The sequence below is a fragment of the Sinohyriopsis cumingii genome, chromosome 1, assembly GCF_028554795.1.
Source record: "Sinohyriopsis cumingii isolate HCF-2022 chromosome 1, ASM2855479v2, whole genome shotgun sequence".
NCBI lineage: Eukaryota > Metazoa > Mollusca > Bivalvia > Unionida > Unionidae > Sinohyriopsis > Sinohyriopsis cumingii.
Window position 1 is genome coordinate 122,827,247 of NC_142961.1, and position 63,909 is coordinate 122,891,155.

Consider the following 63,909-nt stretch of genomic DNA (forward strand, 5'->3'; position numbering starts at 1 on the left):
GCCACTCCCAAAGACAAGACTTGGAAACAAGTACATACTTGTCATCTGTGATTGTTTTACTAAATGGACAGAGGCAATTGCTATACCATATCAAGAGGCTGCAACCGTTGCGGAAGCATTTGTTAACAACTTCATCTGTCGATTTGGAACACCACTGCAGTTACACTCGGATCAGGGGAAGAATTTCGAGTCTCAAGTCTTTCCAGATATGTGCCGATAAGTGCGTATTGACTAAACGAGAACTACAAGCATGAGGCCCAAGTCGAATGGAAATGTAGAGAGATTTAATCGCACGCTTGAAGTGATGTTTACCATGTATTGTGAATCAAAACAGAACTGTTGGGACGAAATACTGCCAGAAGTTATGCTTGCATACTGCTCTTCTGTGCACTCAAGCACTTCACAGACACCAAATATGATGACTTTGGGACGAGAAGTTGTCATGCCACTGCAAGCAGTAATTGGACAGCCAAACAGCATCGATACGCCTATAGAATGTTGAGAGTATGTATCTAACCTAGGGAAGAAGTTTGAACGGGTTTGTGAAATAGCTAGGAAATGCCTGAAACAAAGGACATTACATCAGAAGAAATATTATGATCTTTTAGCTAGAAAAAGATCTTTACAATTAGGACAAGCTGTGTGGGTACATGAGCCAGTCAGGAAGGTTGGAGTTTGTAAGAAACTTACCTCGTCTTGGAAGGGCCCCTTTGTTGTTGTGAAGAAAATTGATGATGTGACTTATCGCGTGAAGAAGTCGATAAAACAGCCGTCGAAGGTATACCACATTGATGGTTTGGCACCCTGCCATGGAAGGAACACCCCGTTGTGGGCAAGGCAGTACCAAACGTTGGAACCTGGTCGACCATGATGATATTACAGCACTTTATTTACCGTTAGATGTACATGCATGATATAACGTAGTTCAGTTTTATTTCTGATGGTTGCAACGATGCAGAGGCATCAAAAATGGTCTGGAAAAATCTGTTCAGGACGGGCACCGATTTTTATTTTTATTTGAGTGGTGTACGCTAACACACCATATCAGCTGGAAGGTGGAGCGTTCTATCGTGTGGTTTATGTACGGTTTGGGACTGGACTTATCACCCAATTGCCTCTCCAATGATGGTATACTTATTCCTGTCGGACGGACAGAATAAGTAAGATGGTTCCATTATCAGACGTGATTATGGAGGCGGTGCGTCCATGATAGACATGATGTTTTCCATTTGCGATGAAATAATGATATGGATTTGAAGTTGTTTTTTAATTATTTTTTGTCGGGTGAAGTGTTGTGAAGAGTGCTCATGGTAATAGAGTAGTACCCAAAGATGGGAATAATTTTCAAGCTTCCAAATTATCCAGGGCCTTTGAACCACACATTAGTAAAAGATAAAGAAAGACCCCACTAACTTGCACGGGAGATAGCGATTAATTTGTTAACTTACTGATTTGGCACAGGTGATGATTATAAATGGCTGATGTTAATGAAACCTTTTTTCTATTAAATATTCGACCTTTGGTTACAGAATGTCTGCCTCCACATCAAGAATAATATGCTGGATCTGTCCAGAAACATTTAGTAACAACCGGGACTTGAAGAACCATCTAATGGCCAGTCCTCACAGCTTGGTGTACCCGTGAAGAGTCGACGTATAGAAGAACAGAACTGAAGAACCACATTGAAAGAAGACATGCTTCCATTCTGAAGACACTACAGCCTGAAATTTTTAGCGAGAGCAATGGGTTCTGGCTGTCCCTACAGCCAGAAAATTATAAAAGAATCATGAGTCCCAACGCATGGGAGTCGACTATGGCAATTCGTACAAGAGTAGCAGTGTTGAGCTGGCTGGAGAGTATTAAGAAGCCAACGAAGGGACAGAAAGAGTGGGAGTCCTGTTGGGACGCCATGATAGGGCAAATGTCAAAATCAGACCAGCACTCAAGTACGACCAAAAGACACGATACGCCAATGTCAGAATCCAGGTTTGTTCCCGACTATGATGAAGAGATCGAGGAACCGCGGTTGAAGAGAACCCGATGTGAGTCATACTCGCCCACCCGACCGGAAATCCAGGCGGAACTGGAAGTGCAGTCCTTTCACATGACGGGAGATGGAGTTACAATACATGTCGTATCCACGAATGGTACGTTGTAGTACAGGTGTGACATAAAAAGAGAGGAAACCAATGCAAAGTTGTTGGATACTCTCCTCCGGAGAGTGAATGCTAGAACGCACACCTCTTCACTGATACCTCCTTCCGTGATGACAAATGTAGAAAACCCTGAAAGAGAATTAAAACTCAAGTTGGCCAAAATAATAGGAATTAATAAAGATGCCATCATACATATCAGCCAAGCTTCAGCCACATTCACCCCACCTCGTGCAGTTGAGGAACCTGCCGTCAGTTTACCAACCACGCCAAAAGTGAATCTAAATCTTCCAACGACAAGATCTACAATGATGAAAACGACCAGTATAGCGAAAGAAGCTCCTGAGGCCCTAGACTTGTCTATGAAGAACTCTTCTCCTCCACCGATTCAGGGGGCAGCTAGTGACATACCAAAGAAGTGCTCTATCATCAGGGAAAGAATTTTGATGTGTTTGAAAAAGGGATGCATACCTCTTTTGGTCCCTGCTCGCCAGGACTGGAAGAAAGAACTGCAGTTCACGTTTACAGAGGGGTCTACTGTGATTCACTGGCCACCGGAGGGATGGACCAAAATGACGCCTGACCAGAAGCTGTTGACATGGGAATTTGCAGCCATGACATTAGAGACAGGGGCGGGATCAAAGATGAATCCAGCCTTGGAGAGGAGTTACCTCCTAGACAAATACAACATGCTGACCCTTCCAGGAACAGCTGAACTAGCATATGGGGGTGAGATGGTCTCAAGAAAAGCCAGATATTACAACTATGAATGGCTGCGACAATTGGCCATACATGGTTGCAAATCAAAGGCGGATGACGAATTTGTGGCGATGGTTGAGGGGTCAATGTCCAGAAGAGACAAATCCACTGATGACGTCCTGAGGGAGATAAAAACAGTTCCCCTGCATATTAGTTAAACTGTATTGTCTATTAAAATTGATAGTCTAACTGAAATTGTGGTTCTCCTTTTGTTTAAGGAGAATCAATTTTATTTAAGTGGGGGTGTAATAGACATGAGGCTCTAAAGCTGTAATAGAATGGATGGAAAGGGATGTTTTTCTATGTCATAAATTTAACATGTTGTTCATGTTAATGAACATATAAACTGCTGAAAGAATGAATTTAAACATTGTAATGTATCAGAAGTGTATAGATCGCGACTTACCTTGATATCTGTATCAAACCGTTCATGTTTATGTTAACGGTGATTGCCGGTCACGTGGTAACATGCGTCATGAAATTCAACCTCGCACATCGTTAAATACTCACAAAATCTTCTGGAATCTTATTTCATATGAATTTGTCACACCAAGAAATATGTTTATCACCCTTAAATTCCCATGACAACTCATCATTTGAATAGCACTAAGCTCTATGACTCCAACAGCTGACATCACGAAAATACGTCTGCAGGCAAGATGGCCGACACTAGATCACATGACCGGTTCCACACAGTAAATTTGTCAAGTGCACATTTTTTAAATTAAATTTCACTTGTTGATTGTAAATGCTGGCCTTCTTTTATACTAGAATAAGTATGTTTTTAATATGTATTGGTGTATTCTTCGTTTTTATGCTAGTCAATATATTTTCAATGTTATCAGCGTTCATCGGTAGATGTGTACTCTTCACCCAAGCTTAACTGTCTTGGTTACGATTTCAAGTACGTTGACGTTTGACGGACACGGCAAAATACGTAATGTTTATATATTTGCTAATGACAGAGTGTGAACGGACAAGTGATGATAGTTAAATTGTATATTAATCCTCAGTTTGTGTCGCTAGTTGTAGTATCTGTTCGGCACCACCAGACCTTTTCGGCGTCCCGGACAAGCAATGATTGGTTATGTTTACAACACATGACTACTTTCCAAAGAGTATAAACAGGAGTGAAATTCGAAATTCGGCAGATAGCTGTCAACATTAGCGCTTTAATCAACATCTCTCCACCATTGAGGTAGTTATAATTACAACTTTATTGGATGTCATTAAAAAGCTCATAGATACTTGTAAAAAATAAGACAAGTCTACAAATTTTAATTTCTTTATTCTCAAAATGGTGCCACATAAATAAGCAGCTATCTCCCGCCACACTAAGAATTTAGGGTTAACTTTCAAAATACTCCGTGGGTCGTCCATTTCTCGCTGAATGATTAAGGTTATGAAGTCCAGCATATTATAGCATTTGTGTATTGCATACGTTACACGTAATCAATCACATACATTCATGTTTTAGTCATATTTCTTGTACTAAGCATCTTATCACAATTTCATAGTCAAAAATAAAAAGGTCCTGACTTTGAGCATTCTTGCAATTTATTATTACGTTTACACAAGTTATCCCATACCCCCACCCCCCAATCTGTTACAATATCTGTTTAGAATACTTTTTTGTGTGTGGAAGTAGACGATACTTGGATTATCCGTGACCCTGTTCGATTACATCACACTGAAAATATTCATAAAAATTCTAAACCAGGAATGATGACTGGTATTCAAGAACCGTATTATAAACGAGCCTATCCTGTAACTGCAGTTATTTATACAATATATCCGATAAATGATACACCTGACGAAAATGATCTTAAACCAACGAAATGTTTGAAAATAAATTGTGTAGCTGAGCGAATTACAGAACATTTTTCAAACGCGATACGTGGAAATAAAATAACGGATCTAAGAAGTAAAAGAAGAAATGATTAGGCAGAAACAGTTAAAGACACCGGAGCGTCTATCAAAGACGTTGCTGAACTAGGAAAGAAACTATAATTCCCAATAACAGTAAAAACATTAACCGAAGAGATTTTGTACAAATCAAAATATAAATCGAAAGGAGCTCCGATAAATATTATTGATCATAATGAGCATGCTTGGCCGTAACAATATTTGATAAGGCATGATGGAAGTATTTGTATCGAAGAAGATAAAAAGTAGATTTAATCAATTTATACGACCTAATGGTGATATTTATCGAACAGATTCTCTTCATAGGAAAATGAAAGATCTTGCTTTAAAATATAGCCGCGCTAACGAACAGTTATTATATAACTGTTTTAATGTTCCATCTGTCGCAGCTCCTTTCGCTAGAGGAAAAAAATCCGTGGAAGCCGACTAGGTTTGAATTTCTCGATGATGTAATATCAAGTAGTGTCGAATATGGACATGGTAGAGTGTGAAATACCTAATACTATTTTTTTTATAATTTGATATAATTTGATATAGCAGCGTGTTATTCTGGACGTTTTCCTGCAATGGGAGAATGTTCAGAAATTTTAATAGCTTTAGATATCCTTCCTTTGAAATGACTAGAGTTTCTGTAAATTGACCTCTACCAGATTTTAACGTAACGGGTTTTGCACGAATTACATAATTTAAGTTTGCTGAAAATCTTCATTCGATGTGTTATGATTAAGTCAGGAATTTTATTGGTATTAACAGTGATTTAATTATTTATGTCGTATCGTCTACAAAAACGAGTATGGTTACCAGAAGAAAGACATTTTGTAGATCCACTTGAGGGTACAGATATGATTGACCATGAAAATAAGCAAAGGATCTCGGTAGAAAGATAATTTAAAAGTTTACGCAAGGTGGTTTACATATTCATGAACGATGTAGGTTAATTATTGACTATACTGAATTAGATTTTATCATCACCGATACAATAAAGAAAAATATATGTATTAGCCGTGAAAAAGCGTTCCTGTCATATGGAACTAAATCCTGTTCAAGTGCGAGTTACAATGATGGCGACTCACCACAATATACTCATTTAAGATCTTCGATGCTCGCGTATGTTTCAATAAACCTAAACAATCTCTAAGCAAGTGTTCGATTAAATCGTTCAACAATTGCCTGATCGCGATGAATTGTTGTATGTCCTCGTCTGATTTTGACGTTATGTATTTTCATCAGAGATGATACTGCACATAGAATCAAATCAAACAACAATCCAAGAATAATCCACAAATAATATTTTAGAAATCCTAATAATAAAATGTTCTAATGATTTCAAGTTCGATTCCAACGAAGAATCCAAGATGGAAAACGATGGCGTATGCTGTAACCTGTAGTGTGTTGAAATCTAACGTTCCTTGTAGAAACAAGAAATATCACTACGGTTTTGTAAATCCGAATAAATTTCTATAAGAGATGTCTTGGTTCAAGAATTTCGTAAGAGCACATGTATATCTCCAGGAAAAAGAATTAATCCTTTTAAATCCCAGTAATTTGAAATAAATCCAAACGATAAAACACTTTCCAGTGTAAAAGCCCAACTGAGAATATTTTTCCAAAACAAAGGTTATATCGTATTCTTAAACGCAGTTTCGAAAATCCCCAAGTTGCGAAATCGGAAGGGGGTCACGTGATCATGTTTATACCGCGTACGCCTAACATGACCCTGACGAAAACCAATCATTTAAATCTAAGAAATAAAATTGAAAATAAAAAAGTTTACATATTAAATCACGTAGTCCCATCATGATATCGACAACAACTGGTCATTTAAAAAATAAAATAGAACTTATTTACGTGGCTGCTACAAATTTTGAATAAAGGTCAGGATCTAGGTCAAGATTTGGTGTTTATTGAAATGAACAATCAAGGTCAAACTATTTTCGGGAAAGGGCACGAGTTCCTAGCAAACATTATTTTGACATATAATGAAATTTTAAAAAATAAAAAGATTTTAAATCTTACAAACAATTAAATCAGATACAATTACAGAATATGGAAAAAGTGCTTGTCCCGTGGGATAATAAGGCGTACCACAGGTAAAAATGGGGCGTCACGTGTGCACTCGCACATTGGAGCAAAGGGGTGGGGTAAATTGTCGCCTTCCCCAATTTAGATTGTCAGCCAGTTAATGTGAAACTTTGATTTTATGCATGACCTTTTTTTAATCGCTGTTATTTAAACTGCACAAGTCATAGTTTTATACCAGAATCATTAAAGAAAATTGTTTTTCTTCTTCCTCGAAACACGACATGTTTAGAATCTTATTTTTAGCAAAGCATCCATTTGATAAAAATCAGATCTCAATTCACCTAGGACAGTGCCATGTTAAAGCATCTATGTAAACATCTTGAAAAAACATGTACTCATTTCATCAGCGCTATCAAAGTTTCCTCAGGCAAACAATTTTTGTTTCGACAAACCCGACGGGCGCTTCACCTTGAATACGGGATGGGCTCGAACTAAAATTAGAGTGGCTATCATATTTTAGCACTGCTGGTTTAAATAAAAGATCTGTGAATTGATTGTTGCATTTTGTGGTCACTTACTCGGCCTTTTACCTATTTTTCCTAACTCACACGTTTAACACTTTTCCCAGAATTTAAAATATCCAACGGTTTGTCTGAAACAACGTCAAATTTTAGTCTAGGCTTAGTATTTGTGTATCCTGGAGCTGCCATTTTTTCAGGATCCCTCTCGTAGCATTCCTTCGAGAAATGTAATGTGCACAGAGTGCTGTATGGTGTTGCTTTGAAATCGACTCGCTTGTAATAATGTCTCCATACTTTCTTTATGTCTTTATCTTATGGGGTAAACAAATGCTGTACATAGCCTTTTTTAAGGTGCTATTACACCCGTAAGCAACGCAAAACGGTATTGTCTTTACTCTAGCAACTCGCGGTCGGGATGCTTGAGTCGCTACTATGACGTCACATCACGAAAGTATCCGAATAGGGGCAGAATTCCGCATACGAGGTCATTGAAGATATGCCACGATTTAAATATTGGCATTACGGTCGCAGATGATACTTCCGAATAAGGTTTTCTTTGATATGATTTTATTATTATTCTATATTTCCATTGATTTCTGATCTCCCTTAAAGGTATTTAGTTTGCTTAGGCAACAGATCGATTGCTGAAAATGGATTTTGACCCTGCAAGTCCTGTAAATACAGATCTTTTGATAAAGGTGAATGAAACGGAAACATTTTTTCTATAGTAGGAGACAGAATGTGCAAGGTGTGGCCGTTTCAGATGGCAGAGTGACTGACGTTTTTCTTGGTATTACTTTCATATTTAGTTTTCATTCTAGGACAAGTAATCAAGCAAAAGTTCGTGTCCGAAGATGGGCAGTGAACCTTTGGCTGGAAAAGGAGAGGAATAGAAGACACCAAAACATCAAGAAAAACAAACAGTTTTTTTTTTTTGGGGGGGGAATAGACTGGATTTATCTAACTCAAAAGATTAGACGTAGCTTCCAGAGAAAATATTTTGCAGTCTCAATTTTCTATTAGCATTTTAGTAGTGCAAATGCGTTGCTCTGAGCTAAAAAAATCATCGTTTCATTGAAGACGATAATAATAATATTATTTGTAAAAATAATATTTTGTCTCATAATTTGGCTGCTGAAGTATGTATAGTGAAACAACTTTGCTTCAAGATAAATAGACCGTCTATTGACGCAGGACGATGACATTAAATATTTTAAATATTTGTATACAGTTATTTTGTCTCATACATTTACTGTTGTGTAATTGCAACGCAACTACTTTTATTTGTCTGTTGAGTTATTTGTAACGCAGCTACTTTCCATGCAGACATATAAACCATCTTGTCATCCAAGACGATGGCAACATTTATTTGTATGAAATTATTTTGTCATAAATTTGCTTTTGAATTATTTACAACACAACTACTTTGATTCTCTATTGGTATCTTACAGTGCAAATACCTTGCCTGGAATTAAATAAACCATCTTTTCATACAAGACTATGATGTATCAAATATTTGTAAACAATTATTTTATCTCATTTCGGCTGTTGCAGCGCAACAACTTTGTTCGAGATAAATAAACCGTCTTTTCATCTATGACGATGACATACCTAATACCATATAATATTGTTTAGTCTTATATGTCTCAATGTATGTCTCAACAATATTGGTGTTCAAAACATAATGCAAAAATTGAAAACAAAAAATTAAGATTAATTTGTTTGTATCGTTAGTATTTAATGAAGCTTTAGCCAGAAAATTAGTGTTAATTCTAGACTGATAGTCTGTGTACTGATGACGCCCTCTAACATACATTATATATATATATATATATATATATATATATATATATATATATATATATATATATATATATATATATATATACTTAATAATGATTTTTATAAATACTAAAGTTGAGATAGAACGTGCTTTTCAATCTCGCATTGTGACTTTACATAAACAGTGTCTGTCACAACACTATCAATTTCGAATAATATATTGCAGACTTGTTTGTCTAAATGCCAAAAGACAACGTTATACTACACAATAGAATGGTGAAATTAATTATATTATTATATTCCTGTATATATTACCAGCTAAATTTTTAGTTTGACTATCACATTCTGTCATAGTAGCGTGATCTCAATGGAAAAATAATGTTAGTGCAAGTGTGCTTGCGCAGTGTGGTTGGAGACATCAGCGGCTTTATAAAGGATAACAATATAATAATCACAATGCATTTAAATTCAACATCAATCATGTAATAAATCTACTTAAAATATATCATAACAATTTGATTCAGTTTTGGGATCTTAAAGTAAAAGAGTTAATATCGGTTATGTAAAAATATATAGTTGATGATTTTAGAATACATGGCCGAAATTCTTTTCTAGTTAGATGTTCATACTTTGCCGCTCTGACAGCTATCTGCCGGTGCACTGTATGCACTCTTATTTATAGACTCCGCTTTACGTAACATGACCTTAATTAGCCAAATAAGGTTTTCCTTCTCAGAGCTAGCCATGACGGTAACTAAGACGACTGTTAAAACTGCATGGAAAAATCCCTCTAAACACACAATTAAGACAGAATTAAATGGTCCTCTCAATGTCCGTGGTGTACGTTTTGACTTTTATCTTATTTGTTTATTCATACCTATGACTACGTAGAACTGAACGAAACGGGCAACTGAATTTCGATGCGAATCGAACGAGTGCAACGTACTGATGATGCAACGAGTCGTAATATAGTTAGAAATAGTCCCTATCAAATGCATATTAGTTTGCACATTAAAGTACAAAAACAAGTTTTACATAGCCAAGAACTAACAATAATGAGCATTAATATTAGTTCTACCTTATTGTTCAAAAAAGTCTGACAAGAGAAATGTGATTCTTCGGCCGGGCACTTTGATTCCATCACTATCCTGCCTCTCCGCTTTTTCGGTAAAAAAATCTCTACCGGATGGTTGAAATCACTAATTTAGGGACTATCATTATATTTCTGGCTTTGATATTCCAAATTTCAAAACGGTAAGATACTCACTTCCTGAACAATTCATGATAAATTCCGTACGACACAAACATGGTCCAACATGAAAATGAATAAGGCAAAATAACCACTAACATGCGAACGTCTTTTCACTTAATGGTGATGTCCCAGTGCTTGTAGAACTGTTGGTGTCTTTAGAAGACCAAACAATGTTTTATGTTCGCATTAAGTATAAAACGCAGAGTACACATTTATAAGAGATGCAGACTGCGATATAAGCAATGGTGGGTGAGTGGCATACGTTCAGGAATGTAAGAATTCACATGTGGTAGGTGTTTTCAGCAACAGATAAAAATGACATATCAAATATGCCAAAGTCTCGTAGATCAAACATCATCTCACACCTCAACGTTTAACATCAACTAATATTGACACATTAAATGGATAATTTTTGTACATACACATTCACATATTACAATATGGTGAACTGCGTCGTGTTTCTTTGACTTTGTTTCATGTTTTTACGTATTCATCATTATTATTATTATTGGAAAAGGAATGTAGTTCTTAATAGTGCCTATTATTCTGGTTGTTTGAGTTAGGATACTGGACCATCGGCCACGGCAGTCCTATCTATGAACTATATATTTACACTACAGGTAAATGTATTTTTAATAATCCATCTAAAACGGTACTCTGTTCTATTATTACGTAGAGTTCCTCTTTGATGAAACTTCGTGTGAGAGTCCACTGAAAGTCAGCATTTAGACTCCTAACCGCCGTATGCGATGCCTAGAAAAGTATGCGGCTCCTATTACGGATTCCTTTGCATACTATTATGATTTTGTCGCTGAAATGTAATCATAAAAAGTCATTATGAATCCAAGGAAGATTTATCTAATCTGTTCAAGATGTTAAATGCATTAAGATAACAAGAAGACTGTAGTGGAAATAATTAATATGCACATCAAAACAGAAATTTGATTTCCCGATTGGTTGGATAAAAATACCCGTCTTAGCACCAACAAATTATGGAGGAAAGGAGAGGACATAATTTCGAGTAGCTTGTCGTCCATCGTTACAAAGATTTATTTAGTTTTCGTTCCCTTACTTGATCTGTCTTTCCTTCTAGCTGTTAACAAACGCAAATATAATCGTCAAATCAGGAATACAACAATAACGACATTAGAAAAGACAAACCATAATTTTTACCTAGATTGAATAAGCATTTTTCAGTGTACAAATAATGTCTGCAATAAATAAATTATCAAGTATAATTTTACAAAATATCGTGTTATAAGTTATGTTCATTTATTGTTTGGCATTGATCAGTTCAGGATGCGGTCGGTCGTGGGTTCGATCCCCGGCCGAGTCATACCAAAGACTTACAAAAATGGTACTAACAGCTGCCTCGCTTCGCGCTCAGCATTAAGAGGTTAGTGTAAGGACTGGTCGGTCTAGTACCAGGATAATGTGACTGGGTAGCACATGATGCTACATGTCTGCAGCATGATGCCCCAGTGCTAGACATCACTATAAACTACCACTGCAGACATCGTAGCGATATGATTGAAATTTTGTAAAGCTACGTTAAAAATCCAAATCACATACATACACATACACATGCTTAGTTCAGCATTACAAGGCTTTATAAATACTTGTACTGCCAGCTCACTTACTACATTATAATAGCTCCTGCCTTCTTATCCACATCTTTCCTAGCCATTCAGAACTAAGAAATAATGGCTCAAAATCTGATTACATCCACACCCTAATGATGAGACTCAGTCAGAACCTTGAAATCTCATTGGTTAAGGTGGCAGGGTCCAGTTTCGTAAATTGGCCTCTGGCAAATTTCTTAACTTAAGGCTTTGGTGTGGCTTTTTCAGCTAGTATTGTTTACTATTTATAGATATGGATATATTTGTGAACTAGGTGTTTCGGGCTTGTGTTGTTCTTGAAATTGATGTCAGGCATGTACATCTTCCATAGTTGCTCTGCAGTATGTTGATAGTGAAATACCAATAGTCGGCTAGGAAGAAGAGCTAGCCTCCCATAGCAGTAGACACGTGGCTTCAAGGCAAGTAGAATATTTCAAAAACGGCTTGGATGACAACTATTCTGAATTGCATCAAACTATTTAGTAGACAATGTTTTTTCAAAATTTTCATCCAGGGAAAGGGCTTGCGTTTGCACTGTGAGCAACACATGCTGTCAAAAATGGCCTTTGGATGTGAAAAATGCATTATAAATAGAGGTTGGGGTGCATAAACTTCTTCTGCTATGAACATCGACTTCTCTGGTCAAGTGAATAATATTCTTATGCTTTGTTATAATATAGGTATCTAAAAATATGGACCTTTTTGACCTCACTTGTGTATTTGATTTATCATGTTTTTATACTAGGTCGCTGATTGCGGCATTAAATTTGTACATCAAAACTGGCCCCTGCCCCCTTAAGGAAAAATAATTTAAAAAATGTATGGTGCAGTCAGACACATCTATTGTACTTTTCCGTTTCTTTGTGTATATTTAAGTAATTTTTATGAATTAATTTCATTATATTTCCTTCCTTTTTCCATATATCACTTAATGTTGTATGTAATGCGCTTTGGAGAGGGAGGTAACTGTATTTTATACCTCAGTTTGAGAACTGTTTACATCATGACAAAGTAGCATATTTTGGACTTAACTTACTATATATGGGAACAAAATGGTAGCCATAATGTATTGTATTGCACTTTCTGTAGCTGTCAAGATTTGCACCCCTATTTTTATGAATATTATTCACATTTCAATGCAGACACACATAAACAATTGCATAGCATGTCAACATGTATTCTTAAAAGTAATTTAACTCCACATGAGCAGATAGAATTCAGAGGAATCATACATAAACATACTGTTGTGAATATTGAATGTCACCAGCGGAGCGGTCTTAGAAACAATGATGCATATGGCATATTTCTTGCTATATTTTGGTGAGAAGAATTAAAGTTTTAGCACACCGACAGTTTCAACTTTCATGACCCGACTCTGAAGTTGACGTAAAAGATTCATATCTCACACGTGGGTGATAATAGGAAATGTTTCAGTGTCATGTATGTATCTTGAAATTTCTAGGTTCAGTTAACAAAGGGGGGAAAGCTTAAAATTAAGTGGCAGTTTCATCATTTGACAATACACATACAGTTTCTCCTCTGAAATTCTTATGTTTTCACTGAATGTTAAAAGTACATCAATATCACTTGTTTCTTTTCTTTCTGCAGGCCTCAGTTTGCTTGGTAAAAGATTTGGATTAATCGGTTAGTCATGCTGAAAGAAACAATAGTTTCAATCTCATCCAGATACTCATTCTGATCTAAGTGCACAAGAGAGTGACTTTGACGGACAAATTTAGCTTCTGCAGGAGTTGTTTTATGGTACGTGCTTATTAAAAGCCAAGCCGGTGAAATGCTTTTGACCTTGAACTGAATTTTCCACTGTAAATATTTGTTCAATACCTTATCTTATTATTTACTATGATTTTGTAAACTCCAGAAAGCATTAAAGTCAGTTGTAAGTAAATTGGTGTCTGAGAAGAAATTTCTCTGTTAAATTGTATCGAGTAATTTGTATATGTATGGTCAATTTCAATGGCTATGTATCATTGAATTTATTTGATATGTCACTTTGTAAGTTTTAGGGTCCCACACATCAGTATATCAATATTCCAGCATTGTCTAATGTTAATTGATTAAACTTTGGCTTCTCCAGACTAGCTAGACTTGTGTTGTGATTACCCACCTACCCCACAACATACACCGACACAACACTGATGCTGCTATTAGCATCTCCAGAATGATAATGCAAAGTTAGGAACCGCTTCTTTTATATCAGTCTAAAAGTACTTCTAAAGCACATGATTTTCTTATATGTGTGATTTCTTTAAGTTTGCTAGAAGAGTTTATAGAAACTTTTCACTTCTGTCACTGATAACTAGCATAGCATTTCTATCATTCCCTCCTAAAATGTATAACTTCCTGATCTCTTCTTAACATTCATGAAACACTGTAAAGGAATTTTGATTCTGTACTGATGCTATGGTGGTAAACAAAGACCAAAAGCATTGTAGATTTCAACCAATTTGAAATCTTTCAAGAAATGCAGTCAGTCATATTTCACAATGTAAATAATGCAGTGCTTTTTGCCGCAGAGTAGTAACTTTTTCAAAAGCATAATACCATTTTTAGTTTTGTGCACAAAAAGTTTTCCTTTATACCATTGTACTAGATAACGTCTAAATATATATGTACACAACTTTTGACATAAACCATTTTCAGCCAAATTCTTAAGGTGGCAGGGTCCAGTTTTGTAATTGGCCCCTGGCAAATATCTTAACTTAAGGCTATGGTGTGGCTTTTTCAGCTAGTATTGTTTACTATTTATAGATATGGATATATTTGTGAACTAGGTGTTTCGGGCTTGTGTTGTTCTTGAAATTGATGTCAAGCATGTACATCTTCCATAGTTGCTCTGCAGTAAGTTGATAGTGAAATACCAATAGTCAGCTAGGAAGAAGAGTTAGCCTTCCATAGCAGTAGACACGTGGGTTCAAGGCAAGTAGAATATTTCAAAAACGGCTTGGATGACAACTATTCTGAATTGCATCAAACTATTGAGTAGACAATGTTTTTCAAACTTTTCATCCAGGGAAAGGGCTTGCGTCTGCACTGTGAGCACCTCATGCTTTCAAAAATGGCCTTTGGATGTGAAAAATGCATGTATAAAATAGGGGTTGGGGTGCATAAACTTCTTCTGCTATGAACTGCCATCGACTTCTTTGGTCAAGTGAATAATATTCTTATGCTTTGTTATAATATAGGTATCTAAAAATATGGACCTTTTTGACCTCACTTGTGTAAATTTGTACATAAAACCTGGCCCCTGCCCCCTAATGTCCAGCCAGTTATAAGTACGAATTGTGAGTCGAGTTTGAACGATAATGCTTACTTTCACTATACGGATACCATCAAACCGTCCGATCTGTTTGTCTGACTTTCTGACTAATCTTGACACACACGTGCGTATATATACAAATCACAGGGCGAATAACAGTCCTTTCAAGTGCACTGGATCCAGCAAGGGATCACGTGCGTCAGGGATTGACTAAGATAAATGCAATAAACTGAAAACTAACAGATCAAACTAGTTTCTAATTAGCCTCAGCTCTTTCGACTCTAAATGAGTCTTTTTCAAATGCAAATACAAACCAGGCACGACAAACACAAAACAGAAAAATCGCTTAAGTTACCCACAATATTAGTTGATTATTTCTACTGGAATTAAGAGCCTGAAATTTGTTTATGTTTCAACTAGTTTACTTCAACTTGCTGCAGATGCTGACAAATATTTTATATTGACCTGAAAATCAATCAGCTATATCGCCGTCTGCTATTTTACGTAAATTTCTGTAAGCGCAGATTATATCCGGGATAGTTCATTGCTATATTAGTAGTTATAGGCTATTAGGTGACTAATAATCAAATTTAGAGAATTATTTAAAAGAAAATGTGCCGTCTGTAAAAAAGATGATTTTATTTGTGCGTGGCTGTATTTTTCTGGTTCTCTTAGTTTTAATCGCTTGGTTTCAGTGTTCTAAGGTGGCGTATCTGGTAAGATTCTTTCCTGGTTTCGGGATTCCGTTTGGGGTTGTGAGCAATTGCAGTAAGTGTTATATCACTGAAAGTGTGCCAGTGGGAGGTGAAGTGTTCTCCGACTGGACTTCTGTACAGCTTCTTTGTCATTCAGTCAGGTCTGTGGAGGTTGTTCCTTTTGTGTATCTTTTCAGTTTCTCCGACATACTGAAGTCTACATATCTTACACGTGATGAGATGAATTATATTCTCTGTTTTGCACGTTTTGTTTGGACTATGTATTTTAAGGTTTTTGCTAATCGCTGTGCTAGAAAATGTGCTGTTCTCTATCATATGTTAACAGGTTTTACAAAAACTGAATGAAATATTAATTGTTATTCTAAAATGAAATAGTAATATAGTTTAAACAAAGTCCAATCAATGTCTATTCAATTCTGATTGTTCAATGTTCTGTAGTTTTTGTTATCGAAAAGCTTGCAGACGAAAGTTATTGATTGACATCAACCTTTTCAGGTAATGAAAAAATACAAGCAGATTTTTCGCATCTTACCATCATTCCATTTTAAAAGATCATTTTATATATAGCATCATTGGCTGCTTCATTTGTTTGTTTTTTATTGCTGTGAACATCACTCATTGATGCATCTCTTCTTTACTTAGAGGTCCGACAAGGGGGGGGGGGGGCAACTGGGGATATATCCCCGGGGCCCAAGCCCTCTTACTTTTTTAATTTTATAAAAGAAATAAATTTGTTTTGAACAAGAACTAGGAGAGGCCTGGGTGTTTCGTACCCCAGGGCCCGTGATCCCTGTCAACGGCCCTGTTTATTTAACATCTCTCATCCAAATATTTTGATTAAGATTTGTACTAAAGAATGTCTCGTAATGTAGTTTCTATGTAGTGGATACGGCATAACCATAACAACTACTCATACAAACACTTTAATGTATCGCTAATTTGGGGGCCTTATCAAACCATGTCCCAATTTGCGAAGTTAATAGTCGGTCTAGTCGTTTCAGTTAATTATCAGCTTTTTCTTCACCGACTTGACATAATTCAGTTCAACATTATATCAATTCAGTACAGTGTCATGTCAGTGCATTTCTCTATTATTATTATTATTATTATTATCATGTATATCAATTTAATTGTGTTATGTATATTTAAAGTATAATGTGTGATTGATGTATGTCCCTGATTGAGGATTGCGAATGGAGTTTTTGCATACTTGTCATTTGTCATGACCCTACGTTGAAAAAATGATATTTAAGAAAAAGACCTAACCTTGATCAAAAGGTTCTCCAATACTTTTCCAGAACGTTCTATTACGGCTATTTTAGTTTTGTTCAGATTAATTTCGAGAGGACTTACTTAAATCATTCATTTGAATTACTAAGTACTCCTTGACTTTGGATTAACACATTATTTTGGAATTATAGTGAACTCATTCAAGGATATTCAAGAATAATGGTACATTATGACATTCAGGATTATTAGTAGATCAAGACATTTAAAACTAATGTAATTCATTCGGAACATTTTATACTTTTGGACTTGTGACAAGATATTTAAAATTATTTGGGATCTAATTTACAATTTTGCAAGTGTCTCTTAAATACTTCCTTTGTAACTTTGAGAAATGCATTATTTGTTGATTTTATTAAACTGTTGATTTCTCTTCTTTCTATTACATAGTGTAAAGCCCATTGCAGCCGTTTGTCATAAATTTTATCAAACTTCCAGTCTAACTGAATTTCGGGGGAAGGAAATGACTTGTTAAAAAATCTCCCTGACCTTAACCGTTATCTAGATGTTAAATTTAAACGACGTTCAAATATTCAGTTTACAATTAATATTGTATTGCCTAGAAGATCACAATTGGGTATTCAGGACAACATGATTGGCAACGAGTTTTTCAACTTACAGTTCATCTCGCTCATGAACATAAATAATTAATCAACGAACATGAAGGCAAAAGTTGTGGAAACAGTCAAGACAGGTGACGTACATGCATATAATTAAATGAGAGGGATGAAGAAATGATAAGAGTGGATAGACAGTGTTTGTTATGTTCCGGTACACACAAGTTCTAGCTGTAGTCATTCTGGAAACAGAAACAGTCATACGTTCGTGACTCTTTTTGTGGTAATAAGAAATTGCTGAGTTTCCTTTTCTAGTTCTTTTGTTGCCAAATAAAACTATATCAGAAACAATATTAATATTAAGTATTTATACTCTATGAGAAAGCCTATTTCCTGCATGATTGAACAGTCTCCATTCAAAAAGAAATTACTGTCGCTTTCGTTCGAAAATCCATAAGAAAATGAATGTTGGCGATGAGATTTCATCAAAATGGAAAATAATTCCGAGATTTATATTTATATCTTAAACTCTTTTCAATCACAGATGCTTACCTGTTACCAAATGCTAAAAAACTTGGAGTAGAAATGTTGAGCTTAGTAATTTATATTTTGATGGTTAGTATAGATAAACAATTTCTTGTGGATATTAGCAGATACTTCCATGGGTCGATAAGTGTTGGTGCATACGAGGTTTTGAACAAAGAGGTTCTACTTTGTTATTCTCAAGTGCTGCTTAAAGTTAATGTTCCTTATTCCCCCAAGTGCAGCTTAATGTGAATTTCCTCTTGTGCCCCATAGGTTTTTCAAAAGCGACTCTGGTTTAAGCCTACTTATTCTTCATTGTGTCTCGAACTGTAGGTTTTTCGGCCGTATCGTCAGCCTATACTATCGGTATATCTCGATTTTATATGATGCGGTAAAGACTGGTTAATGGGTATGTATGTATGTATGTATGGATGGATGGATGGATGGATGGATGGATGTACGTATGTATGTGTTTATGTATGTATGTATGTATTTATTTATTCGTGCGTGCGTGTGTGTGTACGTGCGTATGTATGTATGCATGCATCATTCATGTATGTATGTGCGTACGTACGTACGTACGTATGTATGTATGCATGTATGTATGTATGTATGTATGAGACATGTTGTACCTATGTATCCTTTTATCTTTCACCATCGATCTATATCTACCTAGCTATTTCAGGTTTATGACGGATATTTTATATGACCAGCTAAATAATCGCATTTATTTGTATATTTAAAAAAAAATACACAAAAACTCTGCTTAGAAGAAGCCAGACATTTTACTAAAATACTTATTATTGAGGATGATGAAACTGTTGTTGGTTATTTCCTGATATAAATGGAACATGAGGTCACAACGGAATGCAACAAGTTTATCTTCTACTTTTGACCCGAACGTAAGAAGGATTTATCGTAATCAGCGTTTAATATTTCTGTAATTAAGAGTTTCAGTCAAGGTTTTGGAATTATAGCCACACATTTGCCATGCTCATACCAGCTATATTACCTCATTAAAATGTATTTAAAATATTTTAAACATTTACACTATTTCTGCAGTTGATACAGGACTATAGGAATGAAAACCCTCGCAAGCGACCCTCGTTTGAAACCGTCAAGAAGACTTCGTGTAAAATCTGTCCTAACAAAATAAGCCCATTCAATATTATGGTGACCATGTTACGTTCTAAATAACCAAACCCAACCCTAAAACTATTTTTCTAAAAACTATTTTGCTCCATTTTAAACTTATTTGAAAACTTGGATATTTTAATGGTCATTAATGTGACTTACATCAATTAGATGCAAGAATGTTAAACTGAAAATTCGGATACTTGAGTGGCCAGTTAGATTTAAGAGTTTGTAATCAGGTCTGAGTTCCAACATGATAATACTTCTATAATATTGGCACCAAGCTGCAAATAATCTGTCAATAATGGAAAGCGCTATTATTGAATTTTTTATTATCCCAATCGAATGTTATAATTAATTTTTCATGCGATGCGGACTGATATTGAGTAGAACAATGAACATATTAAACTTATGTTCCATGCGATGAGGACTGATATTGCTTGAGTCATTGTATAACATATTTTTAAAATATTTTACAGATGTAGAATTTCTAATAATATGCAATATTAAAAACAATTAAAACGGTTTGTCAGTCATAATTTTTGCCGTCAAAACAGTTCGCAAATATATCGCTGATAACATTCCTTAATTATGATTAAAAGCTGGGGCTTTGAAAATTGTTTTATTGAGACTTAGAAAGTTTCAACGTACCTGATGAAGGTACGTTGGGTCTAAAATTAATTTCTAATAGGATTGACAAATCAAATCATGTGAACACACTTCAGCTCAGATATCTATAACTTAATGTATCTGTATTTAATCGTACGTTTAACGTTTAAATCTTACGCATGTAGAGCAAGACTTTGTTTTTAATACCCATTTGAAGAATTTTTCTAATTGCTTCAATTGATTCTTCCCATCATTATATCATAATGAAAGCTATTAAATTAAAAGAGCATAATTAAGAACTAATTGCCTTTTAGAGTCATTGAAAACATGATATATTTTGAAAATAATACTTCAAATAGGATGATGGATTAAGTATTGCACACCTAAAGTAAATCTCGCCCTTTGGTCGGCGTATAACTTTGTAAATACATTCAACAAGGTCGAAATATTATGGAGAAATATTCAACATATTTAGAAAGCATTGTTTCTGGATGAGCACAGGACGCGTTGGTTGAAAAGCAGAAGACAAATCGATTGGTATACAGTAAGTCACGTATAATTATGTAAGCGCAATCAAAGTACCACGGACAGAACCTGGTGATAAAATACATATTCTCGTTTACGAGTCAAAATCGCTCGAAGAATGAAGGAATCCGAATGAACGTGAGTGTAATGTCAGATAAAAATCATTTTGGTATAAAAGCTATAAACAGAGCCTATAACACTATGTGACAACTGCTCAGAAATAGATTGTTGCGGAGGTTTTTCTGGTTGACTTCACAAAGCATCATCCACCGTGTAGACTATGGTATCAAAACGAAACCATCGGGTGTAAAATAATATTCGATATATTTTATTATTGGTTCTTAATATTCGACAAAATTTCTATGTAAAGCTTTCAAAGGAAAACAATGATTATAACAAAATTCGATACATTCTTCAAAGGAAAGACTGATTCTTAAATACGTACATTATTTCTTATCTACGGCCGTGTATATTTCCGTGATCTCTTCATATAGCTAGTATATAAGGAATAGATTCTAAAAATACCATTCACATAGTCTTTCCTTATCTAGATACTCATTATGTATGCTGCCTAAGTGAGTTGTAGATAATCTTGGCATTGAAAAATCAATTTCGGTAATGAACTTCAATGCATGTACGATTTTTATTTATATAGTCGGGGTCACTATCATATTCAATGGAAGTATCCCTATGTTGTTTTGCTGAACAAGTTATACATTGCTTTAGATGAACTCATTAACAGATGTCAAGTGTACAAAGTTGAGACAATTGGAGACACCTGTATATGTATGAGTCTGTTATCTTTGTTAGTACACTGAGTCGGTGGCCCTGACTTTTCATTGTATATCTGCGGTAATGTCAAGGACAAACAAAGGAAATAGATAATATCAAATAAACATGAGTGTTATAAATGGGAGCAGAGCAATACCAATGCAAGACTTCAACAACTGAGGCAGAAGAAATTCGTTAAAACTGCTGAGCACAGCATCCGATTGTAAATTTACAACGACTGCTAAGCGATATAAATAACAGTCATGTATTTGACTAATTAGTCATGTATTCGATTAATTAGTCATGTATTTGATTAATTAGTTGATTCAAGTTTTGGTCTGCTGAGCAGCATTAGCAACTTTCCAGAAGTGGATAACATAAACTCTGTATGCCTTTTGGGAATTACTTTTCTAGATTGACATGGCCGACTTAAGTTTTTTTAGCGTTGACTGTAGTTTTGTCTCGCATGTAGCAGTTGATTACTTCTTTATCACAAAACACCAACACAAAAAAAATTCTTTGCAAATTTGAATATTTTTTTATAAATCATGTCCTCTATACTTGTACTGCTGTAATGAAACAATTATATGTTTGCAAATCTCGCAATTTACTCATGTTGTTGACCTTTATCACGTGACCAATATTGCAAAAGTCAGTGCAACCCATATAGTCAATAGATTTTTTTTAAATATGAGAATTTAACAATGGAAAGGTCTGAGAAATGAGGCCAATATAGAAAAAGTTCAGCATTTAGATACATGCTGGTTAGGAAATCTGATTTCACCGTTTTTGTATGTATTCTAGCACGTGACACCTCTTGTTTTACAGTTTATATTTTGTCTGGCATTCTGAAAATGAATCTGTTCCATGATCAACTTATTCTTCTTCTACGTCTTAGTTGTTGTTTGTTAGGCTGGAGATAACGTCTTGTAAGACCTAGTTTATTCAACAAGGCTGGAGATAGCGCCCTGTAAGATCTAGCTTATTCAACAATGTAATCATACGGGATAAGCTGCAGTATGTATTGTTCTGCATGCTTATGTTTTCTGGTGTTTATCTAAAACGTTTTGTATTTGAGGTATCATGGAGATAACAGCATCTGTAAAGTAATAATCTACTAAATATAAATCAATATTTGAGGTTATGTTATTCGGTCCCTGAGTATACTTACATGTTGATATGCTGAAAGTTTATATATGAAAATGCTTTGAATATATCACAAGAACAATTTATATGTTTGTTTGCTTGATTCTCTTTTATTTTTATTTTTTTTATTTTATTTTTTTTTTTGGGGGGGGGCGAAGGCGATCAAGTATTTTCTGAAAAGAATGGAATACAGGGCTTCCCTATGGAACCACGTGCTTCCTAAACAAGCAGAATCACCCACAAAATTAGAACTCTAAAAAATAAAATTGATGAAGATACTAAATAAGTTTGGACTTAGATCAACTCCGAGAAAAACAACACAAAAAATGACAAAAAATAAATGGGAAGGAACATAACTGTATGATACGTTAGATTTAAAGTAACCCTCAAAGATACACAAAGTGTCTATTGCTGATAACGATTCTCTCCATCACGCAATTCGTATAAACTTCATATTCTGGTAAAACTGAACCTTATGTACAACCCACGTTCTAGATGTTTTTTCTTTTAAAATGAGTGTGTATTTCCGTTTCACTAAACACCATAGTTTTATATGGACCTATGTCCTGATGAACATTTCTTAGATAAATAGCTTGCGTGTATTAGAAACTGAACTTTACCTTCAAAAATTATATTGGCATTCACAAATCAAATGCGTTTTATTGTTCGAAACTGTTACATATGAATTATGATCCATTAACGTTAAATTATATCATAACGTTCACAAGATTCATTTCCTCCCAAAAATATAAGAAGAAAAACACATAAAAAATAAATAGAATTGAAAAAATATTATAAGACTTCTAGGAAGCACAATGTTGTAAAACATGTAGAATAAATGTGTTAATCTTATGGCAAGCTCCCCGAATATCTAAAAATAGTCTAAAGGATTTCCAAATGTCACCAGAATATTTTAATGCCAGAAACCAAAGTAATAAGAAGAAACGGAATGATAATATGATTCTACAATACCACATTAATTTTGGATCTATTAGTGCCGTCATTTGTTATATTTTGAAATGGAACTTTCATTAATACTGAATTGTATATGCAATACTTTTATGATAATACATATTTCAAATGTACCTTTCTTTTTTATTTTTCTGATAATAAACGGGAAAGAATTCCCCTTACAATATTTTCAAAAACGGTTCTTATTAAAAGAAGCAAGTGAATTGCTTGTGGAGAGGCAGTTGGACTTCCCCTTTTACAAAACAGCGTACACCACTATGCAATGAATCATATATGTATTGGTCGATGGCCGTATATTTCAGATAAGAATTTACCATAAACATTCATTCACATATTTTTGATTTTTGAAAATGGACATAATAGTAAATAAAGATATTGAAAATCCACCTAATCTAAAACTCAATCATCCCGTTAAACACTGTTCTGTATATTGTGTTTATCACAGTTAAAATGTTTAAATCTTAAGTAAATAGAACGATGTTACTTGGACAGTTCCAAAGGAAAAAAACAATGAAACGTTTATTTTCTCTCCGACACACAAAATAAAATAATAAATGACCTGCATAAGTAAACATGTTTTTATTACTGTACATATTGAAAAGCGCAGTCAATATTTCTTCTCCTTGTACAGCAGGTCACTTGCCGAGATGATTCAATATACCGTGAAGCTGATTAGAAGCATGCGTCTAAAATAGAATAAATAAGTAAATTTGAGTCAGTTCAAAACTGACTAAAAACGGCCACAGCCGAGGTCAGAGCTCGCAAATAAAACAAATCGCAAGACACGGTAAACTGTACATTAGCTAAACAATCGAATTCAGAAAGACTGGGTATTTTTACAACCCCCACCTCTGAACAGAGATATTCATGAATCCTCCTATCCGACTATCTGCCTCACCTTCCGGTCTCAATGGCGCTATTAGCCACGCAGTTTTTGATCGATTGCCACGAAACTTGGTAATGATTATATTTATTAATTGAAGATGCGCATTTCACCATATCAATTTGTTCATGCAATTGATGCAAGTTATTATCTTATTCGTCTTGCATCTTAATACAGTGCATGACATAATCTCTCCCGCTGTTTTTGTTGGATTGCTACGAAACCTGGTAAATGTTACTGTTGATTGTCATCACTTTAAAAATGCCTATATCGTCAAATCAACAGCGTTTTTCGCAATATTTGAATAAAACTTATTCTGTTTTGATTTTTAGCTAAATGCAGCGTTGGACATAATCTTTTGAACGTAACTAGTCTCAATGATTTCAATCGGTCGCCATGGAATTTGAGAAATGTTACGATCATCTTCTGTAGCGGCGCACACAGACAGATCCCTGTGCTCTTGAGAGTTTTGTTCGAGTTATTGCTCTCTGACTTAGAGCCGATATAGTGTGTAACAAAATATTGTGAACTCAGTTTTCAGTGGATCTTACGTTCATTATTTGAAAATGATGATCTTATCAAATCGCGTTGCTCTTGCAATTTTTAGGAAAGTGACTGCCATTTATGTCATGCAGCTGAATGTAAGACAGAATCTTATGAACAAAACTTTTCTTTCATACATCGCTGTGAAGCTCGGTACATATAATGGTCATCATCCAAAGATACATGTTGACAACTCTCTGTCCTATTGTAATCTTGGTAAGAGTTGTTGCCTTTTTGAACGTTGAGCTGGGTGCAATGTATAACAGAATTTCAACGATGCAGCTACTTACGCCGTTTTTAGTGGATTGCTGTGAAACTTAGTATTTATCTTATATTTCTGCAAGCGCGCCAACGCAACACAAAAAATTCAGTTTGAATGAAGAAATAAACAACGCGAGGAACTCACAATCATTAAATACATTTTGTTTTTAAAAATGTTACGCTAAAAAACTGTCAGAGACAACCGCTGTTATGTTTCTCGTCACCCAAGCCAACAGTTTTGATCCGAGCATGAAATGTTAACAAAATTATATATATATATATATATATAGAGAGAGAGAGAGAGAGAGAGAGAGAGAGAGAGATGAAGATGATGATGATGTTACTGTTTTCTTATCTTTAAAAATGAAAAGAAAAATACTAAAATACAACAACACACAAATGAATAATTGAAAAGCAAAAGAGGCAAATAAAAAACCAACATAAAAGCTATATATTTTCTAAACCTCCTGCCTTGTGATCCGAAGATTGCGGAAAATAATTAACGCAAAGGATTCTTTTCCACAGAATTCACTATTTCTTGCAAAAGGAGATTCGAGTTTTGCTTTGAATCTGCCATTGCACAGTCTTACCTCCATTGTTAACGCAAAATTGTAGAATCGAGTCAGCCAGTTTGGAGCATTCAACGCAGTTAGTGCATATTCCATTCCGCAACCGACGAGTCCGTGGATGTATTCTATGCGGACATGGGAAATCTTCACCATCTTGTATACGTCAAGCAGCCAGGACATGGAGAATCTTCTAAATGGGATATCACCCAGATGATAACGTCTTTTAACATATCTGATATTTAAAACAAAATAACATACGCATTCATCATATTCGCTTTGCAGAAAAGAAAAACAATAGCGATTCACCAAGCCTGACCAAACTTTCTTTTTTGGTGTATTTTTCACTTTAAAAATCGTTAGATTGAAGACTATGAATATCTATAGTTTAGATTCACTGCATTTGTCAATAGTCAATCAGTTGCATAATGGTAGGTCGAATAACCGAAACGAACAGTAAGGAAGGGAATAAACCGAAACAAACAATATAAAGAAAAGAAACGAAGGATATTCTAGTATTCAGATTGAATTTTTAAAAAAATTAACAAACAAACATAACGTGTAATTCAAGGTAATTTCAAATAAGAATTTGAACAGATATATTAGTAAAAGTGCCCTTACAAAAACTTTTAGAGATAGAAATGATAAGGATGTATGAGATGGGTTAACAGGCACGAATCAGCCTGAAGCAAGTAAACAATGAATACTGGCTAGAAAGGTATGACTGAAACTAAGGCCGATTTAAAGAAATGTGATTTCGGAGAACGAGGAAATAATAAAACATAAATATCTTGTCGGAAATCAGTGATTTTGTAAACAAATACGTTACTCTAAATTGCATTACAATGAGGCATAAGTTTTGTTTATGAATTATTGTATGTAACAACTTATTTCATGGCAGAAAAATACTTTGATTTAACGATTAAAATGTACCTTCAAGCAACATTTATCAACTTATTGGTTTGGTACAGCACTTCTTGATTTCTTTCATTTCAGACTTGACTGGTTGTTTTCGATTTCGTTTTGTTATCTTTCGTTTCGATTCAGTTTGCCATGTTTCTGTTCATTTTAGTTTTTCCAGTAATTCTATTTACTGAATTCTCTGAAAATTCTCTTTAAAATTAATCAGTTCGGGCTAGATAATTATTCGTCATGTTAGCTTGAACTGTCCATTTACAAGGAAAGTTCACATGAATACAAACTGTCACGTTTGCAGATGATTAATAAGCTTTTGGGGCTGAAGTCTTCTGAACTTCAACTCAACTGCTCCAAATATAGCCACATTAGACATGTGCCTGAAAGATAAGACAAGCTCGAAAAGTCATAAAATGGGACATTATTCGTCAAAGATGTTTTCGAAATATTAGCAGCCTCAAACTGGTAATAATTTAATTTATATGTACACTACACCATATGTCCGCAGATTTTCAGTTCAGCCGAGCATAATACCGTCAAAGTCAATCTCGTCTTTTAAAGAAATCAGTAGCAGGTGGTGAATATTTGTAGATTTACTGTGCAATAACAACACACCATCACACACCATGACTCTGGAAAGATTTCGGCCAAACATTCAACTTTTAGAATCACACCCATCCTCCCCTAGCTCCCGTAATCAAATTGGGCATTTAATGAAGCGTTGAGTGTAAAAAATATTTCAAAATCTATCTATCTCAATGTACAATTGTCACATTTTCGTTCGATTTACTGCAAAAACCGAGGTTAAATCTTAAATCAATCGCCGACTGTGTCATAGATGAATCTGTTTACAAGAATTGCTTTGATAAACCATTTCAGTTTCATTTTTCCATTTCTTTAACGCAGAGTAAGTTTAGATGTTACATTTATATTAACCGCCTTCGGCCTGATTAAAATCGATATCTGCTTATAATAAGTAGGTCTGAAAGGCACAGATAAAGATTCATATTCGAATGACCTTTGGAATTGCTAGGTCACTTATTTTTAGTAACCTTTTAGATAAAGCACTGCATTTCGTGTTAGAAATGTTATGTTACTAATGACGATTATCACTTATATAAATGTCAAAGCTGTGATCTGATTGGTTAATCAAGAGGTTAACGGAACATATTGGTGTCGCCTGCTCTCAGTTATGCCGGAAATCTCGATTTTAATCGGACCCAACCGTATATATTGTACGCTGACACACTTTAAAAATGAGACTACGTGTGTGTGTGTGTGTGTGTGTGTGTGTGTGTGTGTGTGTGTGTGTGATTTGGATTTTTAACGTAGCTTTAACAATTTTTCAGTCATATCGCTATGATGTCTGCAGTGTGGTAGTTTATAGTGAAGTCTAGCACTGGGGCATCATGCCGCAGGCATGTAGCATGATGTCCCACCCAGTCAAATTATCCTAACACCTGGCCGACCAGTCCTAACACTAACCTCTTAATGCTGAGCGCCAAGAGAGGCAGATGTTAGTAACATTGTTATAAGTCTTTGGTATGACTGGGTCTAGGATTGAACCCACGACCTCCCGCATCCGACGCGGACGCTCTAATCACTAGGCCACCAGGGTAGTCGAGACTTCTAGTTTGGACAGGGTTCTGTTTGCCTGTTATGGAATTTTACACGTGAGCAGGGCCGTCGCAGGTTGCGTTGGGCGAAATGACTCCCGCGCGACCATAGCCTTCTGCGCCCCCGACTCGCAGACAACAACTGCAAACTCCGCGAAATGACGCGCACATACCCATCTCCAGGGCTTGCTGCCCAGGGCGGTTGCCCGTATTGTCTGCTACTTATGATGCAGTGCCGGATTAAGGCTTTCGGGCGGTTCCCGGGTTACCTGAGATTATTACATATCCTGACACCAGACCTGCCAGTCGTAACGTTACTCTCTTAATACTGAGAAGCTAGCGAGGCAGCTGTTAGCACCGACTTTATAAGTCTTTGGTAGGACTCGGACGGAGTTCCAAACCGCGACCTCCTGCATCCGAGGATGACACTTTAACCATTTGGCCACCGGAAGAGTCCGTAAGAGAGTGGGACACTTTTAGATCTACAAATACACCCTGAAAGCAGTCCTTAAATTGTACATTATGTGCATAATTAGTATAGCTATATTAGGCTACGATAGTTTATGTGTTATTTAGGCACATACAGTTTTATCGATAGCAACTAGGGGTCCCCAATTAATGGGGGACGTAGTGTATGTGCTCCCTTAATCCGGCCCCTGCATGTAAGTCCAGTAAAGTCTCCTCTGAAGGAACCCTCTTTATGTTGTTCATATTATGACTGAATTTGTTCAGATGCTAGTCAGTCTGGTTAAAATCAGATCTCCACAATGATACACGAAGATCTGACAGCGACCGCTTAGGGGTCATGTTCTGGTAACCTATGTTGTTAACAGTATCGCTAATTTTATCAACCAATCAGATGAAGTCTTATATCATTGCGTTTGGAGACTGTGCACGAAGAGCATGAATGTGTACCGAACGATTTGATTCACTTTCAGACCTTTGAAAGCTGCATTTACATTGGTCAATTCAAAGGTCATAGCGCATGACCCTTAAACGGTTATTGTCAGATCTTCACGTAGGACAGCAGCGATCTGATTTTAATAAAATTTGATGGCAGCATAATGTTCGCATAAACATATGTACGTCAATACGTCATATATGTAACATCCGCATAAATTTGCATTTATTCTAAGTAATAGCGCTTTTAAAAATTTTTAATGCCAGTAGTGTTTTGTGAGAGATGCACTGAAGGTTCTGCAATAGTAAAATTGTTTCGTATTTATTTGGATCAAAAAATTAAGTGTCTTGTTTTAGTACCGTCGGAAACAACACAATATGGCCAAACTTTCGATTATGATAAGAATTTTTTAAAATTATTTTGCCTTATAACAACTTTATCACAATCTTAAAACAAAAAGCAAGTTTCTTTTCCATTTCAATCAATTATTGTCCTGCAATTAAACTGTGTCATTTTCACATCCTTACAACAGCCACCTTCCTAAGATAAGAGTTAAAAGCAACGCCACTAAATTAAGAAACTAAACCTTCCCAGAAGTACAATAATATAACATGTAGGGCTACTTTCCCAAGTAAAATATAATGAGACCCAGTTTTATTACATATTGTCCGTCATTTGCAACACGCTAGCTATGAAGGACTCATGCAAGAGGGACAAATAATGTGGTTTGAGCTAAACTCCAAAATGTTTCAAACGCAAATAAATTGCTAAATGTACATTACTGTGACCTTAATTTGTTCTAAGTGTGTGATACTAACAAGATGCATGCAATCATCGAGTTTTATGATTCTGGCATGAACAGTATTTAGACTTTAGCCCAAGTCACTGAAGTAGGAAATATGGGTTACATTGACCTGGTTTTATTATAAGGGTGAAGTACTCATTATGATGCAGTAAGTATATAGATTGCAACAAAAAAAAAACACAACCTCTTTGGTCATAAGATAAAAGCAAAGCATATGCAAGCAAATTGTAGGTTATGATAACCTTCTTATGTTACAAAATGTGTGGCACAAACAGATTAAGCTTTCCCAGTGAAAATATCCCATCATGACAGAGGCTTATCGTATCCAGAAGTTCCGGAACGGACTACTTATAAGTGCGCTGTACGAATACTTTGACGATGAATAGGTAACGATCTCTGAAAGCAATTCCTATATCGATGTGTACTAAAATTGTTGAGATCGGAAAATCAGTGATTCGCTTATGAATAAATCCATTTTGCAGTAAAAAAAATGACGAGAAAGTTACATTTACTGAGTGTGATCTATTCTCAAATACATTTTTTTTTTAAATCATGGCTCCATTAAGTATCTAAATGGAACAACATAAGACTATAATAGCAATAAATGGGATAAATTAAGAACACAAAATGTAGCAGCATGGTGTATAATGGTGTGTTGTTGTTAGACAGTTAATCTACAGATACTTACCTACTGTTCTTCGCCTTTTTTATTTTGACCATATCTGACGGACGTTGACTGCAATGATAATCTGCGGACATGGAAATGTATCGTTTACAAGTACATATTACTGCAACTTTTATTATAATGGAACTAGCACGGGTCCATTTTTCCGAGGAAATATAAATATATATATATGTATGTATATGTATGTATAGTGTGTGTGTGTGTGTGTGTGTGGAGTATTAAGAAACAAGAAGCTGATGCTGTACTGTCGAATGCAAAATTATCCAGCTGTTCTCTTTTCAAACTGATGGGACATTATTGAGAGATAAGAGGAACGTATAACTGGCCGCTGTCACGGCCATATTGGATGTCAGATCAGCACTAGTGTAATTTTGGACCAACTAGACATCATAAGAAGTCAGTTGCTGAAACCATGTCTCCCTATGACCATCCATTTAGAAGTAGTGAAGATAATAAGATTTTCAAGCGTCCGTATTGCACTTAAAGAATGGTACCCTTTTTCCAGAACTAACTAGACATAAAAATACGTCGTTTGGTGAAAGCAACATGACGACATGGCCAACATTAAGGGGAGCTAGTTATAGTAAGATTTGTAAGATGGTCGCCATGGTGGTCTTATTGAATGTCAGATTGGCATCAGTTTTATTAAGAACCAACCAGACACCATACCAAGTCTTCAGGTAAACTAAATATCGATATGACTTTCCGTTTGGAACGATTAGCGATAACAAGATTTCAAAAGAGGCATTGGTGGCAACCATATTCGAAGTACGATTGGGCCATTTTCATTTAAGACCCATTAAATATAAGTAAAGTCTTCCTGTCAAAACCCCATGTCGATATGACCATCCATTCAGAAGGAACTGTGATAACAAGATTTTCAAGATAGCCATTATGGCAGTCATACTGGATGTCAAATTGGCGTCATTTAGGACTAACCAGACATCATAAGAAGCCTTCATGTAGAAACTCCATATCGAGATGACTGTCAATTTCTAAGGTATAGTGATAACAAGATATAAAAATTTGCTACCATGGCTGCCATCTGGAACATCAGATCGACACCACTTTTTCCTTTGGTGAAAACCCGATGTCGATATGATTAATCAGCTAGGAGGAGTAACGATAACAACATTTTCTAAATGTCCGCTATGACAGCCATGTTGGATATCAGAACGAGCTAGAGACGCATATGTGTGGAACGTTGTATAGCATGCTCAGAATAGTTAGGAGAAGAAGCGACCGATACTTGTGCTAACAGACGGAAGATGGACAACGGCCATCCTATATGTTTATATAATCTATGACCAATAGAGCTAACAAACATGTATACTCGTTTCTTATCATTTGAAAATATGTAGTTTACTAGACAAATATGTCTCAAATCATTCACAAATAAATGTCTAACGATTAATTTTTCACTTGCCAATAGGATGTTTATTCAAAGTCTAACAACGATCTTCATCCTATCAAATACCACTATAATGCGTGTCTCATCAAAACGATCTGAGCCCTTAGGATCCCTAATTAAAGAAAATAAGGACCATTACCTTAACAAATAAGGCCCTAATGCGCTCGTTATCGAACCATTCTGAGTCATTGGAATGTCAATTCTAAGTCTAACAAGTACAATTATCCTAACAAATAAGGAACATTTCCTGTTAATGTTGCTGAAGAAAGTTTTAGTGTCACCATACACACATTTTTAATTGCCTTTTTTATTTTATCCAGCTGATTTTCAGTAAGACAGACCTTTACTTCGTGATAGGACATTTTTATTTAATAATGTAACACTTTCAAATATGTATTTTTCAAAGGTGCATCGATGATCATCTTTCGACCAGCACCTTCCAAACCCAGAGTCTTGTCAGAAGTATCATGTGCATTAAAATATTATCAACAACGGATTGCCTGAACAGTTCCAGGTATTCCAATGAAAAATAATAAAGGCAGTATATCTGCGAAACTCTTGTTGGGAAATCTGCAAACCAGTGTCCATGTTTCGATGCAGGACCATATATGACCAACGATTGTGATATACACATGTATTATGAGGAATGGCTACTGCCTCGTCAAGCCGAATTTCCTCAGAGGGTTCCCAATAATCGTTTAACCACAAAGAAACTTCAGTACCTGATAAAGTGTCAAATATCATCTTACTATGCTCTTGACTATTATCTCGATTTACATTTTGAAATGCCACAAGCTCATGTTTTGCTGAGGATCATGCTGGGCACTTATGTACCAAGCAAATTGTCCCGCAATAACTCTTGGTGGATACGAGTCTGTGGTATGCGCGAGAAATGATAATTATTAATCGCTGCTATCAACTTCATTGACGAAACATGGTTCAACCATGTCCACGTTCATTGGTTGTGATATGCGAGTCTGTGTCGGTGTACAGCATCTTGACCAGATACTGGAAAAACGGTTTGATTTTGTCATAGTAAAACTCGTACATAACAGTTTTGACCAGATACTGGAAAAACGGTTTGATTTTGTCATAGTAAAACTCGTACATAACAGTTTTGACAAGTCCAACACGGACGAACCAAGATAGATTTGTTCTATCAGCTGGAGGTTTGATTTTTTACTGTGAACGGCAACAGGTCTAACAAGAGAAATCTTCCGAGACTCAAAGATCAGATCAGCGATGAAGCCCTCGAAGTTTGTATTGTTCACTATCACGGATGAGGTCGACTCGAATGCATTTGCGCAGATTCTCCATAGTTTTCTGTCGAACACAGCTTTGTTCGTGAGCTAGGAAAAGTCCTTTTCAAAGTCATTTGTGCTGTTAGTTATCAGATCCGTATTCATTTTGGATATATGGTGCCAGCCAAGCGTGCTGGCAAAATTCAAGCTCTCGATAGATCTTGGTTACGTGCATACCAAGTCGCGGCTATAACTGGAGGCTTCGTAGGTGCAGTATATAATTTGTTATCGTCATAAGATTTGTTAGTTGCTAAGTACATTCAGTGTATTTACGTCATTGACTGCTCACTGATACGGTGACAAACACGTAGCAGGCACTGACAAAGCTTCGGGTTTCAACGGATATTCGTTGTGTATTTCATGTAATTGTTTCGAGTATTCTAAAATGAACTTCAGAGCAGTAGTTATGATCACTATTCATGTTGTAATCGCGCACGTGCCTTTGTACGTCAATGTGTATGGGATAAATACACTGAAACTCACCAACTGACATCGGTTGCATCTACGCCAATTCACAGAGGTTATTGGTATCGATATACATGATGCAACTGTTCCGTGTAGCGGGATCATGCCCGACGACCTTTGGGTTGTTTACCGATCAAATATGAGACTCTTCGTATAAATCGCGTCACGAAGGGGTCGCTCGGTAAACGGATGATGGTCAATATTGTCGAGCAATTCCGACTCGATTTTGGTTTGAGAACAACACATCCCACGTCATTACCGGTGATGAGAAGTAGTTTGCAGGATCGAGCTTGTAGACATCAGCGAACAACAGCACATAAGCGCGTAGATACAGATCATGATAGTCGCTCATGTTTTTTACACTCGAAAGAGGACTTAACTTTATTTACGTGCTCGTTATCTTTTTCTGACATACCCTCACGTGACAGCAATGAATAAAATGGTAGATTAATGGTACTTTTAGAGACCTACATAAATTCCTTTACAATAATTTGAGAGTCAATCTGATTTTTGCCATCACATAAGTGTCACGGCAGTTTTTATATAAAGGGAGATTTCTCCTTCGAAAATGTGCTTTTGGATTAGTTCTTTGAAATTATTGGCGCAGGACTAATTGTAAGCTGATTAATGTGAGGTTTTACAGTCACACAAATATGTGCAGTCCATATAAGCATTAGATACGATGCAACAATTATGCGTGTCACGTATCCATCACTGACGTCGACTTTGCATCATCAAAATTACTTCATGTCTCACATTTCACCAGTTACGAGTCTGTCGTTTCCTACTTATTTAGAGAAAACGTTTCTTTGAAACTTGGACTCGAATCACCAATGTTTCGTTTGACGACACTGCGCTCTAGCTTTCAATGTCATTGCTTGTGTGAAGATAGTAAATGAAAAACCATGTACTTCAAGTTAAACATTTTGTAAAAAACAAACACACAAGTGAACCTCCCCCATCTTCAGCTAATATAGAAAAATATACCATACTATTAATGGTACTTTTATGCATATCCACACATGGTCTTGTATAACGGTAAGTACACACAGTCAATGAACATTTATTTTAGGTCTACCGGATATGCCACCATGTTCACTACAAATATTCTAAATATATTCTTATATTAGCAAAACAAATTTTGTTACATCCGGTGCAGATGGAACAGCTTGTAGTTATTTCGATTGAATGTAAACTCACCGAGAAAAAAACTTGTTAAATTGAATCAATATAGTTTATTTCTCTCTGTATTTTCTCGCACTCTTAAAATATACTGTACTGATCATTATCTTCACCGGTTATAATTTTGCTCATGTAATACGCAGTATACTGTATATAGCTTGGAAATACTGATTAATTCAGCACTGCTGCTTAGTAATCGCTTGCCAAACATTATACAGTCTCAAGAACGTGTCTTTGTTTTGGTCACTTTCGTGGTTTATTAGTGATAATCATCCACGTGTTGCACATAGTATACTGCTTATTTGGCTCGTCATGGAGGATGGATGCTGTGGCGATTACAAGGACTTCAAAAAGGGCAAACAATAACAACAAACAAACAGACAGTATAACACTAGTCTTCTTCTGGGATTGTTTCTGCAACCAAATTGGTCCTCGTGCACACGTTTGTTGTTTTGCCTTTTGCTGCTATTAATTAAACTGTTTCAGTAGCAATTCGTTATCTTTCTAACTGGCTACAGTTTTTTTAAACGAATTTTCAATCATTTATGATTTTGTCTACCTTTAGTCAGCATACATGACAAAACCAAATTATGTCCTTCGATCAGTAGTTCTTCTTTCCTTCATTTGCAATGCGTTATCAAAGAACGTTTTTCCACGTCTCTAAACGACGATTAACTTACGTGCCAGATCATAAGTGAAAATATCGATATTTGAATGAAGACATAGAACAAAATAAACATGTACTTTGTACCTGCGCATCTAATTATGTAAGTGTGCTTTAAGGTTCGTTTTGTGTTTTCACGCTTACTGTATTACATGAGTGTTTTATCGTGAAGATTAACCTACGTGGGTTTGCCTAAAATCCAAAATGGCATGATTTCTTTTTCATAACCAGCATTAGAGATGTTGATTTTATTTTACATTTATTCGAAGACTGAATGTATTCATTGGTTTGCGAAGCTAATTAATATCACGTCAAAAGTTAAGCGCATCTTTCACATAGAAACACCTATTTTGAAATAAATATTAAATCTTTTTATACGAGATTAAAAATACATAGTTTTGACTGACAAGAATGACACATTACGTAAGTATTTTTCACATAGAATCATCATTATTGTATGGTGTTCAACAGATTTTCTTTGATGGAACCTCTGTAGAGAATATCATTCTTAAGTATGAACACATGCAAAGGCCTAGAATAACAACTTTTTGAGGTATGTTCATTGTTTCTTAATAGGTTCATGATACCATGCTAAATTTTTAAATCAACGGTGTTGTAATGTGAAAAAACTATTGCAAAATTATTCTAATCCAGTCAAGCTCTGCTCTTCAGGATTTAAAAAAAAATAATCTGTGAAGTTACGTTTGAATATATGCCGAGAAGCTGGCGTCATATTCATTAGGATTGAACAACTCAACTAAATATGTGTCTGGCTATTAGGCCAACATGCATAATTTTGTCTTTTGTTTTAGAAAGAAATGGAAAATCGAGAAATCTTTCTCTCGAAACAAAAAGCTAACAATTATCGTCAGCTCTTTTTTGTTACATTGGAATTTCGCTGCAAATGAAAGCGAACTGAAAAAGCATTTCGCAAAATATAAACCGAATGACACACGTTGGGTCTTGACATCCATCAAACTCAAAATATGTTTGCACGACCCTGTCGTTTGCTTTGGATTATATAGTTCAACCTTTTGTCGATATCTTAGGCTAAGTATAAAGTCTTCTTTCTATTAATTATTTTTCAACCGCATTAAATTCTCGCACACAACAAAATGCAAATGTCAAAAGTAAACTTGGTGAGAACAGTAGAATCCTAAGATTAAACTTTAAACAAATGAAAGTGTACTGAACAAACAACCATACTGACGTGAAATGATGTAAGAACAAAAAAAAAATACGAAAAAAAAATTATTATAACACTGAAGACAAAGCACATTTATTTTTAAAGCCAATATACGAACTATTTCATTTTGGTGAGCCCATTTCTTTTGGCAAATAAGTTCATTCTTTTCCCTGTACTTTAAGAATTGCAATCTTTAAACAAAAGGAATTTAGCTCTATGAACATATTTTTGAAAGACAGCCCCGGTTATATTAAAACTCGTGATTTTCCTTTTTGTCATTATAGGAAAGAGAGAGAGACTTTAAAGACAAAAGTCTATCTCCCATTTTATTTTTATAGTACTCTCCTACTCACCTTCGTTTGATGCTTTTTTCAGTCAATACCATACGATCTCAAAAACATTTTTGCAAACATTTCCAGGCCACTTAACCCTATGTGTAAATATCAACTCTATAATTGAGCAGTTATTCCAGTGAATACAATTATGGTTACGTACGAGCTCTTGTACACCAGAATATTTCTGCTTCCCAGACCTACACAAATAAATATATTCCGGACCATACCCGACCAACAAGAAAGAATGGAAAAAAAAAAACACGTTAGCAAAGCGAACACGTTCATGTAGAAAGTACGTGCTAGTCATTTAGTTCTATGAGAATGAGTAAATTTAAATAATGGACATCTGAGTTTTCAAAACAGCAAGCACTATGCCTTACCCTTGACCTGCAACTTTGTTTAACGCCCAAGGCACGTGATAAATTAAGCAAATATTTAAAAAGATAATAATTTACAACACCGGAACAACTATTTCACATACCAGCCATTAAATGTTTTGCTTGATAAATAAACTTTAAAATTTGACATGATCGTTCAGCCAATAGATACAGAGCACAATGATATTAATTTTGTCAAAATCGACTAAACTGGACAGAATGGATGACAATAACCAGATGTAGCATACCTTGTTGGCATTTAGCTGATTCAAGCGTACCAGAGTTTGTAAAATTGACACTGACGTTTGACGTAAACTTTCAGATATAAAACAAACTGTTGACTGACCGCTGATGCGTTAAATATTTACAAGCGTTATTGCAATTACGTAGCTGGCGGAAGAAACTGAATTAAAGAATCAGCTTTCACATAATGTGTATACTAGGTGATTAAGTTCAGAACAGAACATTTACAGCCTGTTTCCATTACATTATTACAACGTTGCTTGAAAAATTGGTTGTGGATGAGCAAGGCTTTGACTTACGTGAAAATACCACAATAAGATTTTGGCAATTTTTTAGATTCAAAAGTTGGACTTAACTATGTTTGTGGTTGCTGATGTAGATCTTTGTTACCTAGTTATACGTAAAATAGTAACATTCATGGTTAGAACAACCGAAAACAATGTCAGTGCATGCCTTAAACTAGGAATACATTCCGATCTGGTAAATAATAGCCTGAAAAATATAATCTATAATATTTCATCTATGGATAGAAAAAAAAAATAAATAAAGAGAACATGGATAAGAATAGGTAGGACAAAAAAGTGAAACAGTCTTGTCATTGCAACACAAAACTAATAGATATTATTGTATGATCGGTTATAATCAAACATTAGTTGTCGTTTGCTCCAAATATAACAAATCTTTGTTAAAATGTGCTTGAGGACAACAATGCAGTAAATGTGGTTCTTGTAGACAAGATAGATGGAACTTTGAAATAAAATAAATAAATAAATTGTTAATGACGTTGCAATATCATTTTGCTTTCAAAGTAGTACACTAAACTCCTTAAGTTCAAACATTATTATAAGTATATGGAAGTGTACCTGTGTTCTCAGCTAAATATCTAGTGCTATCATAACATTGTGCTCAGCTAAATATCTAGTGCTATCATAACATCATAATAACATTAATTTTTTTTGTGATTCACAGTTTGGTTAACAGGACTGTCCTTATTCATTTCAAATTGTAGATTCCTTTGTATTACACATTTCTTGATGCCTTCGAAAGGTTGTGGTATATTGTTTTTCATTTATGGAACGCCGAATATAGTATCATTTTTGCAATTACTTGTATCATCAAACGAAATGCTCTTCCTCATGGCATTGCACAAGTTATCTGTCTGGACATGAACACAACGAATATGTATCTCTTGTTTACACCATAATAGTTTTTAAGCTTGTTGTAGTAGAAGTCATACGTCAGGCAATAAGGAACTTCTAAAATTATAGAGACACCATGATTTGGTTTGGATGATTTGAATATCTTGTTGTTTAAACTCTCAAAAAATCATTTTGTACTGCTGTTTTCCCGCAAATAATGCATCTTTTTGATTTTTGAAATATACTTTTCGTCAGTACACATTTTTACATTCGTTCTCTTGAGTGAAGTTTCTCTGTTTACCGAATACAGAATTATTCGCGAGCTTCATGAGATCCTTTTAAAAGTCATCGAATTGCATCTTGCCTCAGAATAGTATTCTATTCAAATTAAGGTTGTAGCTATTGTTTTCGATGTAATAACAATGCTCTATGTCGTTTCTTTTGTGCCCAATCTAACTGAATAAAACACCTAAGATAGTATATCGCGAATCTCTATTTGTTTTACGACGTGCAGAATAACAATAGTGCTAAAGATTTGGTGCCCATTTTACGCTCTATTCCTTTCTTCTGTGATGGTGACAATTCACATTTTTGTGAAATTTTGTTTACATGTGCTGATGGATAGTCCCGTCTGTACAGATGCTTATTGCAAGTTATATAATTAAAGACATTGAATCTGACGAGTCGTATATTCCAACGTTTTGTATTAATCCACCTGTGTCCAGGTAGTAGCCACACTTTACATTAGCGTATCTAATTGGCAGTATGCTTATTCGTCATCAAAGCCTGATGCAATCAACATAAACATATTATGGTATGTTAGTAATCCTAATTCGACTTTACTTTTCAAGCTAGTAATGTAAGCTTTCTCATTTGCTCCACAATAATGTGCTGTGTCTAGCTCGTAATTATTTACGCAGATATTCCGTACGTCTGCCAAAATATCACACACTATTAAAGTATCTTCTTGACAACAGTGTCTTACAGATCACCGTGTGAGATACAACTGAAAAGATTCATACCATATTTTAAATACTGGCAATTATCATAGGTTATGTCTTTGAAAGCAGAATCAATGTTCTCAATTGGTGGCTTTTTTAATGTCACCTATGAATGCCTGCATATAAAAGTGTTTTCTCAAATATTTTGGTCTTATGATTATAACATTGTATCCTTTGGTTTCTTTAAAATGAGTTATATTTAAGTAAGTTTTATCATTGTTTTAATTCTTTGCATGTTGTTCTAATTGATCGTCATATTAACTAAAACATGAGACGAGTCATGAGGCCTTTCTGTAATAATCCTACTTTATTTTGTCTGATAATCATGCTTATTTCTTTATAGTTTGAAGCCAAAATAAAGATTTTAAAACCTTTTGTTACAGTTTTAGCATTTCTGAATCAAGACAATTTATGATGATGTTATTCTGTTTCAAATTAAAATTGCCATAAAATGCGATTTTCCTTGTGATTGCGCGTTTATCTCTTCCTCACACTTTTTCTACACTCACAAGAAATTCATTTTGATTGTTTTTTATGATCTTATCATTTTCCGCATTTAATATTATCACATTAACGCACTGCTTGCATATTTATAATTGTAAATTTTTTTGTTCTTTCTATTCGACATACCTGTCGTCATGACATTAGTACCATTGAACATTTTCCATTATTGAGGAGAACTATCGTCTGCATATGACTTCTACGGTGTTGTTTACGCTATCATTGCCTTTTCAAATCATTGTTCTGTACAAACGACTTCAAGCTTTTAGGTCGACAATTATTCAGTTTATTTTGGTCTGTTCTGACTCGTTTAAAGATGATCTGGTATGATATGGATAATATTTACTTCCACAATATTTATAACGTTTCTTTAGCAAATCTATCATCTTGTAAATATCAGGGTAAAAGTATATAATCTTACTGTTAGAAGTACAACTGGTGATCTAAAGATTTTTTACAACACCAATACACATCTGGAGATTGCTTGAACAGAATAAGATCATCACACAAGATGCAACAATATTTACCCTACAATATAATTTGATATTTAGTGTGCAAGTGACGATTCAGATTTGGAGTGACTGATGTGTATATTATGATTTAGTTTCATCGAGTTTCTAACGGTCAAAATAATCAACATATCCATGTCATTTCAGCAGTACATTTTTTAACGTTTATTCTTCAGGAATAACTGAATGAATATATAATAATCCCCAAATAGTGATTTGGTCCAAAAATGTCGATGAGTACTTTGTAATTCCAATTAATAATTTTTAAATAAATGATTCGTCTCAAGATATATAAGAACACAACAGTAACTAATTCCAGAGAATGAACTTAAAGGAGGAATGAAATAATTTTGTTCATGAGAACCTTACACGCAAATTTAAGACGATAAAATGACCAGTATGTGGGTCAAAAGTCCGTTTCCAGAACAGTCTGAGTTGTACATAAGGCTAGCCTATGAACTGAAATATCAGCAAGCAGATTTTAAAAATGATCAAAGGCAAGTTGGTCCTAATCTACTATAATGGCAATCACGGGAAAAGGTCAAGCACACAAAAATAAATTAAATATACGTAACAATATAACGCATCCGTTTTCCTACGTTTATAACCTCTGACATTCTAGCCATGGATGTTTTTATGAGCTGTTACATTTTACCCTTTCACACTTAGGAGTCTTCCTTTATTCTTCTAGTCTTTTGCTCCTGTTCTGTTGTCTTGGATTGGACTACAATCGTAAACATCGTTTAAAAGAAAAAGACATGCTAACACTTAGGTACCCCAATCAACAAACATTTTTGTACACATAGGATGGACATGGAACACTGTGTGAGTAGTTGCGATGTAAAGTTCACACGTTGTTCCCTTCTACCATGGAGGTAGTTAAAAGTCGCCTTATTCAAGCATAAAATAACGTTCATAAGTGATTATAATACAAATATGTCAATATTTTAAGAAGTGTGCATACAACATTCTAGAATTAAAGATTTAATTATAATTTCTATGAACTATGTATAAATTCATTCAAAATACCTATGTTATTCATCCCCTGTTATCGTAAACACAAAACATATCAATAATGTTGGTATTTTCCCCTGTATCCAAAGTCAGCCATTTTGATAAGGATCCCTGTGTCAAAAAATGGGATGGTCCAGTTATGAATATACTAGTCGGGTAGCAGGGTAGATAACGTGGTACCTGGTGTATATAAATTACGAAGTGAGAAGACGGTCCTCAGAGAGAAAAACTAAGAAGAAAGCGATAAAGCAAAACTAATCTTTAGATAAATATTCTAATAAGTGGGCAAAAGGTGACATGCAAGAAGAAGGTTTACTAAGACTTGAAAGTTTATTATTTCCATTTTCTTAATACACTGATAATAGCTTGTCAAGCCATACTTGCAAAAAGTGGGCGTGAAAAATGTGAGATCATCATATCTCAACTATATCAGAATCATTGACTTTATATACGATCTTGTTCAGTTTCCTCACATAATTTTGGTAATCGGGTATGGTTTTTGTAATTTGTGTTGCATGTTGGGGGAATGGAAGAGTAGCTGGTTGGTGTACTGAGTTTCAGTGTGTAAGAGCTCATACAAGACTTATTGCCATAGTTTTCTTCACTGGAATTTCTGCGAAATAATGGCGTTGATACTTATGCTTGGCGTTTTGTGGTCAAGTAATGTTTGCCAAGAAAACAAACATTCGCGATTGTATGGGTTAAGTATTGCCTGTAAGACAATCTGATTGGGGGTAGGGGGTAGGATATTGTCTGTAAAATGTTTGGTTAAGGGGTATGGTAGTGAATGTACAAAATATTTTAATGGGGTTACGGTTAATGACTGGTAAGCATATGTCGAGATAATGCTCTTGCTCATTATTAGTTTAAGATGGGAGAGGTCAGCATGTTGCTTTTGGATTGTATCGTCAGTGTTGTGTAAAGCAAGCTTAATAATAAGAGAGACTGCGATGTTGAGGTAACGACCTACCTGCAAAAAGATGTACACATTATGTCCACGTGTTTTGAAAACTCCTCATTGGTAGTTCTGTTCATGAAAGGATCCAAAATATTATTGTTACTGCTATGATTCCCGCCAAATTCATCTTCATCGTAATCGTTGTCCAGGTAACGACCGTCATTATCACTGCCACTGAAATGTCTTTTTCCAACTATTTGCATTTGTGGCCTGGAGGGGTCGATGGGAAACAAAGCCGCCATGGAGTAATTTTGTCCGCAGGTGATCAAAGCCTTAATAAACTCTGACGGAACATGAAAATGCTGTCCAGCGTTCTGAACGTATCTCTCCCAATCAATGTGATCGCTACTAACGTTATGAATAGCGCGATTGGCTCTTCTGTCCTGCACATACTTCATCCTTACATACCTGGTAATACAGTAAAAGTGTTGGACTAATGTTATACCAGGTGTTATGCTACTACTATAGCCGGAAAAAAAGTTCCATTCGTCGTGGAAAATTCCAGCCTGTTGAAACACTAAACAAATTGAATTCAAATCAGTTCAAACCTATGAAAATTTCAAGACTCTATTTAAACAAACAATTAACATTTTACATGGAAAGTTGCTAGCCAAGGTAAGTCTTGCATACTGCAGATATGCAAATGAAAGTGTGAGCAGTAGACAAAGAAATAATCTCTTCTAATATCTGAGTCATAATTCAGTGCCAGAAGACAATGAAATATTTCTGAAAAGGCCATAAAGAAAGAAAGAAAAATTAAAGAAAAGAAAAACACTCGTGCAAATATTTGAGATAAAAGAACTTACCATAAAAATGTTCCTTGTGTGACTGACTCGAATTCAAGCAAGAGTCGGAAGATGTGCCTGTGTTCTTTTGATGTATCACAATCATATAATCCAAACTTTCAGTGTATAATTACAAATCAAAGTCCAAGAATATTATTGATGAGCACTTTGTATTTCTGGTGAAGAATAATTACATCCACCCAAATTAAACTTGAACACAACAGTAAGATTGATTCTGCTTCAGATGTTAAGACGAGAATGAGTAATATATAGATAAACAATAGTATATACCCATCTGCCTGACCTAGGCCAAAATTACCATTTTCTAAGCATACTCTGTTGTTTAATGGATTCTCCATTCTAGAAGATTCCATGGTCAGAATCAAAACTGAAATCCAGGCACACATGTTTCAATTAATAATTATCTGAATAATTATTTCGTATTGATAGAGAAATTTTAGCTATGTAAACTGTTGTTTACAACATAAGTGTTACTGGTCAGGTATAACATGAACTTGAACAAGGTCAAGTACAACATACAGTCATACATAACATAGAGTCATTAAGAAAAACCATCAAATAACACAATTATATATATATATATATATATATATATATATATATATATATATATATGTGTGTGTGTGTGTGTGTGTGTGTGTGTGTGTGTACATAACATAGTGGCTGCACTCACGTTCAGACTAGTAACTTTTATGTAATGTTTTGTTACTTTCGCAATGTTGATATCATGGAGATATTATCACAATTTCAAAAAATAAAATCAAGGAAATTGTATAACTGTCTGGTTCCATCAGTATATCTTACATGAACTTAAAAGCTTAATGGTGTCATGTTAACAGTGGTGTCTTGTTAACAACGGTGTCTTGTTAACAAAGGTGTTGGTTCATTGATTACATATCATAGGAACACTATCATTAGTTGATTGAAGTTTCTACTATGTGATGCATGCAACTAACCATGATAGCAAAACAATAATTTATTATTTGTTAACAGAGATATATGACCTTTCGTTTTATCATGATTTCGCCTCTTTCCCGTTTGTACTTAAACCTGGCTCATTTATCAGTATTAAAATCAAGCAATATATACGACATTTTCTTGTGAAATGCACATAATTAATACGACACGCTATAGTACAATTTCCATTTCATTAAATACACGACTCCATATTGGAATGTTGAAAATGACTTTAACATGAGCTATTGCCTACAACCATTTGTACTCTTTTCCGATAGTGTATCAGTTTGCTTCTTGAGGTAATAGTTTGAATATTTGATTCATGTGTTTTCCTCATAGGGTCATTCTATAACATTCGGAAGACATAGAACGTAAGACAAAATAACTTTTTATTATAAAAACTTTGTTTCCATTATTAAAGCTTTCAAAACTGTGCATGAACTGCTTATTTATTCCAAAATACATTTGATTATAACAAGTATTTCAAAACTAGGAGTAAATTGATGATTTTCATTCCCACGTCGCATTATAAAATGGCATGACAAAGACGTGCAGTTTGTGGCCAAAGTAGAATCAAATAGGCAGTTTTCAACAACGCGTGTTTCACTCCCCTTCTTCCCCCGACGAGAATGTGTATTGTACAATTCTGCGGGAAGCGTGTGCGGATGAGGACATAATCTTATGTAATAAAACGCGGTATACAGATTTCACATTTTCAATTAAAAATTGTTAAATCTTCATTTTTTTTAAAATACAAAATTTAAAGACAGCAAGCTACAAACAACCTAAGGATAAGCTCGTTAAATGTATACCTGCTTACAGTGCCAATTACAAGCTAAAAAAAATTAATATACTTATTATTCAAGATAAAAGATTGAATACTAATACACAAAGCTCATTTTTATGGAAGAAAAGCATAAAAATGTATATCAAACTCACCCACTTACATAATTACATCCCTTGTCGATTATAAAACTGATAAAACTACTGCGGGTCCTCAAATAACGATCATCCAGCAAATATCCAGGAGGTGTTTCGACGGCGACTGGAATGGAAGAGACTGCAATGAGGCCATTATGCTCATTCAGTAAATAACCATTACAGCAGACAATAACAAGGAAGACAAGGAACGTGTGATGATGATCAAACATTTTGATAGACTGACCTAAGCAATGAACTGGCAAGGTTTTCCCTCGGTCTGGTCACTGATAAGATGGTATGCAGGGATATCTTGCTCAAGATTCCAACAAGATCTAGATATGCCCTCGATATACGTAATACTTTAGACTTATCGCCTTGTCCTAATTCTGGATTACTCTCACGTCTTAGACTACCCACATATAGTTCACTCAGACTGAGACTCCCATTCGCCATATTGTATAGAAATATATATTTGCTACTCTGAGAGGCTGACTTTTTCACTACGTAATAACGTGATGAAGATGACAGGGCATGGATTAATAATGCATAGGTGCATAAAGGACGCTGTTGGCTTGCCCAGTTCGAAGTATAAGAAAGAATGCTAGTGAACATGAAATGCAAGACACGTTTCGTGATTGCTTATTTAATTTTTGGACAACTGTACGCGTCATTAGAGTTATCGGTCCTAAACTCCCTATGTATGCCCTCACTTTTTCACGTAAGAAAACGGGATCTAAAGAGTTAACGAAAACACGAACTCAAGGAAACATTGCAAAGTAGATCCAGGTAATTCAATCAGGTTTTTTCGGGGGGGGGGGGGGGCTGGAGGAGCGGCCGCTTTACTTTTCTTAGCAGGCTACATTGAGTTAGATTCTCCAAACAATTTGCTCAGTCTGCAAGTGACAAGAATTGTGTGTGTGTCATTGGGCAAGGCATTTTCCTCGTCGTTCCTCGACCCGATATAACCTTGAAAGTGTTGATATAACCTTGAAAGTGTTACGGTGACTTAAAACACCAAATGAACCAATAATCTTGGACGAGTTCCTCGACGGTTCCATGAAAGTTGCTTTAAGGAAAATAATTAAAGATATAAATATTCTACCTTAAATGAAATAACCTATCACAGCTGAAAAAAACTTGTTCGATATAATCTTTAAGAAAATTTCAATGTTGATTCAAACGCTGAACAACAAAAAGGAAATGTGTATGCCTCTTTAAACAGCTTAGTTTTGCACGAGGCAGTAATGATGAAACGAGAGGAAGAGCGAGGAAAGAGACAAATAAAGCAGACGGATGACCAATAACAGAAATAAAGGAAACGTAGGTTACATACACGTCTGCCTACTTGAATATTCAGTACTGACGAAAGCTGCACGTGCCAAATTGTGAAATCATCGGTTCATGTTACCACTATCTAACTTACTGATTTGAATGTAACGTCACTGGAGTAAATGCAGACGAGAATGTGTATCCTTCGGTCTAAATGAGAGTAAATTATGATTTACACAAGTTCAAAAGATAAATGGGTAGAAGTGATATCTCTGCCTATATGCGCATGCATATTGTCTTCTTTGTTTTTGAATTCACAAGGCATTTTATTTTCTGCTTTGAAAACTATCCAAAATGTTGATGCATTAGAAATGAGTTTCATTTCCCAAAGTCAAACTAAGCGCGCTATTGTTTTGGTTTTGAGGTGTTGGGAGGAGGATCACATTATATGTTCGAATTCAGCTATGAAGTGAAACATTCAATTAAGATGTAAAACACTACATGTCTCTCGGACACGAATTTTCGAAATCTGTGTCAATGTCAGCTGAAACTATGACATGTAATTCAGGCAAGAAATAAGATACAGTGGTGTAGTTTCTGGGTGCTGGTAGTTTAAATATTTTCTCCAACCATGTTTCTACTTTTTGATTGTGGTATAAAATGTGACAGGTAATTTGAAATCTAAAATAAAGTAATCTAAGTCTGTAACGTAAGCTACCTAATGCTAATATAACTGTGCTGTAATTGTTATTTTGAGACGTATCACCATCACCAAGATTTGTGATTATCGAATTAGCATACGCTAGCCTGACAGCACAGCTTGAGAACCGTTTACCTTCGCCTGTAAAATCCGAGAGCAACCAACCTGTCAATAATTCTGTCGAATTGTGGGCCACAGTTATGTAATTATTTCCATTGATTAACTAAAAATTTCGTGTACCCAAGAACAGATGCGTGCACGGGTCATAAATGTTAATCTGCTTCTGCTCTTGGATCAATCTTAACTTACCTGTCGTTTCAGTTAATTAAAAACGTTTAAACATATTTATCATTACAATTAGTAAAAATGCACTGTCAAATAATTTTGATACTCTTCGTTTTCCTATTATTTTGTTTCTTCTTCCATTTCATAGGAATGCTATTTACCGAAGAGTGAACAGTGCGCGCAACACTCGTCCCTTAAGTACAACGGGTCCCGATTTTGTTCGTCATTGCTTTGATGTCGACCTCGGTGACTGTGATTTAGATCTGTTGGAGCAGATTTGTGAGGACATGGACCTAAATTACCGCCCCTAAAGGTTAAATCTCCAAATCAAAGAAAGGAGAAAAATAAGGTATCTCCCAAGGCATCATTGACTTTCGTAATGAAATGGGCTCACAAGAAGTCAATGTTACAGCAGCAGCAAAGAATACTGTTACTGCGACATAATAACAATCGGCATCAGGCTCAGTGAAAATGATTACTACAGGGATGGGTGGGAATTCTGCTGTCCGAGTATTCGATACAACTATTTTCGTTAACAATGAACATAGGTGTTGTTCAACAGAAGCACATACTGGCGGGTTACATTAATAGCTACTAAAAAGCGTTACCATAGCAAATGAAATAGTAGGAGTTTTAAACCTCATTCCCTGACTAGGGTAAAGACCTTATGTCCAGCATGACTTCGCAGAACACTTGAGTGCAGCGCGTACTAATCCGAGGATTTCGAAAATATATACCCGCTCGGTTTCGAAACCCATCCTAACCGCACAGCCGGTCATACAAAAATACAGCTCGCGTGGTAACTATCGATCACAAAGTGGGTTATATTCCATTTGGTTTCGAACCTGGATAAATTAATACGGGATCGCTCGCAGTGTAACTATCGATATCCGGATCACGAAGTCGGTTACATTTCAGGCAAACAAACACGAGCTCGGTTCGTGAAGTGCACTGATATGGCTTTGCGAGCCCTCCTCGCGAGAGCTTCACTACTGTTGTCAAGCTGTATCTGTAACGTTTAATTTTAGAACAGTTTTGTTCTAGTCTATATCAAATGTACGTGATAATAGTGTGCCTGTGCTAAATGAAATGTCGATCCGAGCAGAGACTAGTCCTTTTGTGTGGGAATGCTATGTTAAATAATCACAGTGCGTATTTATTCCATTTAGAAAGCAATAATGTTCGACGCACATAGTATTGTTGTTGTTGTTGTTGTTGTGGGGTTTAACGCCATTTTTCAGCACGATGGGCTATACATGGCGGCCAGTATTAATGGTGGAGGAAGAACCCGGAAAACCCCGGAAAGAACCACCGACCCACGAGAAGCTACTGGCAAGCTTTCTCACATGCCCACATTGGCTGAATCTTAGACTCGAACCGCCGCAGACAGAGGTGAGATGGCAGTGATCCGTAACGAAGAGCGCTTTAGACCACTCGGGCACTCGGGGCCCCCATAGTATTGTGGCTTGTGCGAGAATTAAACTGACGGCGTAGTGATGTGATTGTGCATTAACAGAAATAGTTAAATCGCTGTTGAACCTGAAAATATCATATCGGTTTATCGAAAAGGCTCACAAGGTGGGGTATAATTTTTCAATACGTATCCGAAGCAAATTAACAAATTAATTAGATTAGGAATGTCGTTTGAGCGGAAACAGCGTTGAATATAACAAGAAACGTGAAAAGTCATTGGATGATATTGGGCAAGAACATTTCAAAATTTGACGTTGACTGAATCACCTAGAGACACTGAAATGACCAGCGAAATTAACAATGAAGATAACGAGTGCAGCACACCTCTATGAAATGAGCAATGCATATAGCGAAATAACCAGCGATGATATCAAAGACCCCTGTGATTAGGGAAATGCTTTCAGCATATAATATATAGAAACAACAATGGCATTTACACGTATGCATGACAATGTAATCACTAGCAGTGAGTAAAAGTATCCGGCAATCAGTGACAATGCAGAAAGAGAGCAGCAAAGCATATGGTTACATTCTGTTAGCGGATATTCAAGTGCGAAGACATGTGTACCATAGAGGCAATATGCAAACACCGCAACATATTTAAAACCATAGGACGCAAATGAACAATGGGTGGTCGTTTACCAGTTGGCATGATAGCTAGTAGCAGCGAGTATGCCGTAATTTAGCCAAAGACCGGCTTCAAGAAAACTGTAGCGGAGCAAGAAAGGCTATTCTTTATTAATCTGCGGTCTCTACACAGTGGTTACACAGTTGTCTTACCAGACGCTTCTCCGATTATTAGAATAATTATCATGGGTGAAAGTTAATTTACGGCGAATGGTCGTACGATCAAATAATATCCACATAGACGTAACAAATGCAAGGTGTCTGTCTTGGAAATATGAACTTTGCGGCAGTACTTGCCCTTACGAATACTGTAAATCCCACTCGCTCGAGTTGCGTCTTGGCAGAGGCGTTCGACTACGCCTCCAGTGTGCCATCGGAGTCAAAGTCGCGTAATCAGCTTTGCCGGCCATGTGGATATGTGAGCAAGTATTATCGCTCGCACAGACAAATAAGTGAATTATAGGTAAAGAACTACCTTTTCTGAAAATCTTAACCTATGCTTTTGAGGTGTTAACCACAGTTTCCACTTACCCAAAAAATCATTCCAATAATTTAGCCCAGCCTAAAGGCCATGGAGTGAACCTGCTGAGATGATAATGACATCTGCATATAAAAGAATAAAATAGTGTAACATGCCAACATCTATGCCTTCAATGTAATGCTTGGCAATCTCTTTCCTCTTGAGTATTTACAACTATTGAAAAAAGAAATGGTGATAAACATTAATCTTGCCGGAAAAGAAGAATACAAGAGAATTCATCATATATCATATTAATTCTAGACTTTACATTGCTTTACATCGGTTTTATAATATCTAGAATATTTCCCCTAAAACCAAACTTTATTAATCTATATCATACGCTATCCCGTACTATGTAATCAAAAGCTTTGTTGAAATCAATAAACGCACAAAATAGCATTTTACCTTGATTAGTAGTATATGAGATAAACCAATGTAAAATAACAAATAGCGTCAACTGCATTCATGTTTTCTGTTTTCTAAATACAGCAGCAGGGAAGTTCTACAGACCAGACGGTTCCAGCAAAATAAAGCCTCCTACGCGAACTTTCTCCGTAGAAGCCTCAGAATGCAGAAATAAACCTTCCCACGAAAAACAATTTGCGTAAATTCGACCCAGAGTGCAATTTTTGTGTGCAAAATATATCATTCTGGACAAGGAAAAAATACGATTTTTCGGGGGGGGGGGAAGATCGGGTGTCGATGAAGTTTGCAAGGAAAAGGCTGCAATTTTATGAATAAATTTGATCGAGACCGATTCGATATCTACTACGCGGATCATGAAGATTAATCGTGATGAAACCGTGCGGTGTTGCTTGAGCGTGACTGAAGAAATTTTTAAATTTATTTATATCCATATCGCCGTTGCACCAGGTTTGGTGAATATTTCTCAGCGTGTGAGTATCAACGCCATTGAACACCGATAAAATATTACAATTGTCCCTAATTACTTTTGGAATTTGTGTATATCGCTGCGTCACGTAAATCACATCGGTATTCTTGTGCCTGCCACGCGAAAATATCCTAGCCGGGTTGGTCTGCTTATCCAGCATGACATCATCGAATACAACAAGATTATTAATATCGCCATCTAAATTTTCCACTGATGGAGCTTCATTAATATCCGTGATAAATTCTATCGTGCCCTCATCAGTATTATCGCTAAATTCTTTTAGTACTTGATAACATCTCTGATCATCAACGGATGGTGCAACCAAATACAATTTGTCCCATTTTATCCATCGCATTAACAAATTTAACAACAGTTGCGTCTTTCCAGATCCTGACGGGCCAATGATTATCATTCTTATCGAATTTGGTAACGCCGCGTTATGTTTCACTTGCTCGCGTTTCTTCGTGGCGGAAAAATCAATTACATTCATATTACTAGAATACATGGATCTATATTGTGTTAAGTGTCGCACGCGCACAGCTACGCTAAATCCAATCGAAATCGTTACACGTAACAACAGAAACGCAGTCAAGGGTGAATGCGAAGTTTGCAAGACAATCAAGTTTAGATTTGTAAAAAAAAAAGTAGAACCGGAGGAGACATCGCCGCCTCCCTAACAAATCTACCTGGAGCTCCTTGGGCGAAATATCCCGGAGAGAAGCATCTACCAGGATATAATTACTGCGGACCGGGCACGAGACTAGATATGAGACTCAACAATAATGATCAACCAAATCCTGGCGAAGATCCAGTAAACGCCATTGATAACGCATGCTACTACCACGATCTTGCGTATCGTAGCGGGGATTTACAACAAAGACATCTCGCTGATATTAGATTAATTCACGCAATAGACGCAATTCCTAATAAAAATTTCAAAGAGAAATTGGCAACTTGGCTGGTAAAGGGCGCGATGAAAGGTAAATTAGTCCTAGGTGCGGGTAGATTATAATGGAGCAAATATATTATTCTCCGCGAGGATTCTGGCGAGGAAAATCAGCAATTGCCAAACTTGCTAAGGCAGCAAAAGTAAAGTATTCTGTTGCTGAATCGTGGCTATCGAGGCAGGCGGCCTGGCAAATATATCTTCCTCCGCCTAAAAAAATACCATATGCGAGTTTCTCTGTCAGTGTACCCAACGAAGTCCATCAGGCTGATTTAATGTTTCTTCCTCACGATACCGTTGACGGAGTTACATACAAATATGTCCTGACGGTTGTTGATATCGCTAGTAGGTACAAGGAGGCAGAACCATTATCAAATAAAACAGCAACGGAAATTGCAAAGGCATTTGAAAAAATTTACTCACGATCTCCATTGACATGGCCGAAGCTTCTCCAGATTGATCCAGGACGAGAATTCCTTGGTGCGGTTACTTCATTGATGAAAAAAAATAATGTTAAAATCCGACGTGGCATAGTTGGTGTTCATCGTAATCAGGCCATCGTTGAAAGATTCAATAAAACACTAGCGGAACGATTATTTGGATATCAGTACGCGAGAGAATTCATCCAAGATAATCGATCTCACGATTGGGTAACAAGATTGCCTCATGTGATTAACGCACTAAATAACGAAGTAACACGAACAATATCAATGAAACCCGCAACTGCAATTACAAAATCAAATATACCCCTAAAACGAAGTTCCACAATTCCGCCTGTGCTAGGTAACGTCACGGTCAGATATTTATACAAGGAAGGAGAAGCCGAAGGAGGAAGAAAAAGAGCAACCGATCCAACTTGGAGCGTTACTACACATAAAATATCAGCTGTAACAAGATCATCAGGAAGACCAGCAATTTATTTTCTAGATTCATTAGCGCCACAACGCGGATTTACCAAAGAAGAATTACAAATAATACCAAAGGATACTCAACTACCGCCAGCGTCATTAATGTGAAATTTAATTCTACCTAACTGAGATAATTTTCTTACTCTTGACACGGCTAGATAAACTAAATTTGACCAGGAGATTCTATCATCGACGATCCAAACCTGGCCATGCACGGTCAATCCCTGCGATGAATGTATCGTTGTTGCGTATCCAAGTTTCCATGGCGATCTTTCTGCGTTTATCGCGTCATTGACGAGATTGATATCAACGAAAATAATATCGTTCAAAACTAATATTTTTTCTTCTCCGCATGGCAAAGTAACATTAATATTTTGTTTCCTGGTATCAGCGGGCCTGTAACACAACGGTACCTGCAACGTTGGAAATTTCTCACAATGAAGTTTGAATAACATATCCTGAATAATATCACGAACAATTTTCCTACTAGCAACAATCAGATGGTCTGGACGCCACAAATTTAGAAAAATATCCATCGGAGTCTCGTCGATTATTTTTCTCATCACATCGCATTGAAACTTATTCGATTGTAATCGAATTATTTTCTTAAATTCGGTCAGTAAACTATCATCAGATCTGTAATCGGCGTCGATCTCTTCATAATAATCAACGAAATTCCTGAGCCACTCATGAGGAGATTCACCATCAATAGGATCAGGCTGGCCATGATCTCCGCACATTATCACGGCGGTATTTTTTCCTTCCAGCCAGACCAGGAACGATTTTAATACAACTAAATTTACTGTGCAAATTTCATCAAATATTATAATCTTGTTGATATATTTGTTTCCCATACGAGCTGAATCCCACAATCCACCGCTGTATTTGAAATAACTATGATACGTGCTAGAATCAACGCCGCGTTGTCTTATTTCTCGCGCTAATCTATGAGTTGGAGTCAGCACGACCATATCGGAATTTGAAAATAAATTTATCGCTCTCGTTGTTTTACCACTACCACCAGGACCATTCATGTAGACGAATTTGTTACGTGAAATCGGATCGAATGCGGATGCAGCCGTTGATATTTCCTCACATTTATCTTTATGAAATTTATCGCAATCTTCGACATCCGCGTCCTCGCAATAATCTAGAATATCTTCGTTTTTTATTCTCCAAGTTCCCCAAGAGCCATCAGCGATTAAATTTTCCAATCTACACTGATATTTCTTATCTATATAAAATGAATCCGTCGCTACCCTTACCGCGATATCAGAAAATTTATTTATCATCGATAACAAATTTATACTTACATAAGCTAGCATTGACGACCGCAAATGCGTATACTGCGCTGATTCTTCATCGAGATAGCTGATTACGGTACCCAACTTTTCTCCATCAATGATAATATTTTCTCTGTTGCAGAATATTCCACGCGATACTGTATCGGCAATAATAAAATCCATCTCAGCATCATTAATAAACAACCTAGCGTGTCGGTGTTTATGATCAACTGATCCTCCTTGAGTAAATTTTCCAATTATTTTTCTTCCTATATCTTTCGCGTTTTCACAATCCGTCGGCAACCACACTTCGGTTTGTTTCCTATACGATATAATTGCCTCGCTCACCGTCAACGATATTAACATTGACGAATCCAACATATATCTTAACAAAACCGTAGGGACCCATCTTCGCTGAGATAAATGCCGACCAAACCAAATATAACAAATTTTATGTAAATTTTCAGCAAACTCGAATGAAGTAACGTAAGCGAATCCTGTCATAACAAAATCAGGTAATGGTCCGTTAATTGCCACTCTTGTCATCTCACTGGTTGGATGACCAAATTTAGCAAAGTAATCTGCACAATCGCCATATCCGAGGAAACTTCCAGGATAGCATGCGCTCATGTCAACGGAGATCATATCTTCGAAATAATACTTGGTATTCCACAATCCTCCATGGCCGTATTCGATACAACTAAGTTGAATATCATTGAGAAATTCATTCCTTGTAGGTTTCCACGAATTTCTTTCTCTAGCAGCATGAGCAGCAACAGATGGAACAGTAAAGCAGTTCGTTAATAACTGATCTGGATTTGTCGAATATTTCACCGCGATATTTTTCATCGATTCATGTAATATTTCATCTCGGTAAATATCTCCACGTGGCAAGATAAACTGATCATATTTTTCTTCGCTTGAGAATAACCATATCGATATTGGATCAGACGCGGCTAATATTTTGATATACCTGAACATAGCATCGGAATTATCCTTTGCACCATCAACGGGATAAAATTTAACAGCACGATCTCGAGGAAATATCATTACCGACTGCGCCCACGCATGTGAATTGTGATCAACAATTTCGATTGGTGTTCCTCGAGAATTATACGGCGACGAATATAATATTTCTCCCGATAATGTTTTTAATGTGATAGGAAATTTAAGTTTCTTGCTCAATGCAGCAACATCGTCAATCGATGCACCATCAACAACTGTCTTTGCCCATGAGTTAATTTTATCCAACCTCAACTGGGTCAGACCAGATCCTCGACGGGCATTTTTCATATGCTCGATAACGCGCTCAGCAACGCAATTTATCATCGGTGATTCCTTCATCGCAGGTAGATTTTTCATATCCGGATTATTATTCAGCCGATAAATTCCATAAACAACAGCACTAGATGGATACGCCCTAGCATAATAAGGACCGTCAATTCCCAATAACAATCCTGGTTTCGAATTTTTATCAAGAATAACATTTTTCTTACCGCCGCGCACAGGATCTCGTTTATCGCGAATGATCCAAGTGTCGTCTGGCATTTGTGCAATAAATTTTATTCCAAAGATAAATCGCTCTTCCTTATGTTCGGATTTTATATGTTCGATTATCTTCTTCGCTCGCTCTAGATTCATCGTAGCATCAACAGAGTTTGTTTTCCATGTCGACCAAACATGAATCGCTCCATCATCGAAAAATTCCTTCTTCGCACGATCTACCTCAGGAATGATATATTCTGCCTCATCAAGATCAAATGCATCCATTATTATATTTTAGACAAATGTTTAAATTATATAATGCAATGTAAATGGATAACAATCGGATCAACAAAATCATGCGATAAATCCTGCAGAGGTGATTATTGTGGAGCTCACATATATGCAATTCGACGAGGCAGTAAAGGACCACAACGATGTTTAGTTTGTCAAGTTGGCACTCGAGGAAAGACACGGTTGTGTTTGTCCTGTGGAGGGAAAAATTATCGTGAGTTACGAAGATATTATGAAAAGAAATCTTCCTCGATAATAACTTGCGAAGAAGATTATATTAATCGATTCAAAGCAAATTACGATTTAAACAAACAGAATATTGTATATGAATCACAAATCGACGATTCCTGCAATGAAAATAACACACGAGTATAAATCACATCCTACCATCAAGGGTTACGAGGCATCATCGGATGGTACCGTCAGAAATATCAGAACAAAGTATCCTGTCGGTAAGGTTAATAATTCTGGTTATTTCATATTTACCTTCGGTCCAGAAAAAAGAAGAATTGCGTATTACAACCATAAATTTGTATTCGAATGTTACAACGGACCAGTAGAAATTGGACTTGTCATCGATCACATTGACAGAAATAAACTTAATAACAAGATATCCAACCTCCGAGCAGTAACTCAGAAGAAAAACTGTGAATCTGGTAATAATACTGGTGGCGGATTGCGACCACCTAAGGCGGTTAAATCAGTAAATCAAGCAACAGGCGAGGAGCATGTATTTGAATCGATGAGCGCCGCCGCAAGGTTTTTTGGTATTCATTCACGCTCGGTACAATTTTCAGCAGAAAAAAAAACAAATGCGACGTTTTCATATAAATTCGGTGAGTGGATTAAATTTTCCTATATCCCAATAATATTTGATTCGGAAAGCGATGAAGAATAATTGAATATTACAAAAATAATATAATGGACGAACAAACTATAAACGACATCATTGGAGCGATTGATGATCTGAAGAAAAAAATAAATCTTCCATCGGAGTTGGACACGAATAAAATTCGATCTGAATTCGAAACAATTGTTCAAGGAAAACTTGAATACAAATACACGCTACCGTCAGAATATAAATTAATAAAGAAAATCCAGATTGCGATATACCAATCACTTGCGACAGTCAACGATGACCAAATTGAGAATTTTGTTAAATTATCGATGTTGGTGGAGAATGCTAGATTGATTTTATCTGAAGCATATGAATCACGAAAAATTACAAGTTCTCGTGTCAGACAGTTGAAAAGACTTGTCGATGAAAGTAAAGTTAGGGAATCTTCCGATTCCTAATTTCACAAAAAAAAAACAAAAATTAAAAAAATATATTAATTTTGAAAATTTCCCTGGATTTTATTTTTTTTTTTCGCCCATTTTTCCTTGGGGGATAGATTGACTCTCACGATCTTACTAGCAAATTGATACTTACAGTTTCTCCTCGTATATCAAGTAAATTTCCTTTCTGATCCGTTAGTTTGAAATTTATTCTTGATAAAAATCGATTATGACATCGCAGGTAAAACGGATTTACTGGCTCCTTTATTATCAAATAACCGGGAGAGGCGCTAGGTGAAAACGAATACAAGATAAATCCTTGATGCGCTTGACTCGACACTGACGAATCAACATTATAGCTGCCCTCGACAACATCCGCGTGAAGATAAATCGCGATAACTTCTGTTATATTAACAATACCAGGAGATATATGCCGTCCGCCCCTAGTCGGATCGTTATTGTGTTTGAGAATCAATTCTGAATGTACTTTTTTAGTCCACGCGGCATGTAATTTCGGAAATAAATCATCGATGGTATCAGTGACGGATTTTCTCATTTCATCAACATCATAATTGGGAAATTTGAAATTTGGCAGTGTTTCATTGGTTAATTCAAATACTCTCATGAATTTTTGTTTTTCTCCTGAGTTTTTGATCAACTCAAATTTGCTGATAGGAAGAACATAATCGGCAATTGATATATCGTTGACTATCGCCTGAATAAACATACCGTGATAATATTCAATATCATTCGCAAGTTGATTTAAAATCTTCACGTGTTTGATAATTTCGTTACATGAACCAGATTTATTTAGGATGCATTCATGAAATGATCCCCGCAATAAATTTAATTGTAATTCGTGTTCTTGAATAAACTCGTCTAGGGTTCTTCTTACCATGATACCGTCTATGGGGGTTATTATCCTGTTAATGTTGGTAACGTCAAAAACTTTCACACCTGGGGGGGGATCAGGAAGAGGCAACCACGAGAGAATTCTTTCGTTAATAAAAGTAAAAGCGAACATTACTAGATTAAATTTGTGGTTATTCATGAGATTGATGGCGCTGTGAATCAAAGGTTTGTGTTTTATATTTTCATACCATCCTTCGTCGGTAGTAAAATCCGATTTTTTTGGTTCCGGTAGTTCTGGAAGAGCTTCCTCATACCAACCTGGAATAATAACATCTGGTTTTTCTGGTTTTATCAGAGGTGCGACCTCGGGCCAACCTAATATGGTCCTAATCGACGATTGGTAAATATCAACAATATACGGTGATTTCACTTCTATCATTGATGACAACGTTGGATCATGTGAAGATATCTTTATTCCCGGAGTAGCATCGCCGGTTATATTTGATATTCTAGTGGTAAACTCATTATTCAGCTGATCAATTTCATAACTGCCTGTTGGTATGCCAACGACGATCCAATCAGGTGTTCCATCGGGTTTGCTCTTATTTGCAAAAACAAGTGAATTATTTGACATCAAATTACCGAATGACGTCGATCTAACATTGGGCCAGCTATTATAGACACGTAACTGTGTTAGTGCAATTTCGTTGACGTTGATTGGTGTTGAAAAATTAATGCTAAATTCTGGTTTGGTGGAACTTAGCGATATTAACGTTGTTGTCGGTGGTGTTGTGTTTGTCACGATCTGGGCTAGCTCGGACATTATTAATATTCATTTGTTCAATCTCGGAGTAAATACTTATCATTGCAGAAAATTCTAGATCGGATATAATACCGTCATTGAGACTCTCAGAAAGCAGCGATGATAATTTCGAGTACGCATCATTGACCTTAGTTAGTTTATTTTTGTACGAAGATAATTTCTCACTCGTGCACGAGGATATCTTTTTCGCGATGATATTTAAAACACCCGCGATTGTCGTTGTTGACGAGATTATTGTTGTTGCTACGATTGGCGCGATCGTTGTTACCACGGATAAAATTATTCCTGCGCCAGCGACCACAGCAGATACCGCGTACACAGCAACATCAATGGTAACTAATCTACGCTGATATTTCTTTATTTTTATCTGATAATCGTCGAGGAGTTTTTTTAGTGAATCCTGCCATGATCGCGCCTGATTGTAACGGTAATCCGATGCGGTCATTTATTAGTATCTTACGATAACAATTGCGGGATTACTGCCTATATACAGATAAAAATTCGATAAATATACTATAGCCGAATGGTCCCATGTCGGTTCTATCTGGTGGTTCTAGCACAAATGTGACATCGTAACCTTCCGGCATAAAATAATTAAAATTTTCTCCGTAGGTGCCACGATTGGTCTTTATTTTAAAATCTGCCGAAGATTGAACGAATATTCGATATATTCCAGTAATTGGCGGTTTAAATTTAAATGTGTTATTCTCGGGTGTCCACCATGCTTCCCTTCGTACCTCTACAACAAATGGCACATTGCAGGGTAGATTTTTTGTTTCTACCTCCGCTGGTATCGAAATTCGCGATAATTTTCCAAGGTTCATTGATGATATTTTTGTGTTAATATCGTTAATTTTTGTAGATGCGTCAAGAAGATCCTCGTTGATTTTTTTTATTTTCTCATCTATTTGTCCTCGCATCGCGTTAACCCCCTTGGTAAATTCAGGAACAACAACATCGCTGAGTTTACTAATTTCTTCGCTGATTTTTTTGTTGAGATCGTCGATTGATGTTTTCTGACCCATCGAGATATGTATTTCGTTAATTTCACCATGAATATTAGCAATTTCCTCGTTGATGGATCTTATTTTTTCGATGAGACCGCCATGTGCTGTTGAGGAGGCATCGGCGAATTTTTTTATATCATCGTCGATTTTTTTATTGAGAATTTTTGATGTTTCGTCGAGTTTTTTAAGGTCGTTAGTTAGTTTGTTAAATCTTTTTTTCACATTTTCCTGGATTTCGTCGGTTTGTGTCTTATCAGCCTTCAGGAGCAATGTCGCTGATAGCTCGTTATTTTTTTGTTTTATATCTGCGAAATCGGCCTTTGGTGGAAACTCCGCGATGATATCGGTAATATCAGCGATAGATTTTAATACCATATCCGATTGACGAGCAAATTGATCAATGTGATCATTATATTCTTCTCGCTTGATTATATCAGCTATTTTGATATTGCTAGTTTGTAATCGCCCTTCAGTATTTTGAAAAACAGCAACTTCGCCAGGATCCACCTCTGACAGTGATAGAAGATTGCTAATATCGCTCTTGGTTGCAAACTTTGATGTATCGATGTCGCCTGCTGTTTCTCTTTTTTCTTTCCTAAAGAGGGATCTACCGTAAATGTCAACCATGATATTTATCTACGGTATATTCAAATAAAATTTTGCGATAAGGGTTGGATGATTTTGAAATTGCATCAAGGACGTTAATTGACTCTGGACCGCATATTGGTGGATCTGCTAATGTTTGTGTTGGAAGCGTAGAATACCAAATTGGAAGTTTCAGCGAAGATACATATTTGATAAATTCATTTGGCGGTGCTAATCCGTATGAGTCAAAATAAACAACTTCGCGAGGATTAATCGCGTAAGCAACCCAATGTGTGCCAGGACCGGTATTATCATCGAGATTTATTATTCCTGTCTCGGTAGGGTTCGGTTTGTCCGGTAGTTGATCTCGCATAAATACGCCTCTGAAAAACTTTATTTTCTTTTTTTTTGCTTCACTTATTAAATCTAAATTTGAGGCTGGTAGACTCGACTTAGGCCGGATCCGTACGGGGGTCGTCTTAGATAAAGGCCGGATCCCTTTTTTTTACGATATCTTCCTCCGGTAATTTTTCGCATTATTGTGGAGCCTAATTGAGAACCTACACCTCCGAGCGCACCTAATCCTACTGCCTTTCCCACTGCTGGAAGAATCCCGGCTAGTAGTCCTGGAATAGCAGCTAATAAAGGAAAAATACCACCTACTTTGACCATATCTCTGATGGCACCTATGGAAAGACTCACATGAACACCAGTATTTCCTGATTTGGCCTTAGAGAAACGTTCACGTTGACTTTTGCTCAACGATAGTTTGTTAGGTCCACCTTGAATTTGATCGTTTTTCAGGGTTAGTTTCATACCGCATCGCTTTGATATTGCTGATTGGAGTTTTTTCACCTGACCGGGGGTCAGAGTTACACTAACGTGTTCGTATGGCATATTAATAACCGCTTAATCTAAATTTGGAATTTGTTACATGTTCTCTACGGGTGCATCAATAACTCTCATTCTGCCACTGATACCTTCCAGGATCATTGTTCTATCACTAAGAATTACTGCGATTGCTCTTGCATTATTTCCCCTCGTGTCAATTCTGGCCTTAAAATGAATATCGACGACGGATTGCTTTACTAAGTCAAGGTGTTCCAAGGAAAAGTAATAGATGGGATAGCGATTATTAAAATCATGCTGTGATATTTGCAATCCGGTATCAATATTTTGATCGCGACCCATGAAACTTAACAATCGATGATATGCGCGTGCCGTCGAATAGTTGGCAAAATCGATGGCTATTTCCTCGGATGGTTCCTGTTGGCCGTTTATTCTCAATGATACGTTTGTCGCATCGAATCGATCGAATATCATATGGCTAGTTAATTGAGTATTTCTATCCATGGATTGGAGAGCAACAAAGATGTGTCTAGGTGTCGAAGCGCCCTGTTGTGACGCAATTCGCCAGGTAAATATTCCGTTGATATTAATATTATCGTAGGAGTCGGTCATCGTTGTCAACCAAGACATGACAGATTTTCCTCCTTGATTCATGAATGATAATAATTTTTCTTCTATGATCATTGATGGAACTATCGCTGGCATCCACAAGGTAATTTTTTCAAGGACAACTTTACCGACATCAGCGGCTACACCAGCTTCTCGCCAGATGGCTCTGTCATCATTGGCATCTCGAACAAGAGTTATCGTGTGTTTTGCTCCGTAAATAGCTTTTCTAAAATGTCTACAAAATCCAAAAATATGAGATAACGGAATTGCACAAGAGAATCTTAAACTTGGACCAACCAACATAGTTTTTCGCACGGCAAATCCGAAATTGTAATTGTCATTGGTGCCCATCATTACCGCCCTCATGGTGGCGGGATTAGCATTAGCTGCATCCATTGGTACTTCGAGATTATACTGAACATGATCAGCTTCATTAGAATTATCCTTGGCAAACATCATACTAGGGCCGGCTGATCTAGTAAAATCATCCGAGTATCTGGCTAGGCCTATGATCGTCGTTGCTATATCAACATTATTCGTGATTGATTCGATCTCTTTTCCGTCAATCATGTAAGTGGCGCTCTTGAATAATGCCATAATGCCGTTATTGACAAATCCAACTTTAAAATCTGCTCCATAGACGGTATCATTATCCCTTACAATTTTACCAACAAATTCGATATACGCCTCAGATGGAAGAAAATATCTTGTTGTATCGTGGACTTGTATTTCCTTACGATTTCTTGTATTTGGTTCAACTACATCGTACGAGAAATACTGAAAATCTCGCACTGATGTATCCCTACCTACTGGCTCATCCATGTCAAATACTTCATTTGACACTTGTGCGAACATTATTAATAAGATTCTCATCTAAAACGAAGACCACTGCCTGAAATGAAACTTGTATTTACGAGATTTGTCTTAGCAACTTCCTGTGCTAGATCATTTATTTTTTTATTTGCTGCGTCATTTATGGCTTTACTGACTTCTGGTGGCATTTCTCTGGTGATAGGTAATTTGACGGGTTGTTTTTTGCGAGTTAAACTTAATATTTTACTTTTGACAGCGTTGAAGCCCTTACTGGCCAAATTACCGATACCAGAAATGGCAGTCTCGCCGATCTTTCCTATTGCTTTTGATGCGAACTGTTTGATCGCGGGTCCGATTTTAGATATTACTCGCGTGACGAGACTTCCAATGATATCGCCGAATCCATTACCGTGGATATATTTGTACACGGGCAATCGAGAGTTTACTATGCGGACCTGTTTGGGTCTGCTCTGATGTTTGTGAACAATCATGTTATTTCAATTGTATTGTTTTAATCGATGAGTTCATCGACAAACTCCTTATAAATGTGAGAATCAATGATGCCACCGCGGAATAATCGCTGACAAATATCTGAGGCTTCGTTGGTTATTTCGCGAGAGTTATTTCCGGCTCGTTTTCCTCCGATTAATACTTCGAGGCGAGACACGTCGTTGACAACACTGTCAGGACAAACTGTATATCCGCTACCTGTT

The 63,909-nt window shown here is 36.1% G+C and overlaps 1 protein-coding gene across 1 annotated transcript; it reads right to left on the reverse strand.

Moving 5' to 3' along the window:
- Positions 1-24,120: 24,120 nt before the first annotated feature.
- LOC149807785 (uncharacterized) lies at positions 24,121-45,952 on the reverse strand. The gene is made up of 5 exons (XM_089945312.1): positions 45,946-45,952; positions 45,728-45,825; positions 43,030-43,523; positions 25,834-26,044; positions 24,121-24,242 (listed from the first exon to the last, which is right to left on the reverse strand). The coding sequence occupies exons 3-5, from the start codon at positions 43,413-43,415 to the stop codon at positions 24,192-24,194; spliced, it is 648 nt and encodes a 215-aa protein (XP_089801438.1). The 5' UTR covers positions 43,416-43,523; positions 45,728-45,825; positions 45,946-45,952; the 3' UTR covers positions 24,121-24,191.
- Positions 45,953-63,909: the final 17,957 nt, after the last annotated feature.

What these genes read in the sequence shown, in the direction of transcription:
- LOC149807785 (XM_089945312.1), bottom strand. Translation starts at nt 43,415, where the DNA reads ATGAAGTATGTGCAGGACAGAAGAGCCAATCGCGCTATTCATAACGTT. An exon ending in ATGTGTACATCTTTTTGCAG is followed by an intron (nt 26,045 to 43,029) that starts GTAGGTCGTTAC and finishes TTTAAATATCAG; the next exon opens with ATATGTTAAAAGACGTTATC. An exon ending in ATTTTGCGTTAACAATGGAG is followed by an intron (nt 24,243 to 25,833) that starts GTAAGACTGTGC and finishes ATTCTATTTTAG; the next exon opens with ACGCATGCTTCTAATCAGCT.